Source organism: Salmo salar, chromosome ssa03 (genome assembly GCF_905237065.1).
Source record: "Salmo salar chromosome ssa03, Ssal_v3.1, whole genome shotgun sequence".
NCBI classification, from domain to species: domain Eukaryota; kingdom Metazoa; phylum Chordata; class Actinopteri; order Salmoniformes; family Salmonidae; genus Salmo; species Salmo salar.
Genome location: NC_059444.1, coordinates 59106072 through 59176336, shown reverse-complemented (window position 1 = coordinate 59176336; position 70265 = coordinate 59106072). Strand labels below are relative to the sequence as shown.

Sequence of the window (70265 nt, the reverse complement as noted above, 5' to 3'; positions counted from 1 at the left end):
ATACGGGACTAAGATCGAATCATACAACACCGGCTCGTCGGATGTGGCAGGGCCTGCAAACTATTAGACTACAGAGGTAAGCACAGCTGAGAGCTACCCAGTGACAGGAGCCTACCAGATGAGCTAAATAACTTCTATGCTCGCTTCAAGGAAAGTAACACTGAAACATGCATGAGAGCACGAGCTGTACCGGAAGACTGTGTGATCACTCTCTGTAGCCGATGTAAGACCTTTAAACAGGTCAACATTCACAAGGCCGCAGCGCCAGACTAATTACAAGGACGTGTACTCCGAGCATGCGCTGACCAACTGGCAAGTGTCTTGACTGACATTTTCAACCTCTCCCTATCTGTCTAATACATGTTTCAAGCAGACCATGATGGTCCTTGTATTCAAGAATACTAAGGTAACCTGCCTAAATGACCCATAGCACTCACGTCTGTAGCCATGAAATGCTTTGAAAGGCTGGTCATGGCTCACATTAACACCATTATCCCAGAAACCCTAGACCCACTCCAATTTGCATACCGCACCAACAGATCCACAGATGATGCAATCTCTATTGCACTCTACACTGCCCTTTCCCACCTGGACAAAAGGAACACCTACGTGAGAATGCTATTCATTGACTACAGATCAGCGTTCAACACCATAGTGCCCTCAAAGCTCACCACTAAGCTAAGGACCCTGGGACAAAACACCTCCCTCTGTAACTGGATCCTGGACTTCCTGATGGGCCGCCCCCAGGTGGTAAGGGTAGGTAACAACACATCAACCATGCTGATCCTCAACACGGGGGCCCCTCAGGGGTGTGTGCTCAGTCCCCTCCTGTACTCCATGTTCACTCATGACTGCACAGCCAGGCACAACTCCAACACCATCATTAAGTTTGCTGATGATGCAAGAGTGGTAGGCCTGATCACTGACACCGATGAGACAGCCTATAGGGAGGAGGTCAGATACCTGACTCTGTGGTGCAAGGACAACAACCTCTCCCTCAATGTGATGAAGACAAAGGAGATGATTGTGGACTACAGGAAAAGGAGGACTGAGCACGCCCCCCATTCTGATCGACGGGGCTGTAGTTGAACAGATTGTGAGCTTCCAGTTCCTTGGCGTCCACATCACCAACAAAATAACATGGTCCAAGCATGAAGAGGGCATGACAAAACCTATTCCCCCTCAGGAGACTGAAAAGATTTGGCATGGGTCCTCAGATCCTCAAAGTTACACAGCTGGACCATCGAGAGCATCCTGACTGGTTGCATCACTGCCTGGTATGGCAACTGCTTGGCATCCAACCGCAAGGCACTACAGGGGGTAGTGCGTACGGCCCAGTACATCACCGGGGCCAAGCTTCCTGCCATCCAGGACCTTTATACCAGGCGGTGTCAGAGGAAGGCCATAAAAATTGTCAGACTCCACCCACCCCAGTCATGGACTGTTTTCTCTGCTACCGCACGGCAAGCGGTACTGGAGGGCCAAGTCTAGGTCCAAAAGGATCCTAAATAGCTTCTACCCCCAAGCCATAAGACTGCTGAATATCTAATCAAATGGCTTCTCAGACTATTTGCATTGCCCCCCCCCCTCCCACACTTTAATAACTGTACTTACATATACGTATTACCTCGACACCAGTGCCCCGCACATTAACAATGTACCGGTACCCCCTGTATATAGCCTTGCTATTGTTATTTACTGCGGCTTTTTAATCATTTGTAATCATCCTTTTTTTTAACTGCATTGTTGGTTAAGGGCTTGAAGGCTGTATTCGGTGCATGTGACAAATAACATTTGATTTGTTTAATCCTTTTTTTGCTTACTACATGATTCCATATGTGTTATTTCATAGTTTTGATGTCTTCACTATTATTCTACAATGTAGAAAATAGTCAAAATAAAGAAAAACCCTTGAATGAGTAGGTGTCTAAACTTTTGACTGGTACTGTATGTATTCCATCTACAGAAAGCAGGACACAACATTTGGTTCCTGGGTCTGCTGAAGCTCATTCCTGTCCCCCTGGCCAAGTTCCTGGTGTACACAGGCCTGGCCAATCGTCTGTCATTCTTCTTCCGCATGGCGTCTCGCAGCGTGACAGAGGTGGTCAATGAGCTGACTAAGAACAATGACCTCAGGGCCATCTTCAGCTACATCTTTGGCACTTACGGTAGGGTAGACAGCTGTAGTTCCTGATAGTGGAGAGCATAACCACAGCCATCTCAAATGATAGACTGTGTTCCTATTCCCTATGTGGTTCACTAATTTGTGCTATTTGGGGGGGACACATGGACCAAATTAATTGCATCTCTTTTTGTAGTGCGTTTGGTTTTATAGGACTCCATTTTGTTGTGTAACTGCAGGTAACATGCCCAAGGATGCCAGCTTCTCCATGCACAGCCTGATGGTCTGCCACTACCTGACTGGCGCCTGGTACCCAATAGGAGGAGCCAGTGAGATCGCCTACCACATGATCCCTATCGTTGAGAAAGCCGGGGGGGCCGTGCTCGTCCGCGCCCCAGTCAACCGCATCCTGTTCAACGACAACAAGGAGGCTATTGGTGAATAGGAATGGTTGAAAGATGACTTGATTGATCACACAGATGGTCAGATTTGACCACCTCTGGTTCCCATGGTTTCAGGTGTGAGCGTGATAAAGGGTCAGGAGGAGATCCATGTACATGCTCCAATGGTCATCTCCAATGCCGGCATCTTCAACACCTACCAGCAGCTGCTGCCTAAGGAACTCCAGGCCATGCCAGGTGGGTGAGGGTATTAAGGTGTATGTTCAAGATGTCTGTGTTTAAAAAGACTGAATTGTTAGTTGACGCTTGTCTAGATAATGTTTCTTTGATCTTGTGATGCCTAATGATTAATGATGTAACAGTTCACCACTGGGCATCGGTCCCTGGTTCAAATGTTTAAGATATGGGTGCATCGAGACCCCAAACCGATCCAAATGTAGCATGCATCGGTCAGAAAATCGATTCAAATGTTACAAATTGTAGGTACAGTAATTTTATGGGGCTCAAATTACTTTCTTTCTACCTTCCGAAAATACCTCATCTTTTCTGACACTTGTTTCCTCTCCTTCAGTGTCAAACTAAGCGTGGAATTATGTTGACAGTCATTGATCTTGAAGTAATTTTGCATGCCTAACAACCCCAGGTAATGTCAGTTGCCTAGTTAAACTGCACGCTGTCCATAGCTTTGCGCACTGACCAGTGAGAGGTAGGCCTAATCATAGACCTATACATCACTTACACACACAGCTCCATCAGCTGCAGATTTGAATTTAAAATGAATGTGTTTATGCAACAAATGTTAGTGCACCGAACCGCATCGATTTGTTCCTCCTAATCAAACTAAAACTTAGCGTGTCGGAGCCCATGTGTCTTGATACGTATAGAATCTTCTTGAAAGGGAAAGATGCACATCCCTACTAATCATGAATGTTGTATGATCCTGTGATGCCCTTCAGCCATCCAGAAGCAGCTTGGTATGATGAAAAACGGGGCAGGAGGTCTGAGCATCTTCCTGGGCCTGACCGGAACCAAGGAGGACCTGGGCCTCAAAGCAAACAACTACTGGATCTTCACAGAGCACAACATGGATGAACTGTAGGTCCTTCCTCTGTTTGTTTAACCCGAAATGTTTGGCGTGTCCCCGTAGGCCCCACTGTCTAATGACTTGTCTATTTATTTTAATTTACACCTTATTTGGTCCTTATTAACATATATCTGATGTGTTGCATAGGCATACATTGTGTAATGTATTGTGGTTTGGACTTTGAGAGAAGTGTATTAATGTGACATTACATAGCCTACGGTACATGAGACTGTGATAGTGAGTATGTAGTCACGTATTCTGTATTTCACTACCTTTTACTGTGTGCATCAAAGATTGTGCTGTTACAGTAATCTGTTTGGTATAAACTAAAATGTGATGTTGTCAAAATAGACAGTATCAGTTCACACTCACCACTACACTAATTTCACATGTTTGGAACCTCAATAGATATTCGCACTGTTTAACAAGCACGGTCTACAGTGCATTCGGAAAGTATTCAGACCCCTTCACTTTTTCCACATTTTGTTACGTAACAGCCTTATTCTAAAATGTAAAATATTTTTTTCCCTCATCAATCTACACACAATACCCCATAATGACAAAGCGAAAAATGGTTTTTAGATTTTTTTGCAAAAGGATAAAAAATAAATAAAAATTACACCATATTTACATAAGTATTGAGTCCCTTTGCTGTGACACTTGAAATTGAGCTCAGGTGCATCCTGTTTCCATTGATCATCTTTGTGATGTTTCTACAATTTGATTGGAGTCCACCTATAAGGTCCCACAGTTGACAATGCATGTCAGAGCAAAAACCAAGCCATGATTTCGAAGATATTGTCCGTAGAGCTCCGAGACAGTATTGTGTCAAGGCACAGTTCTGGGGAAGGGTACCAAAAAATGTCTGCAGCATTGAAGGTCCCCAAGAACACAGTGGCCTCCATCATTCTTAAATGGAAGAAGTTTAGAAACACCAAGACTCTTCGTAGAGCTGGCTGCTTGGCCAAACTGAGCAATTGGGGGGGGGCAAAAACCTGATGGTCACTCTGACAGAGCTCCAGAGTTCCTCTGTGGAGTTTGGAGAACCTTTCAGAAACAACCGTCTCAGCAGCACTCCATCAATCAGGCTTTTTTTGGGTAGAGTGGCCAGACGGAAACCACTCCTCAGTAAAAGGCACATGACGGCCCGCTTGGAGTTTGCCAAAAGGCACCTAAAGGACTCTCAGACCATGAGACACAAGATTCTCTGGTCTGATTAAACCAAGATTGAACTCTTTGGCCTGAATGCCAAGTGTCACATCTGGAGGAAACCAGGCACTGCTCATCACCTGGCTAATACCATCCCTACGGTGAAGCATGGCGATGGCAGCATCATGCTGTGGGGACGTTATTCAGCGGCAGGGACTGGAAGACTAGTCAGGATCGAGGGAAAGATGAACGGAGCAAAGTACAAAGAGGTCCTTGATTTAAAAACCTGCTCAGGACCTCAGACTGGGGCGACGGTTCCCCTTACAACAGGACAACGACCCTAAGCGCACAGCCAAGACGACACAGGAGTGGCTTCAGGACAAGTCTCAATGTCCTTGAGTGGCCCAGCCAGAGCCCGACCTTGAACCCGATCAAACATCTCTGGAGAGACCTAAAAATAGCTGTGAAGCGACGCTCCCCATCCAACCTGACTGAGCTTGAGAGGATCTACAGAGAACAATGGGAGAAACTCTCCAAATACAGGTGTGCCAAGCTTGTGTCATACCCAAGAAGACTCGAGGCTGTAATAGCTGTCAAAGGTGCTTCCACAAAGTACTGATTTTAAAGGGTCTCAATACTATGTAAAAGAATATATATATATATATACTGCTCAAAAAAATAAAGGGAACACTTAAACAACACAATGTAACTCCAAGGCAATCACACTTCTGTGAAATCAAACTGTCCACTTAGGAAGCAACACTGATTGACAATAAATTTCACATGCTGTTGTGCAAATGGAATAGACAACAGGTGGAAATTATAGGCAATTAGCAAGACACCCCTAATAAAGGAGTGGTTCGGCAGGTGGTGACCACAGACCACTTCTCAGTTCTTATGCTTCCTGGCTGATGTTTTGGTCACTTTTGAATGCTGGCGGTGCTTTCACTCTAGTGGTAGCATGAGACGGAGTCTACAACCCACACAAGTGGCTCAGGTAGTGCAGCTCATCCAGGATGGCACATCAATGCGAGCTGTGGCAAGAAGGTTTGCTGTGTCTGTCAGCGTAGTGTCCAGAGCATGGAGGCGCTACCAGGAGACAGGCCAGTACATCAGGAGACGTGGAGGAGGCCGTAGGAGGGCAACAACCCAGCAGCAGGACCGCTACCTCCGCCTTTGTGCAAGGAGGAGCAGGAGGAGCACTGCCAGAGCCCTGCAAAATGACCTCCAGCAGGCCACAAATGTGCATGTGCCTGCTCAAACGGTCAGAAACAGACTCCATGAGGCCCGACGTCCACAGGTGGGGGTTGTGCTTACAGCCCAACACCGTGCAAGACGTTTGGCATTTGCCAGAGAACGCCAAGATTGGCAAATTCGCCACTGGCACCCTGTGCTCTTCACAGATGAAGCAGGTTCACACTGAGCACATGTGACAGACGTGACAGTCTGGAGACGCCGTGGAGAACGTTCTGCTGCCTGCAACATCCTCCAGCATGACCGGTTTGGCGGTGGGTCAGTCATGGTGTGGGGTGGCATTTCTTTGGGGGGCCGCACAGCCCTCCATGTGCTCGCCAGAGGTAGCCTGACTGCCATTAGGTACCGAGATGAGATCCTCAGACCCCTTGTGAGACCATATGCTGGTGCGGTTGGCCCTGGGTTCCTCCTAATGCAAGACAATGCTAGACCTCATGTGGCTGGAGTGTGTCAGCAGTTCCTGCAAAAGGAAGGTATTGACGCTATGGACTGGCCCGCCCGTTCCCCAGACCTGAATCCAATTGAGCACATCTGGGACATCATGTCTCGCTCCATCCACCAATGCCACGTTGCACCACAGACTGTCCAGGAGTTGGTGGATGCTTTAGTCCAGGTCTGGGAGGAGATCCCTCAGGAGACCATCCGCCACCTCATCAGGAGCATGCCCAGGCGTTGTAGGGAGGTCATACAGGCACGTGGAGGCCACACACACTACTGAGTCTCATTTTGACTTGTTTTAAGGACATTACATCAAAGTTGGATCAGCCTGTATTGTGGTTTTCCACCATTTTGAGTGTGACTCCAAATCCAGACCTCCATGGGTTGATAAATTGGATTTCCATTGATTATTTTTGTGATTTTGTTGTCAGCACATTCAACTATGTAAAGAAAAAAGTATTTAATAAGATTATTTCATTCAGATCTGGGATGTTATTTTAGTGTTCCCTTTTATTTTTTTTGAGCTGTGTGTGTATATGTGTATATATGTATGTATTTTTATATATGACTACATTTGCAAACATAATGTTTTTGCTTTGTTATTATGGGGTATTGTGTGTAGATTGACGAGGGGAAAAAACAATTGAATACATTTTACAATAAGGCTGTAACGTAACAAATTGTGGAAGAAGTGAAGTGGTCTGAATACTTTCCAAATGCCCTGTATATGTGCATCAGAATCTGAGAAGGGTGAAGTGTTCTTTACTGTAGTGTTAAAGAGCCTACAGTATCTTACTAAACCCATTATCTGGATGTTACAGGGTTGAGACCTATCTGAAGGGAAACAGGGAGGAGTCAGCGAAAAGTGTTCCCGTCCTCTTTGTGGCCTCTCCATCAGCCAAAGATCCCACCTGGGAGGAACGATCACCAGGTACAGAAACAAGACTGGTGTTAGCACTGATATTCACCATAATATATTATTTCATTATTTTTATCCTTGGAAATGAATCAGCCACTGACTGACTACTTATTTAAACCCGTGGCTCCTATAAGGAGTATAATCCATTGACTAATGTCCTACATCTTACTCGGTTCGGAGGCAAGTTTTTCCAGGTTGTACCAGTTGAGGCTGCCTGGACATCTCTCCTCCAGGTGTTTCTAGGTTGACCCTTTCTTTTCCCCTGAGGGTTGCCATGTTGGATGTTAGGCCTAGTTTTAGTTTTATTCCTGATGTGAGACTGTCTTTTGTTTTTGTGAAACGTTTTATTTACTTAATGGAAACACAGACAAGACAACAGTTGGAACAAAATACTAAAGACGACATGCAACAGGATTCAGTAGTTTTCTATTAGGTACCAGATGGATGCACTGTCCAGGCTATCAAATGCCTTTTCAAAGTCTTAAGTTTGTAAGTGTTCCATTCTATTGACTCTCCAATGTTAATGCATTAGTGTTGCAATGTGTTCCTGAACCCAGCCTGCTGGTTGCTGATCTACACCATACCAAAACATTTTGTAATTTAGATTATTGGAAGTGCACACAACTACAATATCTGATGCCATCAGATTGAAGGCTGAACAGACATGTTTCGACCCCTTTTCTTTTCCCATTCTTCACAGGCAAGTGCACCCTGAGTCTGGTGAGCTTTGCTAACTATGAGTGGTTTGGGGAGTGGAAGGATGACAAGGTGACCAACAGAGGGACTGATTACAAGGAGCTGAAGCAGATATTCTGTGACTCGATTCTGGAGGTGGTGATGAGCGTCTTCCCCAAGATTACCAGGGACAAGGTAGAGCATTTAGCCCATTCATACTAAACTCTGGTAGACTGCTTTTTCCAGGAAACTAACATCTCTATGGAGGATGCACTAGTAAGCTGTAACATAGACACACTTCCTTTCAATTTTGACAAATGGTGTAACTTAATACCTCGATTGGAAACATACATCTCCCTTGTCTCTCTCGGTCTGTCTTTAGGTTGAGTTCATCGAGGCTGGAACACCCATAACAAACACACACTACATTGGAGCCCCAAAAGGGGAGATCTACGGAGCAGACCATGGCACCGCTCGTTTCAGCGCTGAGTGCAATGCTACCGTGAGGCCCCAGACACCCCTGAAAAACCTCTACCTCACAGGTCAGAAACTTATACGGCTAATAGAGTTCCAAGGACATATCATAGAGAAGCTATATGTCTGTTTTCGATAGGCTAACTAATGGCTTAGCATTTGGATAAGTCATACGTTTTGACTTCAGTATTAAAGGTCTATATTGGCTCTGGTTTCTACTGCGTGTTGATGTTCCTGTGTTTGTGTTCTGTGTACAGGTCAGGATGTGTTTGTGTGTGGCTTTGCTGGTGCACTGGCTGGGGCTCTCACCTGTGGTTCTGTCATCCTCAACCGTAACCTGCACCTGGATGCCATTGCTCTGGCCAAGAAGACCAAACGTGTCGACACTAAGAAGTTGAAGTAACACGCTACTCACCACCTCCCTCAACCCATTGTTGCTCCGGGTGAAGTTTCCCTTAAGTACAGGTCTAGGATCAACTTCCTCTCCCCCAATCCACATTAGTTGGGGAAAATGCCCAAGATCAGCGTCTAGGGGCAACTTCACCCAACTCACCAAAGCTACAATAACACAAGCCCAGGGACAGGCTTCAGTCTCTGGTCCTACAGTCAACACAGTGAAAATATGGTTACTGTGTGTTTGAGTGTGTAACTATTCTTATCAATGAGTGTAGAGAACTCTGCTCTCTCTCACTGTTAAGGGAAAACAAAATTGAAAGTTGAGGAATCTTTCAATCAAATGTATTTTGTAAAGCCCTTACATCAGCTGATGTCACAAAGTGCTGTACAGAAACCCAGCCTAAAACAGCATGCAATGCCGGTGTAGCAGCACGGTGGCTAGGGAAAAACTCCCTAGGAAGAAACCTAGAGAGGAACCAAGCTATGAGGGGTGGCCAGTCCTCTTCTGGCTGTGCCTGGTGGAGATTTATTAAAAAACATGAGCTGGTGTACACCCAGAAAAATGTGTTTGTGTGGAGGTGCTGACTAACGGTGAATAAACTATCAAAAAAAGTCGCACACTCCATATATAAACTCCCAGCAATTTAATGGGTATTTACCAGTGTTTCGGCATCACTGTGCCTTCCTCGGGGTAGGAAGGCAAACTGTTAACAAAAACCAATAGTGTATGGCATAGTAAATATATTATGCTATTATCATATATAAATCAATATTATGCATCAAAATACATTGTTTCATTTCATATTTGTTACATGTAATCTTTTGGTTCAACTTTCATGTATAATAAGCCCCATCAACAGGGGGAACATATTAGGTGTACGCTAATAAGCTGTAGAAAGAATATTAATTTAAAAGACTTGTTCATAAAAGAAAGAATTGGTCAGGAGAAGGGCCTGAGAACAGTCAATATTCACACTTCTAGGTGTCAATGTTTTTAAATAGGATGTCCAGTAAGCCTCCCTTTGTAGTAGTAGGATCTCGATGTTACGTCCTCTCCTTGGTAGAGCAACATGCTCAATGCCTGTGCATTTTGAGGGAGGAGATTGGATGGTTAGCTTCAACAAAGTGGGCTGCTACTGGATAGTCAATGTTCTTACACCTGATCGAGCTGCGGCGGGGGGGGGGAACCCATGGCTACTTCCTGAATTTGAAGGAAAAAGTCTGACTCAAAGACAAAGTAGTTATTGGATAATACCAGTTCAGTAAGTTGTGTGATGCAATCATTGGATGGAGCAAGGGCAGAGTCTCTCTGCTGAAGGAAGTGTTGCAGCGCCTGCAAGCCTCCAGTGTGTGGAATGTTAGTGTACAAGCTCTCCACATCAAAAGTGGCGAGCAGGGTGTCCTCTAGTATCCTTCCTAAGCCCTCTATCAATGAGATCATGTGACTAGTGTCTTTGACATAAGATGGGAGATTCTCACAGAAGAGATTATAACAGAACATTGCCAAGATGTTCATAGATGACCAGCAGGGTCAGATAATAATAATCACAGTGGTTGTAGAGGGTGCAACAGGTCAGCACCGCAGGAGTAAATGTCAGTTGGCTTTTCATAGCCGATCATTCAGAGTATCTCTACCGCACCTGCTGTCTCTAGAGAGTTGAAAACAGCAGGTCTGGGACAAGGTAGCACATCCAGTGAAGTGGTCAAGGTTCCATAGCCGCAGGCAGAACAGTTGAAACTGTAGCAGCAGCACAACCAGGTGGACAGCAAGGAGTCATCAGGCCAGGTAATGTTGAGCGAGAGAGAGAATATACACACAGGACACTGGATAAGACAGGAGAAATACTCCAGATATAAGACTGACCCTAGCCCCCTAGACACATAAACTATTGCAGCATAAATGCTGGAGGCTGAGACTGGAGGGGTCGGGAGACACTGTAGCCCTGTCCGACGATACCCCCGGACAGGGCCAAACAGGCAGGATATAACCCCACCCACTTTGCCAAAGCACAGCCCCCGCACCACTAGAGGGATATCTTCAACTACCAACTTACCATCCTGAGACAAGTTTGAGTATAGCCCACGAAGATCTCCCCCACGCTACGAACCCGAGGTGGGGCGCCAACCCGGACAGGAAGATCACGTCAGTGACTCAACCCACTCAAGTGACTCAGCCCTCCTAGGGATGGCATGGAAGAGCACCAGTAAGCCAGTGACTCAGCCCCTGTAATAGGGTTTGAGGCAGAGAATCCCAGTGGAGAGAGGGGAACCGGCCAGGCAGAGACAGCAAGGGCGGTTCGTTGCTCCAGTGCCTTTCCGTTCACCTTCACACTCCTGGGCCAGACTACACTCAATCATAGGACCTACTGAAGAGATGAGTCCTCAATAAAGACTTAAAGGTCGAGACTGAGTCTGCGTCTCTCACGTGGATTGGCAGACCATTCCATACAAATGGAGCTCTATAGGAGAAAGCCCTGCCTCCAGCTGTTTGCTTATAAATTCTAGGGACAGTAAGGAGACCTGCGTCTTGGGACCGTAGGTATAGGTATGTACGGCAGGACCAAATCGGAAAAATAGGTAGGAGCAAGCCATGTAATACTTTGTAGGTTAGCAGTAAAACCTTGAAATCAGCCCTAGCCTTAACAGGAAGCCAGTGTAGAGAGGCTAGCACTGGAGTAATATGATCAAATTTGGGGGTTCTAGTCAAGATTCTAGCAGCCGTGTTTAGTGCTAACTTAAGTTTATTTTGTTCTTTATCTGGGTAGCTGGAAGGTAGAGCATTGCAGTAGTCAAACCTAGAAGTGACAAAAGCATGGATGAATTTTTCTGCATCATTTTTGGACAGAAAGTTTCAGATTTTTGCAATGTTATGTAGATGGAAAAAGGCTGTCCTTGAAACAGTCTTGATATGTTCATCAAAAGAGAGATCAGGGTCCAGAGTAATGCCGAGGTCCTTCAGTTTTATTTGAGAGGACTGTAGAACCATCAAGATTAATTGTCAGATTCAAAAGAAGATCTCTTTGTTTCTTGGGACTTAGAACTAGCATCTCTGTTTTGTCCGAGATTAAAAGTAGAACAATTGCTGCCATCCACTTTCTTATGTCTGAAACACAGGCTTCCAGGGAGGTCAATTTTGGGGCTTCACCATGTTTCATCGAAATGTACAGCTGTGTGTCGTCTGCATAGCAGTGAAAGTTAACATTATGTTTCCAAATGACACCACCAAGAGGTAAAATATATAGTGGTCCTAAAATGGAGCCTTGAGGAACACTGAAATGTACAGTTGATTTGTCTGAGGACAAACCATCTACAGAGACAAACTGATATCTTTCCAACAGATAAGATCTAAACCAGGCCAGAACTTGTCCGTGCAGACCAATTTGGGTTTCCAATCTCTCCAAAAGTATTTGGTGATTGGTGGTATCAAAAGCAGCACTCAGGTCTAGGAGCAGATGCAGAGCCTAGGTCTGACGCCATTAAAAGATAATTTACCACCTTCACAAGTGTAGTCTCCCTTTTGCGGGATGCGCGGGGGATATGGTCACTAGTGTAACCAGGAGGAGAGGCCTCATTTAGCACAGTAAATTCATCAGCCTTAAGCCATGTTTCAGTCAGGCCAATCACATCAAGATTATGATCAGTGATTAGTTAATTGACTATAACTGCCTTGGAAGTGAGGGATCTAACATTAAGTATCCCTATTTTGAGATGTGAGATATCACAATCTCTTTCAATAATGACGGGAATGGAGGAGGTCTTTAAGGCGAACACAGCCATGTTTAGTTTTGCCCAACCTAGATCGAGGCACAGACAGGGTCTCAGTGGGGATAGCTGAGCTGACTACACTGACTGTGCTAGTGGCAGACTCCACTAAGCTGTCAGTCTGACTAGCTAACTGGCCTGCAGGCTGTGGATGCTGTCAACATCAGATCTGTAAATTGGGTGTAAACTCAATCAACATTTGGAAATTATTGCTCAGGGATAGATAGCTTAAATTATTTTTACAAAAAAATCATAAATCAAGAGTTCAGATGTGATTAGCACATTTCATATTTTCACTCGTAATATATTGAGAACAAAAGTGTTGGGTGGAGTAGATTAAGTTACCAATACTTTTGATACCAGTACCAATACAACTGCTGCAAACATGTTAATAATGTGTTATAACTCAATATACTGTGGATAACAGTGGCTTCTGTCTTAAGTTTTCAGACAGTCTTCCAACCAGCTATGCGAAATGCACCCTAATGTAGGGTGAAACTGTAACTCTCTCTATGGGTGCAAAAAAGCCATAACACAACAAAATTGTGAACCAGGTTTAAAAGCTCTGTAACACTAACCATTATAAATGTCTAATGCCTCCGTTTGAACACAGATGTACAGACTGGACTGTTTTGAATTAACATGCCTTGCTTCAAATGTACAAAGTTAATTACTCGTTATTAAACATTGAATACAAAAACATCTTCACGCGGCTCATTGTAAAAATGAATTATTCCACTCTAAATGTATGGGGAGACTTTGTAACAATAGCACAAACTGTGATAATGAAGGACTCATTCATCAGAGATTGAATAGATATTTTCCCAACCTTTCTGTCATTATCATCCCTTAGAATTCTATTGATACTGGCTGGCCTGGAATATTGCTTGATTATTATGATGATAAAAGTCACAAAATGGGTTTACCATTCTTTCACCAATATCCCATGAATAAACTGTGGTGTATATATTAATAAGAAAATGTTCATAATGTGTAAGACTTGATGGCACGTGCACAGAGGTCTTCTGCGAGACGTCTGTCTGGAGGTGATGAGAGATCTGATTAGTTGAGGAGAATTAGGGGCCGTACCAGAATGTGGTCTCATCATTTATAAGCATCTTGAAAATGTATAGCATATCTCTGCAGTTTATGGTGTGAGAAGGTAAGTTAATCACAATTCATTAAATATTAGCTAGCTAAGTGTAGCTAACCACACATTGCACAAAGCATCTTTGACATTCCCTTTTGATTAGCTAGCAAGTGGTTCCTAAGTGGTTGCTAGGTGGAGCTGGAGGAAGATTGCTGGCTACTTAGCTGCTGGCTATCTAGCTAACGTTAACTATGTCGTGGCAATGCATAACATCGTTGTCTCGTGTAAAGCGTACTAAACTCTTCAATAATTAACTTCACTCTTGCATAAGTAGTTCATTCAGCTAGCTCAATAAGTATCGTGAACTTATTCACCTCCCAGGCCTCTGGCTAACGTTAGCCAGTAAAAGGCCTAGGCTTGTGGAAGCAGTGTATTACTTGACAGCGTGTTTACATGCATTTACGCATGGTCTATTCCATCCTAGTTGCAACCAACTACGAAATCGGCCGGTCATGGAGGGCAATGGGTGCGATGAACATCGGAATTATGAAATACTTGCAGAGATAGGCGAAGGCGCATATGGCAAAGTGTACAAGGCCAGAGAGGTCCGCGATCAACAGCGACTCGTAGCGGTGAAGAAGTTGAACATACCCGGACACACGGAGAGTGGGATCCCTGCTTTCATGATCCGAGAGGTGGCGCTCTTGCGTAAGATCGGGTATTTCAACCATCCCAACATTGTAAAGTAAGTTCATTTTTCTGGAATATAATTATATCTGAAAATGTTTGCATAGCCTATGAATTATACATAATTATCTTTAGGTTTAAAATCAGTTTGATGGTGTTTTATAATTGTATACCATGTTGTTTGTCATGCCATTTCATTAGCAGAAATGGTTCACAATGATTGACCTTAATTGCTGATCTTACTGAAAGGTTGTTGGATGTATCTGCTGGTCTGAAGAACAGGAGTTTGGACCTGATGCTGGTGTTTGAGTACATCGACCAAGACCTGTCTACCTTCCTCACCACGGTCCCCAGCACTGGACTGAGTCTTGACAAAATTAAGGTGGGAATTCTCCCCCTTACATACCTGCATCTGAATAAAATCTCAATGACTCCAAAGCACTCCATTAAGAATTAGTATAACATTTTACTCTACTCTCTTTTGAACTTTTCATAACAGATGTCCTCATATCTTTTCAGAATAAGCCACAGTCAGAGAAAGTGTTTGAGCAATGCTGTCATGCTGCTTCCTGTCTGTACAGGATGTGATGGTGCAGCTGCTGCAAGGGCTGGACTTCCTGCACACCAACATGCTGGTGCACCGCGACCTGAAGCCGGAGAATGTACTGGTTAGTAGCCGTGGAGAGGTGAAGATCGCTGACTTTGGGCTGGCGCGCATCTACACCTATCACATCGCCCTTACACCCTGTGTAAGTCTACAGAGTAGAACATCCTCCTTTTCAATGCACAATCTGTTCAATTGTCACGGTGCCATTGTCCCCCAGCCTAACTAAGGTAAAGGAACTATACTTTTTACTACTTATCTTTCTCTCTATGTCCTATCCAACGTCTCACACCCTCTCCCTTCCTTTCCCTCACTCTCTCTCTCTTCAGGTGGTGACACTGTGGTACAGGGCCCCCGAGGTGCTGCTCCACTCTGGTTACATGTCCTCCGTGGACATGTGGAGCGCTGGCTGCATTTTTGCCGAACTATTCCTTTTGAGACCGTTGTTCCGTGGATACACTGAGGCTCAGCAGCTCCAGAAAATCTTTGAGTGAGTTTTTTTCTTCTACCGTGCTCTACTTTTGATCGGTCATTTATGATAAGCATTTGAATAATGTATGATGTGTGTTTTACCAGTGCCTTGTGTTGGGGGTGTGTCTGTGCTCTTCCCCATGTCCCACAGGGTGATTGGCTTGCCCAGCGAGGAGGACTGGCCCAGGGAGAGCCCCATCTCATACTCTCGTAGCTGGTGCCCCAGAGACCCCTGCACACAGCTCTTATCCAACCTGGGCCAGGAGGAGAACAACCTACTCCTTGTATGTACAATATACACATTTTGAGTCATGTTTCTGTTACAAGGCATTTACCATGTTAATGAATAATTGAATTCTATTGTACTTTTAAAGCACACACTTGCTCTCTGCCTGCAGCAATGTCTAGAGTTCAGCCCGACCAATCGCATCTCAGCTTCCAGAGCCCTCTCCCACCCTTTCCTGGTGTGCGCCTGAGGACTCATAACCTGGCAGGATGTGGAGAGGATGAAGGAGAGCTGGGACAGAGGTTCATTTCCCTTGGAATCCTTTTACCTAGCCTATAGAACACTGAGGGTTCTCGTGCCGTAAGATCCAATGTACCTGTATCGAAATGTATAATTTTTTGGAATGGAAATAAAAGTGAAAATATTTAGAAGGTAAATCTGCAGGTTAAGCAATAAAGTGGGCACCATGCCACTGTTTTGGTAAAAAGTTGAGAGATGGGGGTGGAGAAATTGAACTAATCTCAAATTCATAGACAGAGCTAAGGATGCAAAGACTGACCATCTATGATATAAAAATTATAGATTTAACTGTGTTTTAAAGCTATATAGTGTTTGTTAACATTATGTACAAACAATGAAGTTAAACAGGCTTATTTATTGGGCTCCGATGGGGTGCGACAGTTGAACTAAGCTAATTAGGTATTTATAAGTTATATTCTTTAACAATCAATGGGTATATATCATCAATTTAAAAGTCAAAACATTTATGTAGTGTTGCCCCTTTAAAGGTAATTTGTTCTCAACATGAATATCCAAATCTTGACTGGTTTTATCTGAAATGCATTTCTGAAGACTAGTTTCGTATTATGAAAAAACACATTTATATCAAGCGATGTAGAAACTGCGATTCTTATGGCATGAAAACCCAAAGTGGAAGGAAAAGGAAAGTTTATAGTAATTTAAATTACAACAAATATATTGCTTTACTACAACAAATTAGTTTATAGCTAGAATTCTTAATTGCTACATCTATTTTTTTTTTTTTTTACTTATACATGAATAATACATACCCATTCATTCTTGAAGAATATAACTTTTAAATGCCTCATGAGCTTAGTTCAACTGTTGTACCCCATCAGAAACCAAAATATAAGCTTGTTTTACTCCAGTGTTTGTGAACGATGTAAATGTAAACAAACACTGTATAACCTCAAAACATGTTTAAACCTATCATTTTTATATCATGGGTGGTCAGTCCTTGCATCCATAGCTCTGTCTTTGAATTTGAGAGTTCGTTACATTTCCCCAGGCCCATCCCTCAGATTTTAACCAAACCAGAGGTGGGGTGGCCACTTTGTTATTGTTTCAACAACAAAAAATGCATTGTTGCTTGATTTGTTTTCCACTCAGTATTTGATACCGGGCAGTCAGAATGCAGAAACAAGAGCTGCTAGAACATTTTGCAGGAGAACAAAATGTTAATCATTCAGAATGTGTATGCTTTCATTTATTACTGAGGCATATTGTTGTTACAAGTGCTATTATTCATCTCCAGCTGCTGCAGTGGATGACAGTGCTGTATGAGCATATAAGTGAATGCATTCTTTTTTATATTGTTCCAACTGCACCTTTGGTTCTTTATGGCCCTTTTTATTTCCTATATATATATATATATTCTTTGTTTAGATACTTGGAAAGGTCATACCTGTACATCTGTTTTATTGGCCATAACATACACTTTCTTTTTAAGTTTTGAGGTGCAATTTTAATGTTAGGGGCATTTTTTCAGGACAGAGAACATTCTGTGATCTTGTTTTATTTGAGCAAATGTAAATTCATTTGATTATTAGTACTTTCGACAGTGTTACTGATTTCACTCATTCAATTGAGCAGCACCTGTTATTGGACTTGGTTTGATTTCACCCACATCTTACAAGTATTTTAATGAAGATATGTTCACAATATCATGTTACCAAATGTCTGTTTTACTATTTTGTACAAGAAACATGGCTATAAGGTTATCCCACCTCCACGACCTTAAGTGGTTACAGCCACAGTGCTGTTTACCCTTTCCTTTCATGACCGTTGACCTTAGTATGGCCACACAGGGTCAAGTGCAATGATGTTTATAAGGTCAGATATATTGTTATTGTTCAAGACCTGAAGTGGCCCAAGCTAGAGTATGAATCAAACGTCAGACTTTCTCTGGCATACTGCACTTAGGGAGAGGTTATTCTAAGTAGTTATCCGTGACTTTGTGTTATTTTAGAAGTTAGGGAGAGGTTATTCTAAGTAGTTTTCCGTGACTTGGTGTTATTTTAGAAGTTGTATCTTTGGCCTCTTCAGATGTGGGACTGCCCGTGCTGCATCCTTCCCTCTCCCTTGTTGCCTAATTTGTACACCGGCCTCTATCCCAGCTCTCTGATCTGTTCCCCCTTTCAATATAGTCTGGGCCTTGTACTCTGTTAATTTAAAGGCCGAGTCAACGATATGACGTAGATGCACAAAGTAACATTTTCCGCAACAACTAAGAGCATTGGAGCGCAATGCTAAACTTCACTGTTTTGGTCCCGTGGCTTCCACGTTGTAAAAGTGTGATGCGAACCTGTGCGCAAGCGCAGATAGAGTTAGACCGTTTGAGAGCGAAGTCTTGCATCTGGCTCATTTTGCATCACACTCATTGCAATATTTGCGTTAGTGCTTGTGCAACGTCATTTCGCTAACTAACTTTAAGTTAAGTGGCAAAGTGCCTGTTTGGGAACTGGAGCCAGTGTTTTATACTGAGAGTTGGTAGGGTACTTCTCAAATGAGTTTGCCTTACAGTATTTTGTGTTAACTTTCAAACAGGTGCATTTTATTCCTGAGTCATATTTATATAAATACAAGTCTCTTTACGTTTCAAGTTATCTTTATTCAAGTGTATCTTGATCCATGAAATGGAGATGTAGCCTATGCTGTTGCAAAGAAGTTAACACATCCAATCATAGCTTAAACGATAGAGATGACCATGCTCTATTGACAGTGTGCTGACATTGTACTGGTTCTGTCAGTTGCTGTCTATAGCTCTCCCAGCCTTGGCCCCTGCATGTGGCATGCCGCAGAGCCCGGGCGAGGGGAGGGGGTTATATTTTTAACCGGGACACGCTGCGCTCTGCGCTCGCCGTAAATGGTCTTTCACGCTCTCTGTTGCTGCGGCGCACAAATGCCCAGTCCCTGCTGTTGTTAGTGACCATAGCCGGTCCCCTACGATTCGAGTACATGTAAGTACCCTAGCAAAATTCCATTATGTTGGCTTCTAAAACAAAACATGTTGAAAGCCTACTTACAATGGGAATTGTTTAGCTTTTCGTTCATTGTAAATTACACCGTGAGTTTTAGTGCGCTTTGGCACAACTAGATTACAACAGTTGATTTGAGTCAAATAAACGGACACATTTTCGGACATAGTTCATTTAAATAATTTGCATTTAAATACAAATTTGATCTATTAATCGTATAGCTACACAGTTAGAAAAACCTCTTCAGTGCGCACGAGTGGCAAGGAAAATAGACCCTCGAATTGTGTCCATTACGCGTCAGTAACTGACAAGGAATTGTGTCCCGATTGCAAGGTCTTCCCCAGGTTTTTTTTTTCGTTGGCATTTGGTATCAAATAGTGATTATAATCTGTTAATAGATCTGTAATATCAAACTGCGGAGAGACTTGTTCGGCCTAATGTCATTATCTTTCCAAACATTTGACTTGAGACTTGTTTGCATAGGAAAATTGCTCTCATTCGTGCCATGACTCATGTCTTGTTTTGTCATAGTGTTTTTTTTTTCTTCGTTTGCGTTCTTTCATACTATACTGTGAGATCCTATTTTTGGATAAATATTTGGTGGTAATGATGTTTGTTGCCATGGTGTTTTCTGTGGTGAGCTACTGACTGTTGTGGCTGATGTAGAGGGTGGAAGTTAGAGTGGACTGGCATATCAACTAGGACTGAACTACATGTACAGAAAGGAATAGTGATGTCATCATTGTAATTCATCACATGTAATTCATGTGATTTAGGCTAGATCTTTTGGATGCCATCTGGCATTGGTGGAGCAAAATTTCCCCAATTGTTCACACTTGGATGTCACACAGTATACAACTGTTAATGTGTCATATCATTCCAGGGGCGGGTTACCGTATGAGGGGCGGAGGGGTGGGTTACAGTATGAGGGGTGGAGGAGGAGGAGGAGGAGGAGAGCTACAGCTGCTCTAGAGGGATTATGTTCCGTAGTGTAGATAAGTCCTAGAAGCTGCAGTTGTTATCATTTCTAAACTCAATTAGAGTGTATTTGTATAGGCTCTGCAGAAGTCTGCCCCAGTGATTGCAGCATTCTGAGCTATTTAAACCCAGAGCATTTTATTTTAAATACAAGGCTCTGGTTAAATCTATCCCCAATTCACCTGCATCACATGTCCATTGTGCCCAGTGATTATCCAGAACATGGGTACAGAGAGAGGTAACACCCCTTAAGCCTTCCACATGCTTCGGTTCGGCTAGCGCCTAGACGAACCGAATGAGTGTGCTCGCACACCCCCTTAATAGACCTTCGCTTGAAAAGCTAGAAAAAAAGTGGCAATAGTACTGTTTTGTCCATCTTGAGACGCCGTAGCCAGTATACACTTCCTCAAAATAGTCAGAAATAATCTAAGATAACTCAAGAAATCTGTCATTCATTTTGACATTTTCTGCCGAGGAGATCTTTTTACATCGAACTAAGATGTTTGGTGCGGTATTTCTCAAGTGAAAAAATGTTGCATGAAAACGATTGGTCTCTCATTGAATGACAACAAACACTTCATTTAAGAATCCATATTGTTCACCAATCACCGTAGAAGGGGCGTAGACTTCGGCTACCGATTTCGGCTTGCCTCAAGAAAAAATGTAATGTGCACAAACAGCTGAAAAACCCCTTGCCCGAAGACCAGAACGAACAAAAAGTTGTCATAATATATGCACAAAGTGTTCAGAACTGTTTCAGCTGGGAAGCATGCGGACGCCTTTAGAATGGGAAGAGTGGATGGGAAGCCACCGCTCAACTGCCCTTAAGTTACTCTGCTGCCCAGTGGGGGGCTACAGATCTAATCACGTGTAATTCTTCTCTGTCTCTTTAATCTGGCCTTTACAGTCTGTTCCTTTCCTGAACTTGGTGACATCATCTGATGTAACTCCTTTAACTTCAATGGGGGAAGATGTGAGTTCAGAGACCCCATGTTTGGGAAAAATCCATTGCATTTGTACTGGAAGTTCTAAGGTTTAGTACGGACATTATCTATGAATAATCATTTTATGATTATAGATTACTGTGTGGGCATTTTGAGTTCTGTTAAACCAAAAAACAAATGCTAATAGGATAAGGGGCAGTGGCGATTTTTGGTAGGGCGAAATCTTTAAAATGTGTGATGCATGCCAGCAAAGCCAATACACAACACTAAACAATACATTAATTGCACTGTTAGGGCCTACATAAAGCTGTCCCAACAGCAGAGTCCCAACAGCAGTACCAACACCTTATCACTGCTACACCTGGCTATCAGCTGAGCCTTGTCTGGCAGTGAAACAGTTCATTCAGCCTCATTTACTGCCTTTAAAAAAAACATAGCTGATATGGCTGACTTGCATAAACAAATGTGGTTTCTACTCACAATTGAGATGTACAAACTATGGCATAAGGGGACAACAAACGGATAAGAGGCAATCCGTTATTTCGATTAAGACATCACTGAGCGAGCTAGAACGGATGTAGTCAATATGTTCAGCACTTTTGAAATGTACAGCGATAGAATTCAGAACATGGGCCGTTCTTACAGTGTTCTCCCTGTACAACAAGTCAGAACCGTGGGATAAATTAAGGGGGCATAAGCAGACAATGAAAACTCTTAAAATATTCAATGATTATATTTCTCAAAACAGGTTATAGGCTACATGTGCACCACCAAGTCAGAACAGTAGGTGAAATTAAGAGGTGAAAATAAACCAAATTATTAGGGTGAGGCACATGGGCTTACTACACAACATACACTTAGTATTACTTTCTTAGCTACAGTATACATATCTCCCTGGCATATTACATCATTTATGCAGCAGCATACAATATATTTTTGGACTCACCTTGTTGTGCTGTGATCACTTGAACAGGAAGTTGGCGCAGAGGTCCATCAGGGCAAATTTTGTCATCAAAGTCTGCCGTTCTCTGGATTTATGGTGCTTTCAAGACAACTGGGAATTAAAAGAATAATCATTTGAATCATGATGATGTCAGTGATCTTCAGGTCGTATGTCTAGAAAGAGGTCCGAGTTCCAGATTTACAATTCCGAGTTGGATGAAAGTTCAAAACGTATTTTCCCAGTCGTAGCTCACTTTTCCCGAGTTCCCAGTTGTTTTGAACTCACTAAAGTCAGATTTTGCAGTTCCGAGTTAACAGTTGTTTTGAGCGCGGCACAAATCATGCTTAATTGATAGCATGGCCAATGTTGAATGTTTATAATTTTAAACTAGGAACAAATATATTTAATCTTAGACTTGGGACCACACAGCCACTCCACTGAATAGCAGGCTAATGATTGCTTTGTAATGCTTGCAGTTGCTTTGCAATGCTTGCAGTTAGCCACTGATTCCTTCCAAACCACTCATTGTCGAATTTGCGATATCCAACTTGTCATGTAATGTTTATGCCCAATGGCCGATGAGCACCGATACGTTTTATCTATAATTTCTGTTCATTATTTCTCTTCATATTGGGGCAGCAGGTAGGCTAGTGGTTAGAGCATTGGGCCAGTAACTGAAAGGTTGCTAGATCGAATCCTTGAGCTGACAAGGTAAAAATCTGTCATTCTGCCCCTGAACAAGGCAGTTAACCCACTGTTCCTAGGCCATCATTGTAAATAAGAATTTGTTCTTAACTGACTTGCCTAGTTAAATAAAGGTTAAATAAAAAATATGACAGGGATTAAAAAGGATTTGCCAGTAGATTGTCGACTTGATTCATGATGATGACTGCTAGCTAAGATTTTATCTGTGGCCAATGACCTTGAGCCTTCTTCGATGGGCACTTCTAATGTAACTCTATGGCAGCACCCAAGGGGCTTGAATTTTCGAGGTCTACCCTTAGACTTGGCGGTGACGTAGTGTCCACATGAGTGACAGAACACTGAACCAATCACGACGCAATGCTCTGTATTTTTCTGCTGGCTAGCCCCACCACCACAGAAAGCACTGAGCTAGGCTGAAACACCTGCATTTTGGAGCTGCCTTACTCAAGAAAACAAAAAAGACGCAAAACAGGCAAGCCTCCCTTTTTATTTTTGGGACTCTGCCCCATCTGCCCTGAATGATGGGTCGCCACTGGTAAGGGGATACCTAGCCAGTTGCACAACTGAATGCATTCAACCGAAATGTGTCTTCGCAATTTCACCCAACCCTTCTGAATCAGAGAGGTAATATGTCCTACATCACAGAAGGCTGGTGGAAACTTAATTGGGGAGGACGGGCTTGTTGTAATAGCTGGAGCTGTGCAGGTGGAATGGTATCAAACACATGGCTTCTATGTGTTTGATGCCATTCCATTTGCTCCTTTCCAGCCATTATTATGTGCCGTCCTAACTTCAGGAGCTGCCACTGTCCTGCACTACATGACCAAAAGTATGTGGAGACCTGCTCATCGACCATCTCATTCCAAAATCATGGGCATTAATATGGAGTTGGTCCCTCCTTTGCCGCTATAACAGCCTCCACTCTTCTGGGAAGCCTTTCCACTAAATGTTGAAAGATTGCTGCAGGGACTTGCTTCCATTCAGCCACAAGGGCATTAGTGAAGTCGGGCACTGATGTTGGGCGATTAGGCCTGGCTCCCAGTCGGCGTTCAATTCATCCCAAAGATATTCGATGGGGTTGAGGTCAGGGCTCTGTGCAGGCCAGTCAAGTTCTTCCGCACTGATCTCGACAAACCATTTCAGTGGACCTCACTTTGTGCACGGGGCATTGTCATGCTGAAACAGAAAAGGGCCTTCCCCAAACTGTTGCCACAAAGTTGGAAGCACAGAATCATCTAGAATGTCATTGTATGCTGTAGCGTAACGATTTCCCTTCACTGGAACTAAGGGCCCTAGCCTGAACCATGAAAAACAGCCCCAGACCATTATTCCTCCTCCACCAAACTTTACAGTTGGTACTATGCATTCGGGCACAGAACACAGAACAGCGCAAACTGGCTCTAACATGAATAGAAAGAGGAGAAGGAGGCCCCGGTGCACAACTGAGCAAGAGGACAAGTACATTAGAGTGTTTAGTTTGAGAAGCAGACGCCTCACAAGTTCTCAACTGGCAGCTTCATTAAATAATACCTGCAAAACACCAGTCTCAATGTCAACAGTGAAGAGGCGACTCCGGGATGCTGGCCTTCTAGGCAGAGTTGCAAAGAAAAAGCCATATCTCAGACTGGCCAATAAAAGGAAAAGATTAAGATGGGCAAAAGAACACAGACACTGGACAGAGGAACTCTTGCCTAGAAGGCCAGCATCCCGAAGTCTCCTCTTCACTGTTGACGTTGAGACTGGTGTTTTGCAGGTACTATTTAATGAAGCTGCCAGTTGAGGACTTGTGAGGCATCTGTTTCTCAAACTAGACACTCTAATGTACTTGTCCTCTTGCTCATTTGTGCACCGGGGCCTCCCACTCCTCGTTCTATTCTGGTTAGAACCAGTTTGCGCTGTTCTGTGAAGGGAGTAGTACACAGCATTGTACGAGATCTTCAGTTTCTTGGCAATTTCTCGCATGGAATAGCGTTCATTTCTCAGAACAAGAATAGACTGACGAGTTTCAGAAGAAAGGTCTTTGTTTCTGGCCATTTTGAGCCTGTAATCGAAACCACAAATGCTGATGCTCCAGATACTCAACTAGTCTAAAGAAGGCCAGTTGCATTGCTTCTTTAATAAGAACAACAGTTTTCAGCTGTGCTAACATAATTGCAAAAGGGTTTTCTAATGATCAATTAGCCTGTACGCCTATGTAGATATTCCGCAAAAAATCAGCCATTTCTAGCTACGATAGTCATTTAGTCAATGTCTACACTGTATTTCTGATCAATTTGATGTTATTTTAATGGACAAAATGTTTTGCTTTTCTTTCAAAATCAAGGACATTTCTAAGTGACCCCAAACTTTTGAACGGTAGTGTACTTTTGTATATATAATGTACATTAAAGCTGTTCGTAGCAGTTCTTCAATGCCCTGTGTGTCCTCAGGGTCAGCGTGGGACTGGGGTGAAAGAGGGACATAAAAGATAGTGTCCGTGACTACTTCACCTCAGCTCTGTTTACAATGACATGTGGGGAGATACGATACTCACCTTCCGTTTTACCTCATTAAAACCTCTCTGTGAACTTACTTTTGCAAGTTGATTCAACTTTATCTTGGCAATAGTGTATACAGTATCATTGCTCTGTGTATTCCTAGCGAGTACTAACTAGTCTGTTCTTCTGGGTGCTTTAGAACAAACTTGTTAACTAGTGTTACTGGATTAGGGACTGATGATCCATGCTGAGCTCAGATGGCAACCAACCTCTCTCACCCAATCCAGCCCTGCCTAGCCCGTCACATGACCTCTGCACCGGTCTGCCAAAAAGATGGACACTGTCTCCTTCTTCATTGTCTTACTCTCACTCAATTACATGGTATTGGGACGTTTCTCATCTTGCCCTCTGTTACTCTTGGGAAGGTAGGGTTGTCTCTATTCTTGTGGTAGTCAATTTTGTGGTTGTGTTGAACTTGACCTCACATAGACAAACGTACACACATGAGCACACGCACATACACAGACGTAGCACACAAACACAGCTGCCCTTCTGATCTTGATGTCCCGTGGGGATCACTGCGTCTGACAGCTCAGCTTTCGGTGCATGGCCTTTTGCTGTCGTCCGCGGCAACGTCAGATTTGCAGATTCACCTGGCTCTATGTTAGTCACTTGCTCACACTGTCTGAGAGCTGTAGTCAAAGTCAGGGGTGAATGCAAAATCAATTTAAAAGTCAATCATGTCTTCCGTTTATAAGCTTGCAATCTGGAAGACACTCTGTCTCACACCATTCCCAATACTCCCATAGAGTATCTATAGTGTAAGCGATGTCTGTGTTTATCTGTTTATGGTGAAACCATGACTGTTACAGACCACCACAGAGTACAGTGCCCTTTAGGCCTGCAGTACCTCTGCTGTACTAAGTCCTATGAGTCCCGTAGCTCGCTCTGCTCATTGTTCCCTAGGCCCCATTGTGTTTCAGCTGTGGTGGGAAAGGGACAGGAATGCTGACGCTAACATTTAGCCATTTCAGAACACCACTCACACACCAATTTTTGGCGGCCAAGCAAATGGCTCAAGTCCCTACTGATTGAGAATACAAATGTGGTGATGTCATTATTTATATACAGTTGAAATCAGAAGTTTACATACACCTTAGCCAAATATATTTAACCTCAGTTTTTCAAAATTCCTGACATTTAATCCTATAGAAATTCCCTGTCTTAGGTCAGTTAGGATCACCACTTTATTTTAAGAATGTGAAATGTCTGAGTAATAGTAGAGAGAATGATTTATTTCAGCTTTTATTTCTTTCATCACATTCCCTATGGGTCAGAAGTTTACATACACTCAATTAGTATTTGGTAGCATTGCCTTTAATTAAATTGTTTAACTTGGGTCAAATGTTTCAGGTAGCCTTCTACAAGCTTCCCACAATAAGTTGGGTGAATTTTGGCCCATTCCTCCTGACAGAGCTGGTGTAACTGAGTCAGGTTTGTAGGCCTCCTCGCTTGCACGTGCTTTTTCAGTTCTGCCCACAAATTGTCTATAGGATTGAGGTCAGGGCTTTGTGATGGCCACGCCAATACCTTGACTTTGTTGTCCTTAAGCGATTTTGCCACAACTTTGGAAGTATGCTTGGGTCATTGTCCATTTGGATGACCCATTTGCGACCAATCTTTTACTTCCTGACTGATGTCTTGAGATGTTGATTCAATATATCCACATAATTTTCCTACCTCATGATGCCATCTATTTTGTGAAGTGCACCAGTCCCTCCTGCAGCAAAGCACCCCCACAACATGATGCTGCCACCCCCGTGCGTCACGGTTGGGATGGTGTTCTTCGGCTTGCAAGCCTCCCCCTTTTTCCTCCAAACATAACGATGGTCATTATGACTAAACAGTTCTATTTTTGTTTCATCAGACCAGAGGACATTTCTCCAAAAAGTACAATCTTTGTCCTCATGTGCAGGTAAACTGTAGTCTGTATTTTTTATGCCGGTTTTGGAGCAGTGGCTTCTTCCTTGCTGAGCGGCCTTTCAGGTTATGTCAATATCGGACTCGTTTTACTGTGGATATAGATAGTTTTGAACCTGTTTCCTCCAGCATCTTCACAAGGTCCTTTGCTGTTGTTCTGGGATTGACTTACACTTTTCGCACCAAAGTTCGTTCATCTCTAGGAGACAGAATGCGTCTCCTTCCTGAGCGGCATGACGGCTGCATGGTCCAATGGTGTTTATACTTGCGTACTATTGTTTGTACAGATGAACGTGGTACCTTCAGGCGTTTTGGAAATTGCTCCCAAGGATGAACCAGACTTGTGGAGGTCTATAATTATTTTTCTGAGGTCTTGGCTGATTTCTTTTGATTTTCCCATGATGTCAAGCAATGAGGAACTGAGTTTGAAGGTAGGCCTTGAAATACATCCACAGGTACACTTCCAATTGACTCAAATGATGTCAATTAGCCTATCAGAAGCTTCTAACGCCATGACATCATTTTCTGGAATTTTCCAAGCTGTTTAAAGGCACAGTCAACTTAGTGTTTGTAAACTTCTGACCCACTGGAATTGTGATACAGTGAATTATACGTGAAATAATCTGTCTGTAAACAATTGTTAGGTAGATTACTCGTGTCATGCTCAAAGTAGATGTCCTATCCGACTTGCCATAACTATAGTTTGTTAACAAGTCATTTGTGGAGTTGTTGAAAACCGAGTTTTAATGACTCCCACCTAAGTGTATGTAAACTTCCGACTTCAATTGTATGTTTAGTGGTTCCGATCCTTGTTTGTGTTCAAACAGCCAGGCAACCTAATAACCAGGATGGAGGTTTTGCATGTATTTGCTTGTTGAGAGAGACATTAGACTGTCAGATGAGTGATTATGGACAGTCCTGCTCAGGGATATTTCTAGGGACATACATTCCCAATGACATGTTTAGTACCATGTTATTGGTAGAGGATCCGAATGAATGCTGTAGCCTACATGAACCATGATTGGGTTTGAACAACCAGCAAACTATACCAACTCTGGTGAGGCCTATTTGAAATATGATTTATTTTGTAAATGTAATATTTTGTTTTGTTAGTGAACTTAGTACTTGCCGGACAGCGTCTCCAACCTTTCAGCTCGCTAACATAAGAAGGCACTAACTAACGTTGAAAGCAAGAGGGACTGATCTTGTCCAACTTGCAGAAAGTCAGCCATGTACTGTAGGACTGAAGTGGAGCTGACTGGCTGGCTGGCTGGCTGGGAGTAGTATAGGGTTTCAGTGCAAGTGGAGATTCCTGCTTTGCAGAGCAGCCTACAACAGGTCAACTTACAGGGCTTCAGCAGGAAAGAGGAGAGAAGGGAGACGGACGACAGGGGCATGGGAATGAAAAGAGGGGGCAATTATAATGTAGCTGGATGCCTACAGATGGCATGCTGCTATAAAATGAGATGAAGCAAGACGCTGATTTTATAAGGGACATTTCAGCTAGGTATGGTTTGTTTTGGTCCAATGCTATGTGGAATTGAGAGAGACTTGTGTAAATTCTGGCTACTGTAAATTCTTTCGCTTTTTTGTCATCATAGCTTCATGTTATTTGATTTAATAGTGCAGTGGTACGCTGGTGCTCTGTTTATGTCATAGTGGTTGACTTAACGAAGAACATGCGGATGTGAAACAAACAGTGAATGTGTTATTCAACTGGTAGTGAATGAATGTGTGGCTAACTGATTGAGAAAGTGAGATTGCGCAGTTATCTGATGTTTCTATTGCTCCCTCTGTCTCAGCAGTGCGATGAGCTCAAAGGAAGGATTCATCTGTCTGACAGCCTGCTGATTGGAAGAAGACATTCCCAATGCCAACGACGGAGGTGCTGATTGGTTCCACATGCCAACTTTGGACTTTTTGATTGGTGGAGCACATTAGGATATCTGACTGGTGTTTGCGGTTGTTTGGAGCACACACTAACTTACTGGAGGAGGATTTGGTTTTTGAACATCCATTTATCCTTTGGTGTCTGATAGCTGAGAAGTGACGTAGGAGGGAATCTCTTGAGGTTTGAGTCATCAATGCCCAGGTCATTGTTAAAGGAGACCTACTGAGACCTTCTGACTAACGGACAGACAGGGAGTGGAACAGGCAGCATGGACACTATAGAGAACCCCGACTTGGAGCCCAGATCGGAGCGGATCGCCCGCTACAAGGCTGAGAGGAGGCGTGAGCTGCAAGAACGCTATGGCAACATGGAGGAGCTTCCATCCAAGTGGGTGAGAAGGGATGGGACTCTCATGAACTCAGACGGCGCACCTCCCTCCACAGACAGGACCCTCTCTGGGGGGGTGAACGGCAGAGCGGGGGGGCCGGAGGGTGGCCGGAGGGGCCTCCACTGGGAGAGTAACACCCCTCTGGAGTCAGAACCACGGAGAGTCTCCAACGGCTTTGAGGCAGACACTGCTGCAGACCCAACATACTTCCAAAGGTGAGTCCCTTCCATGTGTAGCAATTAGCCAATCAGTAGTGGAGATCTGTCTCAACCCCATCAGGAAGACAAGTAAACAAAGAGTGATGCAGCAGACAGGTTGCATACACTGACAATTGTCTTTGTTTCTGTCTGTGATGTCACCCCACATGCTGACTCAGACCACTGAACCTAGTTATGCTGAAAGTATGCAGGTAATGCCTGCTGGCCAGTGAATTGCTGTGTTATACAGTATCAGGCCATGTGCCTTTTCCCTGTTCCCTAACAACAGATTGATGAATAGAAACAACCATATTATGTGTAACCACCTCTTAAAACAACCCCCTTCCAGTCACCAAGCTCATTTTCCAGTGAAAAGTCTTTCCTGTGACCTTTCAGCCTCGTAAAACAGTTGTCAGAGTTCACCTGTGCTTTATGGCCTTTGTTGCTAATTCAAATGGAGCGAGCTAAACCTGACTCCCAGCGTCATGCAGTACTAGTACAGCAGAGATCACATTGATTCCTCCATGTGTGTTTTATATCCTCCTGACCTGGACTCCCTTTCCTTTAAGAGGTACACTACTTTGTCAGGGGTGCTCTTTAGGAATTGGTGTAGTTGTGGTAGTTTGCCACTTTCCTTACGCCACCTCTCTCCCACCTCCCACCTCCCTCCTCCCCAACTCCTCCCCCGCCTCCAGGAAGTGTTCTTCTGGCTCTGCCGGCATGTTGAGTGGGGTGGAGCCCCTAGCTCCCCCAGGCACCCCTGGACACGACGCGGCCCAGCTGCAAACGCGGGTGTCGGTGGGTCAGTTGAGGAGTGCCCTGCTGCAGCAGACCGGGACTGGAACACAGCCTGAGAAAGTGTAGGGTCTCCTGCATGAAACGGCCTGTGTGTGTGTGTGTTGTTACTTTGAATATGTGTCGGCGTCAGTCTTCTATTTGTTTCTGTTTGTATGCGTCTACAGTGTGTGTTAGTGGGAGTTGTCCCACTGCTTCCAGTTGGAGATTTATTCTCATCTCTCTCTCCCCTTCTCTCCTGATGCTCACCCTGTTCCTCTGTGGTTGGGGATAGTAGTCCTGACAGTGGCCGTGCAGCCTCTTCCCTTGACCTGGTTGTAAAGCCGGGCTCGGAGGGGGGACGGCGGCGCACCCGTCGCTATGTCCCTGGGGTGTCAGGCGGGGGCCGCAAAACCAACGAGCGCTTCAGGACACAGCCGATCACAGCCTGTGAGGTGCAGGAGAGCGGCGGGTAGGGACTGTGTGCTGAGGCCAGCCATATCAACCATGTCATATCAGAGCATGCAGGTCAAGCCTGGGGCTCTGCCCTAGTTTGGTTACTCTTCAGGTGGAGAGGTTTGCAGTGTTTTGTGCCATTGCCGTGGTTTGTTTCTTTGCTGATTGTTTTGATAGTGTGTGATAATGGTTTGCATGCATGTAAATGCTTTCCAGATATTTACTGTCCTCTCATATCGGAGCATCTCTTTTGGTGGTCCTTTTGGTTATTTATTGAAATAGTTTGGCCTTGGTACACTGGCAAGAGGCATGATTTGCATGTATGTTTGCATCCGTTCATGGCGCTTAATAGCAACCATGACATGAACAGTGTTGCTTTGTTGCACATGCAGATATGACCCAGGAACCTGGGTCTGTGTGTGAGATACAGTAACCCGCACAGACATCAGAGAGAGAGAGTGAAAAGAGAGAATTACACCAGGCAGGAATGAGCATGGTCAAACTCTCATCTTTTGTCTTGTGTGCATGTTTCAGCCAATGACCTCGTGTTGACTCTCTCTCTCTCTCTCTCTCTCTCTCTCTCTCTCTCTCTCTCTCTCTCTCTCTCTCTCTCTCTCCCTCTGTCTGTGTCCCACAGGCTGCTAGAAGCAGAGGAAGAGGAGAACGCTAAAGGTACCGAACCCCGCCCACCTGGCTCTCACATGGCCTGTTTTATTTTGCCACACACAAACGGCTGATCCATTGCCTATTGTACAGCCTCTGTACTGCCTCTGTGTTAACTGAGTGGGGGGAGAGAGGGACAGAGAGAGAGGGAGAGAGAGAGAGGGAGAAACAGAGAGAGAAACAGAGAGAGAGAGAGAGAGAGAGAGAGAGAGGGGGTCACAGGCATAGTGCTGTGTGGCTTGCGAGTGATAATGTTTAACACAGGGACAAAGAAGAGCGTGTGCTGTCTCTCTCTCTTTCTCTCTCTCGCTCCCCCCCCTTCTCTCTCTACTCTCTCTATATCACAGAAATGCCGACATGGGCGATAGGAGGTGGCAAAGCTCTCTGATCAGCACTTGTCTCTACAAGTAGCGTGTGATAAAATGGCTCAGCAGGCTACTGTAATAGGCGTTTGTCATCACACAGTTGCTGAAAGAGAGCGAGACAGACAGACAGAGAGAAAGAGAAAAGGGGGGAGGACAACATCGGGTCAAAAACAACCGTTCATATTAACACACAAACTTATATCAACGAATAGTTACTGTATAACAGTGCATTTATAACAGTAAACCTGATGAATATACTCTGACCTCTACTTACACTCAACCCCACTCCGGAGTTGCCTTTACAGAACATCTATAATAAACAGAACATAAAATAAATCAAGGGCTTTTATTTTTAAACACTCCACCAGACCCAGATGGGAACAGGGTGACGGTAGAATGTTGAAGTTCCTCGGTGGTGATGGATTTATGAGCCATAAAAGCATGCCTGAGCACCACACTGCCACTATAAAAAATAGTCCCCACTTGTACACAGTAGCTGTCCAATAAGTTCTCTCTCATGCATTCATTTGACTGTCCACCTAAAATACATGGTTCAATGGCCATTGAGAGCGGCGTTAGAAACAACAGGGACAGTTGACACTCACTCGATCAGCGTTGCTGCCTAACTACCCAACTGCCTGGTCAAAGGATGAACTGCGTGGTCGTTAAGTTCAGGACAGGTGAGAGGAGAAGTAGGCAGCCAGCGGTGCCAGCTGGGAGATAGTGGTGGTGGTGCCATCTGACAGTGTAGTGAGTGCCAGGTGCAGGGCGATGGTCTCACGCGAAGGGATCAGTCACAGAGATCTGTCTATCTCATTGTGTGGCAGTGGACTGACGGCTTGACTGACAGGTAGCCTCTCTGGACTGTATCTCTCCCCAGGCTACTATGAGCAGGTTAACTGTTTTTGCTGTATGACAGGGACTGCTATATGATCACAAGGTGTGTGGGCTGCTGTTACATTTTTTTGTTTGCCTATTTTTATTTCGAGGGTTCGGGTTAATGTGTTTGACAGGCTCAGTGATGCCAAAATGATATCCCTGCTGATGACACAGACCGGCTGACAGGGATTTAGCATTTTAACATGGTGTGTCTTTGAGTGTGTATGCACTTACCTCTAATGTATTTACCTCTGTTTGCCTGACTTGATGTATATATTTAATGTCATGTATTTCCCCCCCCCAGCTGATGTGAAGACAGACGACAGAGCCAAGATGAGTGTGGCGGCCAAGATGTCTCTGTTTAAAGTAAGCACGTCCATCTATCTCAACCTTGGCTGTGCAACAGGACCCCCTCCCAGGACCCCCTTCCTGTTCCCTTGTACCATGCTGTCCGTCTCCATGCCTGATCACAAAAGGTCATCACCATGGAGACCAGGGGGGCTACACAGGGCTTATGACTCACAACAGTACATCAACAGACACAACAGAGCCCATGTTGAGAGGAGAGAGAGAGTTGTTTATTATCTACTTCACTTGCTTTGGCAATGTTAACATATGTTTCCCATGCCAATAAAGTCCCTTGAATTGAATTGAATTGAGAGAGAGAGAGAGAGAGAGAGGCTGCTCACCTTACAGTCACAGAGCAACGCATGATGAGCCAGCAGGCTGAGCTGAGCATGCAGAACTGAATACACTGAACGAATGTTGAGGAATATGAATGGCCAAACAGGTGCTGCTCTCTGATCCAGACAGGGCCTTGTGTATTAGTACTGTACTTTATATCGCTACATGGTGCCTAAATAAGATCAGTTATGCAGGCAGAGGACATATAGGAAGCCAGACCACAGAGTGCATGCAGATGTACCCTTCTGTTCTTAGTTTACTCCCATTGGTCAATGTTTTATTGTTTATGTAGCCTTTGGCAGTCTGTTTTGTTAATCAAGACAGACTGCCCCCCCCCCCAATATTTCACTTCCTGGTGGGTTTTAGTCACGTAGCATCTGTCAAAACCTAGGTGAAAAGTAGCCGGGGACTATCAAGCCATGAACAGCCATTAACAGGTGGTTATAATTAGCCCGCAGCTAGCTTCTGTCAGGCTGGCTGGTGGAGGAGGGAGGCAGGGCCAAGAGGGAGGGGACCGAGGGAAGGGCCAGGGAGGTAACGGTACACTACTGAGGGAGCTCTGGTTACAGTGTGACCTGCAGGCCTGGCATTCTATCCCTCTCCTCTACCTTCTTACATAGGCCACCCACAGCACCTTACAGATCCCTGGTTTATTCACCAGCTATCCCACCCATTTCCGCTGCCTACTGCACCTCCATTCACATGCCAGGAAAGAGAGAGTCTTTCAATGAAAGAGATGAAAAAGGAGAGGACATTTTGTCATTTCTCAATCACTATTATATGCTCTGTTTGATCTAAATGTTGATTATACACCTGTGGCAAAGGCATTATTGTTCAACGTGTAATATTACCTGTCAAATCAGATATTACCTATCAAATATAAACATAAATGTTATGAATGACTATTTCTCTCGCTCTTTCTTTCTCTCTTCTCCGTCTTTCTCTCTGTTGCAGGAGCTAGAGAAGTCAGCAGCCCCTGAGGCCTCCTCCTTTCTGAAGCCTCGCTCTGGCAGCGTCGCGTATGAGCGCAGAGTACGCCGTGGCAACGAGCACCGCTCACTCACTCAGCCAATCACCTGTGAGGAGATGGTGGTGGCCACCAGGTGAGCATGGTCAAGGGTCACACCTCGGTGGTCAATGTACAAGGATATGTTGTATCTGTTGGGAATGAGGTAGCAGACCGTATGAAAAAAACGTTAGCCTCTCACACATAAAAATTCCTTGCCCAGTGGGTTGTGGAATCCACATGGAAGGCAGGTCATGAGATCATAACTGATTATAGTTGTGATACGGTTTATGGTATTTGGTTTATGTATAGCATTCTAGATAATGCATTTTGGTATGGTACCGCTTAGGTGTAAACTCCCCTAAAGAGGGGACTAGTGTACATTTGGTACCGGTTCCGACCAACATTTTCACTTAAGAATCAATGTGGACACCGTAGATCGAAATGGCTTGCATTCAGCAATAGCCCTAGTTCTCTTCCGCCTGTGTGACTTAGGCTGTGAAATCTTACACCACTTGAAGCTGGGATGTCCCACCTACCATTTCATTCGCTCTTCCGACTGTCCATCAACTCCTGGCTGAACGCATCACAGCCACTGACAAAGCACATGCCTGCAATCCTTTAGATCCTAGCGCAGCGGGTGAGCGTGGGTTCGTCTCTCTAGCACATTCAGATAACGATTTATAACCAACTTTATCAAAGTAATCTAAAATAATTCATAGATATTAAACAAAAAAATATTTATATTTGTCATAGATGGACAAGATTAATATGAGATGAAAGGCCATTTCATAACGAGTTCAGGAAGCCAAGCTAGAGCCCTGTGCGATGTTCAGAAGGGTGGGGGCAGAAGTTTTAATCAAGAGAGACCTTAAGAAAATATGCCACATTTTTCTAACACTAAACATACAAATATGTATTTTTCAGTTATAAGTAAGGTGAAATCTTATAGTTAAATCATTTTATAATTTGATTGTACTATATTTAGAAAGCATTTGTCATTTCAAGTCTTATTCATACAGTTTTGTTGAATAGAAAATACATAATATAATTTTTTTTATATTTGTATCATATTTGTACCGTGTCCTTGAGCTTGTGTCCTCAAAAGTGACTACACCTCAGGAATTTATAACAATTTTTATCAGAAAGGTGAGATTTTGAATCTTTTTCGCAGTATAAACATTACTAGGTATTGTTTATGGCCCTCTCATGATAAAAAAATATTTTGGGTATGTCTATTTAGGTAGAGAGCTACATTTTGCCATTACATTGAGCAGGTCAGAGAGGAGGCTAAAACACTGATTTACTGCCATGCATTAAAAATATCTCACATTGTGTTCCACAGTTCCTATCAATCCACTTTTTTGATTTTTTATTTAAAAAACATTAATTAATTTTTTTTTTACAAAAAACACAAGGAGGGGGTAACATTAAAGTATTAGAACATGAAGGACAACCAATACAGCATCAAGACACTATCAAACATGTATCAGTCTTTCCGCAACAGAGCCATCCTTATGTGTGAGGCTGCGTGTGCCTGATAGTGATATAAAATATATGTCATAGTTTCCTTTTCCATGATCACAATCTTGTGAAACCCGAACCCTCCAAGATCCCCCCACAGTTCCCCAATAGCTGTCCCTCAACCATCCGAGACCCCTCCCACAGCCCCCCCCCGGAATAAAAAAAATAAAAATACAATTAATTCCATTCCCCACCCCCAAGAACCCCACAATGCACCAACAACCAAGAGAATGAACTAAAGAGAAAAAAGGAAAACACAGAAGAAAACAGCAAACAACAATGCAAAAATAAATAAATAATAATAATACATTTCAAAACAAAGGACTGTATATGTTTGTGTGCATGTCTGGCACTATTACATGTATGTGTGTGTTCTTGTATGTGTTTATTTGAGAGTGTGTGTATATGCACGTGTACAAACACCTGCACGGCATCAGCCTCAGGCAAACCGGCATTAGTTGTAAAAACACTGCCACTTAGTGTCAATCCGCATTTTAATTAACAGGGCTGTTTCTCTGTTTTAACTATTAACTATTCATCCATGACTTCCATTCACCACCTTCTCCTACCTATCTACCCCATGTCCCTGCAGCACCCCCCAGCCAGCAGAGTCAGGCGAGGCCCAGGCTGTGCAGGCCGAGGCGGAGGCAGTGGAGGACGATGAGAACAATAAGCTGACTATGAGCGAGAAGCTGGCTCTGTTCAACAAGCTCTCCCTGCCAGGGAGCCAGGGGGACGCCACTCCCCATGCCCCCCCAGAGAGACGCAGGCAGAAGGGGGCACGCTACCGCACACAGCCCATCACCGTGGAGGAGGTCAGCCTGGTGAGTGGGAGTGGGACCAAGACATCCTCAGAGGAATGGAAGGGGGAATATTAGAGATGATTGGCAATTGTGTGTGTGTCATTCTTTAACTGAGAAATGTGGATTGTGACACAGGTGTGTGTGTGTGTGTGTGTGTGTGTGTGTGTGTGTGTGTGTGTGTGTGTGTGTGTGTGTGTGTGTGTGTGTGTGTGTGTGTGTGTGTGTGTGTGTGTGTGTGTGTGTGTGTGTGTGTACTGGATGTTGACGTGAGCATGAGGGAGTGAGTAAGTGTATGTGTACACCGAATTGAATGTCCCACTCTGTGCTTCTAACTGTTGTGAGCACTGGATTGATCAACAGTTTTAATTGATCAGTATCAAGCCATTATCGACCATAACACTGTCCAGAGGGTAACATTACACTCGCGTCCAATTCAATCACACTAAAATTAGACAGGCCCAACTTGATGACTCAGAAATATGTAGTAACCTCTTCTTCTTATAGTTTTCATACTAATTTACACTATTGTGATGAGTAGAATCTACCATCTCCATGTCTCTGACAGTATTCTTCTCGCTTTGTCCTCCCTCAGCTCCAGAAAGGCCCCATCCAACTGCCCCCGCTGCGCCTGTCCCCCACCCTCTCCGACCGGCAGCAGGAGCAGTCCATCAATCTGAGGTCCAGTGAGGTGCGTCAGGCCCAGCCTCGACCCGGGGCCGACGTGGAGCCTACCACAGGACCTGACCCGTCCCAGCAGGGCCTGCAGCAGCGCAGGGACTCTGAGCCAGGAGAGATCAGAGGCATCCTGAGGAAGAGCGCCTCTGGAGGACCAGTATGGGACCGAGACAGAGACACTATGTGGGAGGACAGACAGCTGGACCAGAACGGAGGAGGGGAGAGGGGGAACGAGGTGGAGGAGAGGAGGGCAGAAAGACATGATAATGTACCAGTGCCTTGTAGAGAAAGACCAGCCTCCTCTGCCCCCTGGAGACAGAGGAACAGGAACAGGAGGGAGACGGTGGCCGTGTGTGGCCCAGCCAGGCCCTCCTCAGAGCAGGGTCACCCCCAGGAGGAGAGGCCTTCCCTGGCTGAACAGAGAAAGCAGATGGACCCCCCTGGGAACACCTCTGGGAGAGACAGGTACACAACTAACACAAGAGCCAACATACAGGCCTTTTAAATGATGTGTTTGTGTGTAAACGTTGAGGGAACGTTGTGACCCTGAGCGTGTATTGACATTTGTGTGCTGCAGGAGGGATCTTTATTGCTGAGTGTCATGGAAGGTTTGTCTTTGTGTTTTTAGGTGTGTGTGTGTGTGTGTGTGATGGCGAGCATGTGTGCGAGCAAGCATGAGCACGAGAGAGAGATTTGCATGGCTATTTTTTTAGACCTCCCCTCTGCCTCTGTGCAGGCTGTCAGATGCTTCCAGGGAAGAGGAAGAGGAGGAGAGGGGGGGCAGGGTGAGAAGAGACACTCCTCCCAGACAACACGTCCAGGTGACCTTGGCGGACCAGAGGAAGGTAAGACCAGCGGCCATTTTACTGGACCTCGCTTTAGTCTAAACACACAGACACACCTCAGTCAGAGCTGGCAGCTACTGGGAATGGTGGGCAGTGGATAGATGCTGACATCACTGTTTTGCATTGGAAATCTCACACGGACTGAGCTCATGTGTTTTGGAGCCAGTTGGTTGACTGTTATAGTTGATTTGGGTCTGCACTTGTGTTTAGCCTCTTGAATATGTTGGCTCAGAATTACAGTGGGGCAAATCCAGTCTTAGCCTGGAAAGCAGAGCAGCGGACAGCTGTGGACATATCATTCTCAGTCAGATAGATAGATAGATCCACAGGAGGCTCCCAGACAATCCCTAGTCCCCAGGGTCTGTGATACTATGGCTTGGTCCCACTGTAACACTCCACACCAGCCCAGCCCAGAGAAAAGGCCCTGTCTTCCACTTGTAATCTCTAATCCTCTGGGTGGCTGTCTGGAACCAGTGGGTTTAGTGTAACCTGTCAGTCAGGGAAAGAGGGGAGGATGAGGGTCACCAGGGGGATAGATCACAGGGGAGATGGCCTGGATTTGGGATGCATTTTAAAAGAGGGGAAGCTGTCCGCACACTGCCCGGAAATTATATCGAAATAGTATATTTATTTAGAAAAAGGTGAAAAGGTTAAAAGGTGCGTAGTGCGTGGCCAGGTAGGAGGAGTTAGCTGTCCTTTCTGTTCTGAAGGTAGACGAGATATGTTGTGTTGGCTGGTTCAGAAAGCAGAGTGCTTAATATCAGAGTTTCTTATAGTTTTGCCATTCCACTGAAACCAAAAGAGCATCATAACATCATAGCACCTCTACACCAGCCCCATACCTTACTATGGTATGTGTTTAATATCATAGCACCTCTACACCAGCCCCATACCTTACTATGTATTCAATCACTGAGAGCTACGTACCTTGCTTTACTTATTTATGGGTGCAGCTTCTGCTGGTGCTAATGCCCAGGAATGGGCTGAATGGCTCTGAATGACTTGGAATGTTAACAGATAGACTGAGAGGCTTCCATGAACACCCTCTTGACCCCATTAGGCCCCCTTAGCTGGACAGTGTTGACAACAGTTCACTGGGTTGTGTGTGTATGTGTGTGTATGTGTGTGTGTGAGAGCTCTCCATACATTTTCTCATCGCTCTTCACCCTCTTTTTCTCCCGTTTGACATCTTTTTTCACCTGCTCGCTCCTCTCACACTCTTTTTTTCTTGGCTTTGCTGACCACACCCCCTCTCTGCTCCTGTAGGAAGACAATGAGATCTCCCATGATGCACCAGTTGTCAACCCTCAGTGCTGGGTAAGCGGAGTGCTGGCTCTGTGGCACCCTATTCCCTACATAGTGCACCCTATTGCCTACAAACCTCTGTGTTTAGTTATTTGAACCTAACTTATTACCCTGGTTTGTTGACTATGCTGCTAGTCCAAGTCATATTAAATCTATTCTGTTCTACCCAATCCTGAGCTTATTCCTTTATCCTCCTCCCCTCCTCCCCTCCTCCCAGGTTCCTGTCTTTTCCTCTGTCTATTCTAACAGTACACCTCAATATGTCATGTGCTACAATCAGGTGAGTGTGTGTGCAAGCACATGTTCAGGTGTGTGAGTGTGAAGTGTGTCCATTGCCCTCAATTTTCTATTTAAATGTGCTTGTTTGAGTGCTGTGATTTGAGTTGTGTTGATACTGCAGTGAAACATGTTGACGTAGTTCCCCCTTCATATATCCTGTTTTTTTCTCCCTCCTCAGACCAGCTCTTCCTATGAGGCCCAGGAGGTCTCCTCTCCCACACAGACCCGCTCTCAGCCCCAATGGAGACAGAAGGTGACACATACACACAAAACCCCCCCCACACACATACTGGTAGGTGTTACTGTATGGCATCTGATCCCGGTCTCTGCCCGTGCAGCAGACTAGACCAGTAGAAGCGGAGGAGCTGCCACAGGCGTCGGTGGCTGAGCGCATGAGAACCCTACAGGAGAGTGAGGAGCAGTGGAAGACCAGAGGGAGAGGAGCCGCCAACGACTCAGCCCAGTACACTGTGGCCGGACGCCTGGCGAAAAGAGGTGAGGTTTCCCTCTTTCTCTTTCTCCTTTTCTCTCTCTCTCGCTCTCTCTTTCTCTCGTTCTCTCTTTCCTTCCCTCACTCAGACCTGTGTGGGATTGTTCCCATTGCAGGTTTGGTGACCCCTGTATCAGACATAGACGAGACCCCTCCATCTCACACTAAGAGACCCTCCACAGAAGCCACAGCAACAGCATGCCCATTTGAAGGTAAACATACCCCATCCACAAAAGAGAAAAGATGTTTGTGTCTGGCTTGTGATTGTAGATCCTCTTCCCTGCCCTCTGGTTCTCCTCTCAACAGAGATCTCCAGTCACCCTGGGATGGAGGTGGAAGAGGACACAAAGCTGGACAAACTGGATTCCATTGTGGACAGGCTGAATAGTACGTCTTATTATCTATTCTAGGAGGATTTGTACAAACCTCAGATTAAGAGAGGAAGTCTATCCACTAGTGTCTATTGTCTCACTTCCTGTGTTTTTCTCAGTGATGCTTTGAGTATCCTAATGAAGTAGAATACCTGTAACTTCTCTCATGTTGTCCCCCTCTCCTCCCCCAGCCGCTCCCCAGGATACGCCCCTGGAGGTGACCTCAGTGGGGGTGAAGAAGGTCATGACCCCTGATGACCAGGAGACGTGTGGTGGTTTCTACAGGGAGGTGTCTCCCCACTCACCCTCTGCCCTCCCTGCTGGGGCTGGAGCTGCCACTGGAACTGACCCAGAACAGGACCTGAGTGCCCTCTGCCAGACAAACACACCCATGTGAGTTTGTTTGTTTGTGTGTGTGTGTGTGTGTGGGGGGGGTGTATGTGTTTACATGTACACTTCTATCTAATTGTATGACTGTGTTCATTGCCTGTGTTTGTGTCTTAATGCCTCTTTGTGTGTGTGTGTGTGTGTGTGTGTGTGTGTGTGTGTGTGTGTGTGTGTGTGTGTGTGTGTGTGTGTGTGTGTGTGTGTGTGTGTGTGTGTGTGTGCAGGCTGACATCAGAAGTAGCACAGCACAGGCGGTCGGTGCGTCCATCCCGTAGGACCCAGGGCTCCCGGAACCCTCTGCGTGCTCTGGCGGCCCGCGATGACATCAGACAGGACTTCATGGGAGAGAGAGTCACCATGGCTACCGTGAACACTAACAGGACACAGGTGGAGACGAGTGAGTGATGTTAACATATACCAGAGAGATATCTCTCTCTCTTGCTCCCTCTCTCTTTCTCTCTATATTTTTCTCTCTCTCTCTCGCTATCTCTGAATTTTTCTTTCTCTCTCTTGCTATCTCTGTATTTTTCTTTTTCTCTCTCTCTCTCTCTCTCTCTCTCTCTCTCTCTTTTCTTTCATCAATCTTCTTATATACTGTTTACGACTTTCTCATCTCTGATCTCTCTGTCCCATGTCTGTCCTGAACTCTAGCAGGTCTGGCCAGTACAGAGGACTTCAGTAACGTCCACCTGCATGATGTCACTTCCACAGAATCAGTAAGGAACAGCAACAACCTGCCCATCAGCAACCTCATGCTCATTCACATCAAAGGTCAGTACAGATTGTGTGTGTGCGCGCGCGCGATCATATGATTGCGTTTATGAGTGTGTATGTGTGCATGCGTGTGTGCATACAAACTCTCTATTCAACATGTCCCGTGTGGCTCAGTTGGTAGAGCATGTTGTTTGCAACGCCAGGGTTGTGGGTTCGATTCCCACGAGGGACCAGTACGGGGAAAAAAATGTATGAAATGTATGCATTCACTACTGTGATTCGCTCTGGATAAGAGCGTCTGCTAAATGACTGTAATGTAAATGTGTGTGTGTCTCCTACGGCGCCAGGTTGGCATCATGTGCAAGTGCGTCTGGTGGAGCCCACAGCCAGGTCTCTGAACAGTGGAGACTGCTTCCTGCTGGTCACACCCACTCACTGCATCCTCTGGAGCGGAGAGTTCGCCAACACCACAGAGAAAGCCAAGGTACGACTTCCACACGACACACACATTGTATCACATACTGACTGGCTACTCTCAATTCCTTGGCCACTAACTAAATCCCTGCCTTGTATTGTTCATGAGGGATTGCTGTTGGATGTCTTATTCATCTGTAATTCAAACCATATATGACTTTTGAATAATACCTTTGAAGTACATTCTGGTGATGATGTTTGCTTGTCTTCTGCTGTCTCTGTCCAGGCGTCAGAGCTGGCATCATTGATCCAGACACAGGGGGACCTGGGCTGCCTGGCCTGTGGGGTCATCCACCTAGAGGAGGGGGTCAATACTGACAACAGCCTGGCCTCTGACTTCTGGAACCTTCTGGGAGGAAAGACACAATACAGAGGTCGGACTAGAACTAGTCACCAACTAGTCTACTCAGTAGACAAAACCATAAGAACTGTACAAACTATGTGAATATCCTATTAAAACAACCAGAACGCCCTTTTAAGCAAGTCAGTCAGTCAGTCAGTAAACTAAGTCAGTCAGTCAGTCAGTAAACTAAGTCAGTCAGTCAGTAAACTAAGTCAGTCAGTCAGTCAGTAAACTAAGTCAGTCAGTCAGTCAGTAAACTAAGTCAGTCAGTCAGTCAGTAAACTAAGTCAGTCAGTCAGTCAGTAAACTAAGTCAGTCAGTCAGTCAGTAAACTAAGTCAGTCAGTCAGTCAGTCAGTAAACTAAGTCAGTCAGTCAGTCAGTAAACTAAGTCAGTCAGTCAGTTAGTAAACGAAGTCAGTCAGTCAGTCAGTAAACTAAGTCAGTCAGTCAGTCAGTAAACTAAGTCAGTCAGTCAGTCAGTAAACTAAGTCAGTCAGTCAGTCAGTAAACTAAGTCAGTCAGTCAGTCAGTAAACTAAGTCAGTCAGTCAGTCAGTCAGTAAACTAAGTCAGTCAGTCAGTCAGTAAACTAAGTCAGTCAGTCAGTCAGTAAACTAAGTCAGTCAGTCAGTCAGTAAACTAAGTCAGTCAGTCAGTCAGTAAACTAAGTCAGTCAGTCAGTCAGTCAGTAAACTAAGTCAGTCAGTCAGTCAGTAAACTAAGTCAGTCAGTCAGTTAGTAAACGAAGTCAGTCAGTCAGTCAGTAAACTAAGTCAGTCAGTCAGTCAGTAAACTAAGTCAGTCAGTCAGTCAATAAACTGACTGACTGACTTACTTACTTAAAAGTCAGTCAGTCAGTCAGTCAGTAAACTAAGTCAGTCAGTCAGTCAGTAAACTAAGTCAGTCAGTCAGTCAGTAAACTAAGTCAGTCAGTCAGTCAGTAAGCTAAGTTAGTCAGTCAGCCAGTAAACTAAGTCAGTCCAGTCAGTCAGTCAGTAAACAAAGTTAGTCAAACAGTCAGTAAACTAAGTAATTAAGTAAGTAAGTCAGTCAGTCAGTCAGTAAGTAAGTATACAAGCAACCAGTAAGTGACCATTTGCGTCTGTCTTTGTGTACTGTATGTGTGATCGTATATGTGTGTGTTCCCTGTAGGGGCGGGAGCCCCAGAGGAGGATGAGCTATATGAGAGTGGGGTGGTGGAGTCTAACTGTCTGTACAGGCTGGTGGAGAACAGACTGGTACCTCATGAGCAGGCCTGGGCAGCCATCCCTACTGTCTCCCTACTGGGATCCACTGAGGTCAGTCCCTCCCTGGATCCCCCTGTGTGTTTCCGTGGCTTCTCAGCCATTACTGCCTTGGTGCTGCATATCAATCAATGAGTTTTAACTCAATACAAAGATTATAAACTGGAATGCCATCTGTCAACTTTTGTGTGATTTTCAACACTACAGATAGAATCTGATCTCTGAATGGTTCTCTCTCTCTGCCTCTGTCTCTCTGTCTCTGCCTCTGTCTCTCTGTCTCTGCCTCTATCTCTCTGTCTCTGTCTCTCTCTGTCTCTGTTTGTTCCCCTGTCTCTCTACCAGGCCCTGGTGTTTGACTTTGGCAGCGAGGTGTATCTGTGGCATGGGAAGGATGTTGCCCCTGGCGACAGGAGTGTGGCTGTACAGCTGGCCCAGCAGGTGTGGGGTGGTCCCTACGACTATAGCAACTGTAGGGTCAACCCACTGGACCCCACACACTGCAACCCCAGCATACAGCCGTAGGTACACACCACACAGGCGCTTACATAGTAAAATACCTAATTTAAATACATACTGTTGTATTCATTGATACATTATGTGTGGGATTTGTGTACAGGCAAGGTGAAAGACGGCCCGACTGGGCCCTGTTTGGCTGTGTCTCTGAGCACAAGGAGACAGCCCTCTTCAGGGAGAAGTTTCTGGAGTGGGCTGGAGATAAGGAGGAGACCACTGCAATGGTGGTAGAGGAGGCACAGGTTAGTTAGAGAAAGATTAAATCAAATTGTATTTGTCACATGCGCTGAATACAACAGCTGTAGACCTTACCGTGAAATGCTTACTTACAAGCCCTTAACCAACATAACGTTTGAAGAAAAATAGGAGTTAAGAAAAGATTTACTAAATAAACTAAAGTAAAAGAAAATATTTAAAAAAGCAACAATAAAATACTAATAATGAGGCTATAGACAGGGGATACCGAGTCAATGTGCAAAACACATGACTCAAAGCCAAATAGGACCCATCCTGTACAGATTCAGAGTGACTGTGAGAAAGATGCCTGGTCTTTGACTGTATTTCTCCTCTCCCTTCCTCTCTCTACTGTTTCTCTCTGTGCAGACTGCCATGCCAGTGTTGCCCCAGCAGCCCCAGCAGCAGTTAGAGTGTGTGTCTCTGTGTGCGTGTGATGCCAAGGCGCTGGTGGCAGGGCAGGGGGTGGCGCTGCCAGGGGACAGGGTGGTCCCTACAGTCCTGGAGGGGGTGGACGTTCAGAGGGGGCATGGGGTTGTACCCCTGGTGGACGGGCAGCAGGTGGAGCTGAGCACTGTTGCCGTGGATACCTGGCACATTCAGGAGTTTGAGGACAGCGAGGCCCAGCTGGAGAGCCCAGGGCAGCTTCATGAAGGAGACACGTACCTGGTCCGCTGGACCTATACTCTCAGCCCAGCGGATCAAAGCGGGCAGCCTGGGAGGGAGTGCTCTGCTGTCTTCATCTGGCAGGGCCGGCACTCCAGTATCAATGGGCGAGGCGCGACTGCACTCAGGGGTCATGAGGGAACACAGGTGGGTGGTTCTTCCAATTCAAATCTTAAACCACCCATAGCCTCAGTTAAAAACATAGAACATATAGAACATGCAAATTCATGTACCTTCTCCGCTGTGCAATCCGGCTTTCGAGCTGGTCATGGGTGCACCTCAGCCACGCTCAAGGTACTAATCGATATCATAACCGCCATCGATAAAAGACAGTACTGTGTAGCCGTCTTCATCGACCTGGCCAAGGCTTTCGACTCTGCCAATCACCGTATTCTTATTGGCAGACTCAACAGCCTTGGTTTCTCAAATGACTGCCTCGCCTGGTTCACCAACTACTTCTCAGACAGAGTTCAGTGTGTCAAATCGGAGGGCCTGTTGTCCGAACCTCTGGCAGTTTCTATGGGGGTGCCACAGGGTTCAATTCTCGGGCCGACTCTCTTCTCTGTATATATCAACGATGTCGCTCTTGCTGCGGGTGATTCCCTGATCCACCTCTACGCAGACGACACCATTCTGTATACATCTGGCCCTTCTTTGGACACTGTGTTAACAAACCTCGAAACAAGCTTCAATGCCATACAACACTCCTTCCGTGGCCTCCAACTGCTCTTAAATGCTAGTAAAACCAAATGCATGCTTTTCAATTGCTTGCTGCCGGTACCTGCCCACCCGACTAGCATCACTACTCTGGAAAGTTTTGACTTAGAATATGTGGACAACTACAAATACCTAGGTATCTGGCTAGACTGTAAACTCTCCTTCCAGACTCATATTAAGCATCTCCAATCCAAAATTAAATCTAGAATCGGCTTTCTATTTCGCAACAAAGCCTCCTTCACTCACGCCACCAAACATACCCTCGTAAAACTGACTATCCTACCGATCCTCGACTTCGGCGATGTCATTTACAAAATAGCTTCCAATACTCTACTCAGCAAACTGGATGCAGTCTATCACAGTGCCATCCGTTTTGTTACCAAAGCCCATATACCACCCACCACTGCGACCTGTTGGCTGGTCCTCGCTACATATTCGCTACATATTCGTCGCCAGACCCACTGCCTCCAGGTTATCTATAAGTCTATGCTAGGTGAAGCTCTGCCTTATCTCAGCTCACTGGTCGCCATAGCAGCACCCACCCGTAGCACATGCTCCAGCAGGTATATCTCACTGGTCATCCCCAAAGCCAACACCTCCTTTGGCCGCCTTTCCTTCCAGTTCTCTGCTGCCAATGACTGGAATGAATTGCAAAAATCGCTGAAGCTGGAGACTTATATTTCCCTCACTAAGTTTAAACATCAGCTATCTGAGCAGCTAACCGATCGCTGCAGCTGTACATAGCCCATCTGTAAATAGCCCACCCAATCTACCTACCACATCCCCATATTGTTTTTATATACTTTTCTGCTCTTTTGCACACCAGTATTTCTACTTGCACATCACCATCTGCTCATCTATCACTCCACTGTTAATTTGCTAAATTGTAATTACTTCGCTACTATGGCCTATTTATTACCTTACCGCCTCATGCCATTTGAACACACTGTATATAGACTTTCTTTTTTTCTATTGTGTTATTGACTGTACGCTTGTTTATTCCATGTGTAACTCTGTGTTGTTGTTTGTGTCGCACTGCTTTGCTTTATCTTGGCTAGGTCGCAGTTGTAAATGAGAACTTGTTCTCAACAAGCCTACCTGGTTAAATAAAAAAATAAAAAATAAAAATTATAGGATGTCTATGGTTAAACCTGCCTAGCATTTCAGAGGCCTGAGTTTCACCAGTGTTATTGCTGAGAAGGATGCCTTTGTTTGTTAAGTACAGTAGGCTCTCTGACTGATGTTTCTACCTGTGTTGTTGTTGTTGTCCTGTTGAAGGTGATGGTGCCTCAGGGGCAGGAGCCTCCATGTTTCCTTCAGCTCTTCCAGGGAGGTCTGGTCATCCACAAAGGCTGCAGAGCGGACACCACCAACCACACAGGTGGGATATTACCTTGGCTTTACCTCCTCTGATTTAGGTGGTGTGTGTGTCTGGTTGTGTGTCTATGTGTTCTGCATAGATGTGTGTTCCTAACTACACTCTCTCTGTGTCCCGTAGGGGTCTGGCGTCTGTTCTGTGTGCGTGGGGAGCTGCCTGAGGAGGCCAGTCTGTTGGAGGTGGACTGTAGCTGTGGCGGCCTGCGCTCCCGAGGTTCTCTCATACTGCTCAACAGTCAACAGGGGGCGCTCTACCTGTGGCACGGCTGTAAGGTCCACGCCAGCTCCCGGGAGGCGGGCAAGAGGGCTGTGGAGCGACTCACTCAGATGTAAGTCTCCCTTCATGGATGTGTTATTGTGCTTCTGTATGTATTAATTACTTGGAATGCAAACAGTATTATATGTGGTTATGTGTGCTTTCTGCTGTCTGTGTGTTAGGTGCCCTCCTGAACTGGGCCTCAGCAGTGATAGCCCTTCGAGGGTGCAGGAATTGGAGGAAGGGGCGGAGCCTGTGGAGTTCTGGAACGCTATTGGGCAGCAGGACAGGAAGACCTATGACTGCATGCTACAAGGTACTGAACACACCTCTCAACTCCTGTTCATACCTGAACAAAACACACCTCTCAGCTCCTGTTCATACCTGAACAAAACACACCTCTCAGCTCCTGTTCATACCTGAACAAAACACACCTCTCAGCTCCTGTTCATACCTGAACAAAACACACCTCTCAGCTCCTGTTCATGCCTGAACAAAACACACCTTCACATACAGTGCCGTGAAAAAGTATTTGCCCCCTTTCTAATTTTCTCTATTTTTGCATATTTTTGATACTGAATGTTATCAGATCTTCAACCAAAACCTAATATTAGATAAAGGGAACATGAGTGAACAAATAACACAACAATGACATACTTATTTCATTTATTTAATAAACCAAGTTATGCAACACCCAATGCCCCTGTGTGAAAAATAACTTTGGCCCACTCTTCCATGCAGAACTGCTGAAACTCAGCAATATATTTGTGTGTTTTCAAGCATGGACTGCTAATTTCAAGTCCTGCCACAACATCTCAATTGGGATTAGGTCTGGACTAGGCAATTCTAGAAAATGTGTTGCTTTTTAGCCATTTTCATGTAGACTTGCTTATGTGTTTTGGTGCTGTGTGTTGTTATCTCTCATCTGCGCTTCAGCTTCAGCTCACAGACAGATGGCCTGAGATTCTCCTGTAGAATTCTCTAATGCAGAGCAGAATTCCTCCAGGACCTGAGGTAGCAAAGCATCCCCAAACCATCACACTACCGCCACAATGCATGACCTTTGGTATGAGGTTCTTACTGTGGAACGCAGTGTTTGGTTTTAGCCAGACATAATGGAACCCATGTCCTCCAAAAAGTTATACCTTTGAATCATCTATCCATAGGACATTCTTCCAAGAGTCTTGATGATCATCCAGATGTTTCCAGGTGCTTTTTGGCAAAATTGAGTCAACTTTTTGGACAACATTTGAATTTAGTATTTTATTAGGGATCCCAATTAGCTGCTGTCAAGGCAGCAGCTACTCTTCCTGGGGTCCAAAGCACCCACATTACATATAAAACAAAAGATAAAACAGTGAACTATGTTTGTACTGAATGAGCTAAAGATTAAACAGGACATCATATAACATCCCTACACCACCACATATCCACAACACAAAATGTTCAATACCACCACACAACAATATCACAATGTACAGTGGGGGAAAAAAGTATTTGATCCCCTGCTGATTTTGTACGTTTGCCCACTGACAAAGAAAGGATCAGTCTATAATTTTAATGGTAGGTTTATTTGAACAGTGAGAGACAGAATAACAACAAAAATATCCAGAAAAACGCATGTCAAAAATGTTATAAATTGATTAGCATTTTAATGAGGGAAATAAGTATTTAGTAGTTCCATAAGGAATATTTTTACCTGCTTTTTAAATCTTATTCTACTGCTTGCATAAGTTTCCTGATGTGGAATAGAGTTCCATGTAGACATGTATCAGAGAATTCTACAGGAGGTCAGGCCATCCGTCTGTGAGCTGAAGCTGAAGCGCAGCTGGGTCATGCAGCAAGACAATGATCCAAAACACACAATCAAGTCTACACGAAAATGGCTAAAAAGCAACAAATTTGAAGTTTTGAAATGGCCTAGTCAAAGTGCAGACCTAATCCCAATTGAGATGTTGTGGCAGGACTTGAAACGAGCAGTCCATGCTTGAAAACCCACACATGTTGCTGAGTTAAAGAAGTTCTGCATGGAAGAGTGTGCCAAAATTCCTCCACAGTGATGTAAGAGACTGATCAACAACTACAGGAAGCATTTGGTTGCAGTTATTGCAGCTAAATGTGGCACAACCAGTTATTGAGTGTAAGGGGGCAATGACTTTTTCACAGAGGGGAATTGGGTGTTGCATAACGTTGTTAATTAATTAAATTAAATAAGTATACTTTTTTTTTGTTATTTGTAAACTCAGGTTCCTTTTATATAATATTAGGCTTTAATTGAAGATCTGATAACATTCAATACTAAAAATATGCAAAAGTAGAGAAAATTACAAAGGGGGCAAGTACTTTTTCACGGCACTGTATTTAACAGAATACCTGAAAGCTCAGAATAACCTGAACAGATATCCCAGCCCAAATGTCTTCTTTTTAAATGAACACACATATGACTAATGTAAGAAGGTATACACCAGCTGAACTTGACTGAGTGCTGGAAGGTTGAGAGGTTGATGTGATGAGATGCTGTGTGTTGTTATCTCTCAGATCCAGGGAAGTATAACTTCACGCCACGCCTCTTCCATCTGAGCGCCCGTTCCGGAACCTTCCAGGGGGAGGAGCTGCAGAGCCCTGCCCGGTTGCCAGGAGTTGTCATGGCGATGCCCTTTGTCCAGGAGAGCCTGTACTTTGTGCCACAGCCAGGTGAGTGTCCGCTCAATGCCCAAACACACACGTACATGTATGCATGCAAGCACTCATAAACACAACATCCATTGTTATCACGGGGATTTGAGGTACAAAACACTCACCTAATATCCCTCCTTTTCTTTCCCTTTCTCACTGTTTCTCTCTCTCTCTCCCTCTCTCTCTCTAACTCTCTATCTTGCTCGCTGTCTCTCTCTCTCTCTCCCTCTCACTCTCTCTCTCTCTCTCTCTTTCCCCCGCTCTCTCTCTTATCCCTCTCCAGCCCTGTTCCTGCTGGATAACTGTATGGAGCTGTATCTGTGGCAGGCAGGTGAGCCTGAGGACAGTCAGACCGCTGGCTCAGCCTGTATCCGCTGGGCTAATGAGAGGAGGTGTGCCATGCAGACAGTGCTCCAGTACTGCAAAGGTGAGAGCATGTAGACAAAGCAAGTCAGCTAATAGAAGAGTTGATTTATATATATTTTTTATTTTACCTTTATTTATACAGGTTTTTCTCATTGAGAAAACATCTCTTTTCCAAGAGAGACCTGGTCCAATAGCAGCAGGGGAAACAACGTTTGAGACAAAACAACTTACGTACACTAACACAACATTAAACAAAACTATAAACACACATATATTACAACAAAAACATTTTACGTAAAAAACACGAAAGTCTTGACTAAAAACAGCTGTCCTAAAGACAATTACACTCTTCTATGATATATACATCGATCAAGTGTTTAAACTCCACCAACGAAACAAGATCATCCAATTTTTAAATGTTCAGGAGAGAATTCCAGGACCACGGAGCTGAGTAACTAAAACTATTTCTACCATGACCTGTTCTAATTTTTGGTACTGTTAGAAGCAAATGAGAATGGGACCCTAATTGATATTTATTTACTGACCTGACTAAAAAAGAACAGAGATAAAATGGCATTTTACCCAGTATGGCCTTATAAATCAGTGTATACCAGTGTTTAAGCCTACGAAAGGTCAATGACGACCAGCCAACAGCGCTGTAGAGATCACAATGATGTGTTAGACGTTTTTGATTTGTAATGAACCTGAGGGCTGCATGATACACTGAATCAAGTGCTCTCAGGGTAGTGGTTGAGGCCTGCATATATATAACATCACTAAAATGTAAAACCGCCAGTAATGTACATCGTACCAGCTCCTTCCTGGCCTCAAAAGAAAAACAAGCCTTTTGCCGGTAATAAAAACCTATTCTCAGCTTGAGCTTCCTTATCAAGTTCTCTACATGCACAGTGAAGCTCAGCTTATCATCAACCCACACACCCAAATATTTGTAGACTTTAACTTGCTCTATAGTATGTCCAGCCAATGTAGCAGTGACATGATTAGTAACATGCCTGGCATTTGAAAATACCATGCATTTTGTTTTACCCGAATTTAGAACCAGCTTTAAATCATACAGATTCTGTTTGTAGTGGACAAATCTTTAGGGGGGTTAAAGGATTATTTTTTTTTTCCGGTATGATGTTAAATGCTCTTTGGGCATTTTCAAAAGCAAAAGAGAAACTACTTCCACTTGAATAAAGAACAGTATCATCTGCATAAAAATGAACATCCGCTGTTTCAATAAGATCCCCAATGTTGTTGATATACAAAATGAACAACAGTGGGCCCAAAATAGAACCTTGCAGAACACCTGAGCACAACTCTATGGACTCAGATTTACAACCATCTGTCATTACACATTGTGTACAATTTGATAGGTAATTTCTAAACCAATCTAGAACATGACCAGTAATTCCACAACATTTTAACATTGCACTAACACAGCATGGTCCACGGTGTCAAAAGCCTTCAACAAATCAATAAAGACAGACACACAATGTAACTTACTATCAAGAGCACAGTGGATGTCATTTAAAACCTTCAATGTTGCTGAAACAGTGCTGTGGCCAGACCTAAAACCTGATTGCATTCCATTTAAGATGTTGTTTACTTGGAAGTAGGCCTTTAGCTGCCTACTAACTAAGGACTCCAGTACCTCAGACAGTACAGACAATTTTGATATGGGTCGATAGTTGTCAAGTAGCGAAGGATCTCCACCTTTCAGGAGAGTCAGTACAAAAGCAGATTTCCATAACTTGGGGATTTCCTTAACATTAAGCGTGAGGTTAAAAACACATGTTATAAGGGGGGAGAAATGATGTCTGCAGCTAGGTGCAGGAAGCGGGGGTCTAGTTCATCAGGGACAGGGGATTTTTTCCATCAATTTCTTTCAGGGCTTTACACACTTCTGAAACAGAGAAGGATGAAAAGGAGAACCTGGTGAAGGAGTGCACAGGGGTGTCAGGTAAATTCATAGGGCTCAATTATACCTTTGACCTTTTCCAATAAACTGCCTGCATCCAAAATATGCTGATTCAAGGCTTTCAGAACGGAGGTTCTCTCAGTTACAATCTGTGTGTCTACCAACAATTGTTTGGGAAGCTGTGTATCTTTTTTGCACTCCAAACCTTTCACTACTTTCCAGAATTTGGATGGATAATTTAAATTATGTGAAGTAGATTTCAGGTAGTGGTCTGCTTTCAATTTACGGATCATAGCCACACCCATATTTCGAAGACGTTTAAAAGCCATCCAATCATCTGCCAAACCAGTCCCTCTTGCTTTAGCCCACATAGCATTTCGTTCCCTTATGATTTTTGTAAGTTCCTTAGTAAACCAAGGGTTCTCTCTGCCCTTAATCCAGAATTTTTTTAAAGGGGCATGCCTATTGCATACGTCCTGGAATGCGTTGTGGAAGTAAGAAAAGGCTAGTTCAACATCAGGGATTAATTCCATTCTATTCCATTCAATGCTAGATACATCATGTAAAAAAACCTTGATTGTTTAGATCAGGGGTACCCTATGAGATCCAGAGTACTGCTGGTAATTGCACCCACCTGGTGTCCTAGGTCCAAATCAGTCCTTGATTAGAGGGGAAGAATAAGTTAAAAAAGCAGTGGAACTGACTTCGAGGTCCAGATTTTAATCTGAGGTGTTTAGATGGTTGGAGTGTGTCGGGGATATGCTGTAGTTAGGGTTTAAGTTGTTCTGTGGTTCTCTGACGGTTTTGGGTGTGTTGGTGGTGTTTTAGAGAGGAACCCGAGGCGCCCCCTTCAGGCCTACCTCATCCAGGACGGAGTAGAACCCCTCACCTTCACCAACGTTTTCCCTCGCTGGGAGAAGAGACCCACACCCACCACACAGGTACAGGAAAAGGGGACTATTTGTCCTCCTCCTCATAATAATTTTCATGATCAATAATAGCATCTGTACGCATCAGTAGCATCATCGGTGATAACTTCACAACAGCAGTAAACACAGTTCAGTATTATCTGGTTGGGTAAAGACTGTTGTGTCATAGCAACACCACAGTCTTTGTCTTTCAAAGTCAGGTATGTTTTAGATTTAGATATGCTGACTTGTGAATGCTGTTGTCCAGGGGGAGGCTGGGTGGGTCAAGCTGACCTTGGTGCAGGACGCCCTGGCCCAGCTCAGTAAGACCCAGTACCCCCTAGAGGAGCTGCTTCAGACCCCTCTGCCAGAGGGAGTGGACCCCCAGCGCCTGGAGATATACCTCTCCGACCACGACTTCCAGGTTGACACACAAACACGCTAGTCCTGTGTGGCTCAGTTGGTAGAGCATGACCCTTGCAACGTCACGATAATGGGTTTGATTCCCACTGGGGCACTCATATGAAAGTGTATGCACGGACTATGTATTCACACTTTGGATAAATTTGTCTGCTGAATGTTTCGTACAGTATTATAACGTTATATTAAACAGAGTGCAGCTACACCTGACAGCCACTAGGGCGCACCACTAACGTCTTAATGATATGGCCAATTGAAACATCTTCTTGTGGTAGTCTCAAGATGATAAAACCTTGTGACATATGTAGGTTCTATGTCAATATTTCACAAAACGTTCATCCCTAAGACCAGTGGATGCTTGCTTTTCTCCAGTATTCTACAGTATCTGAAGTAACGTCTGTTTGTTTATATGTTTCAGACTATTTTGAAGATGAAGAGAGATGAGTATGACTCCCTCCCAAACTGGAAACAAATCAGCCTGAAAAAAAGCAAAGGACTCTATTGAAAACTTAAACAAACACAAAAAGATCCCATTTTATTTATGTCAACATATCCTGAGGATAATTTTTTTTTGTATTTTCTATTTTGAAGAGAATGATATTTTCTGGTCAGGTGATGACAATCGTGTACAGTGTTTTCTGAGTAGCTGTATTTAAGTTGTATCTGTGTGTCTTCTTTAAGTATGGTGCTTTAGGGCCTTATTCGTTCTCAGCCAATCGCTCTCGCTTGCAGCGAGACAAGACTGCCTATACCTTCAAACAGAAGGACAACCATCCTTATCCCCAATCAATCAACTGGATCCATTTTCTTATTCCTAGAGTTTACATGAGTGTGTGGTTTTCTTACTGACTGTGGATTCCCTCAGAAATGTTAACTAAAAAGAAGAAACAGCATTACACATTTTCCTATGAAACTTTAATTTACCTGTACAAATCAATGAAGGAAAAAAAGAGAAAGGTGAAAAAGGCAGGATATAAGGAAACATCCCTAACGAACGGTGGGTGGGGAGGAGAAAACACAGGAGAGCTTACATACAAAAGCAATCAATTGTAATAAACAACGGAAACCAGGAAAATAAAGGACTGGCCACTTTCTTCATGTTTCATCTCAATCAATATCATTCCATCACAGAGCTCTGCTTATCTGATGTAGGCTGCAGTTATACTGGCAGTCTTCTCTTAGGCTGAATTTCAGAGCTTGAATTATTTCAGAGCTTGAATTATAAGAAGGAAAAAGGCACAAAAGGCATATCTTCTCAGAAAGACAAAAGTGAAAAAACACCTGATTTGACCGTGTGTTTAACAATATAGTTTTGCCTATAAACTCTAATGTGTGTATTTACATTCTCCATGCTGTCTTGTTGCGTAAGTGTGTGTATCACTGTACAGTTGCTCCTTAGGTTAGCAGTGTGTGAACTCTGTTACAGTTGCTCTGTAAGCTTGAGTGTGTGGTGCAGTGTTCGCAGCTCTGTGAGCTGTGTTAGGGCTGGGCAGTGTGTGTGTAAAGCTGGGTTATACTGTGATTACTGCTCTTGGGTTTCAGTTCAAGCTACGGTATTAGGCATGCATGGTGAGGCAGCTAGCCATGCTCCAATAACATCGCACCACCGGTCAGCATAAAGCCGCCCAACACCTTCAGCTGGAAGGGAGGCTTGTCTTGACTCCGGGTTCTAAGTAGCAGTGTATTGCTTTAAGTAGCAGTGTATTGCTCTGAGTAAGAGTGTATTTCTCTGAGTAGCAGTGTATTGCTCTGAGTAGCAGTGTATTGTTCTGAGTAAGAGTGTATTGTTCTAAGTAAGAGTGTATTCCTCTGAGTAGCAGTGTATTGCTCTAAGTAAGCATGTATTGCTCTGAGTAGCAGTGTATTGTTCAAAGTAAGAATGTATTGCTCTGAGTAAGCGTGTATTTCTCTAAGTAAGAGTGTATTGCTCTGAGTAGCAGTGTATTGCTCTGAGTAGCAGTGTATTGCTCTGAGTAAGAGTGTATTGCTCTGAGTAAGCGTGTATTTCTCTAAGTAAGAGTGTATTGCTCTGAGTAAGAGTGTATTGCTCTGAGTAAGAGTGTATTGCTCTAAGTAAGAGTGTATTGCTCTGAGTAGCAGTGTATTGCTCTAAGTAAGCGTATATTGCTCTGAGTAGCAGTGTATTGCTCTAAGTAAGAGTATTGCTCTAAGTAAGAGTATATTGCTTTGAGTAGCAGTGTATTGCTCTGAGTAGCATTGTATTGCTCCGAGTAGCAGTGTATTGCTCCGAGTAGCAGTGTATTGCTCTGAGTAGCAGTGTATTGCTCTGAGTAGCAGTCTAATGCTCTAAGTAAGAGTGTATTGCTCCGAGTAGCAGTGTATTGCTCCGAGTAGCAGCGTATTGCTCTGAGTAGCAGTGTAATGCTCTAAGTAAGAGTGTATTGCTCGGAGTAGCAGTGTATTGCTATAAGTAAGAGTGTATTGCTCTGAGTAGCAGTGCATTGCTCTGAGTAGCAGTGTATTGTTTTGAGTAAGAGTGTATTGCTCTAAGTAAGAGTGTATTGCTCTGAGTAAGAGTGTATTGCTCTGAGTAGCAGTGCATTGCTCTGAGTAAGAGTGTATTGCTCTAAGTAAGAGTGTATTGCTCTGAGTAAGAGTGTATTGCTCTGAGTAGCAGTGTATTGTCCTAAGTAAGAGTGTATTGCTCTGAGTAAGAGTGTATTGCTCTAAGTAAGAGTGTATTGCTCTGAGTAGCAGTGTATTGCTCTGAGTAGCAGTGTATTGCTCTAAGTAAGAGTGTATTGTTCTAAGTAAGAGTGTATTGCTCTAAGTAAGAGTGTATTGCTCTGAGTAGCAGTGTATTGCTCTAAGTAAGAGTGTATTGCTCTGAGTAGCAGTGTTTTGCTCTGAGTAGCAGTGTATTGCTCTAAGTAAGAGTGTATTGCTCTGAGTAGCAGTGTTTTGCTCTAAGTAAGAGTGTATTGCTCTGAGTAAGAGTGTATTGCTCTGAGTAGCAGGGTATTGCTCTAATTAAGAGTGTATTGCTCTAAGTAAGAGTATTGCTCTAAGTAAGAGTATATTGCTTTGAGTAGCAGTGTATTGCTCTAAGTAAGAGTGTATTTCTCTAAGTAAGAGTGTATTGCTCTGAGTAAGAGTGTATTGCTCTGAGTAAGAGTGTATTGCTCTGAGTAGCAGTGTATTGCTCTAAGTAAGAATGTTTTGCTCTGAGTAGCAGTGTATTGCTCTGAGTAGCAGTGTATTGCTCCGAGTAGCATTGTATTGCTCCGAGTAGCAGTGTATTGCTCCGAGTAGCAGTGTATTGCTCCGAGTAGCAGTGTATTGCTCTAAGTAAGAGTGTATTGCTCGGAGTAGCAGTGTATTGCTATAAGTAAGAGTGTATTGCTCTGAGTAGCAGTGTATTGTTTTGAGTAAGAGTGTATTGCTCTGAGTAGCAGTGCATTGCTCTGAGTAAGAGTGTATTGCTCTAAGTAAGAGTGTATTGCTCTGAGTAAGAGTGTATTGCTCTGAGTAGCAGTGTATTGTCCTAAGTAAGAGTGTATTGCTCTGAGTAAGTGTGTATTTCTCTAAGTAAGAGTGTACTGCTCTGAGTAGCAGTGTATTGCTCTGAGTAAGAGTGTATTGCTCTAAGTAAGAGTGTATTGCTGTAAGTAAGAGTGTATTGCTCTGAGTAGCAGTGTATTGCTCTGAGCAGCAGTGTATTGCTCTAAGTAGCAGTGTATTGCTCTAAGTAAGACTGTATTGCTCTAAGTAAGAGTGTATTGCTCTAAGTAAGAGTGTATTGCTCTAAGTAAGAGTGTATTGCTCTAAGTAAGAGTGTATTGTTCTAAGTAAGAGTGTATTGCTCTAAGTAAGAGTGTATTGCTCTAAGTAAGAGTGTATTGCTCTGAGTAGCAGTGTATTGCTCTAAGTAAGAGTGTATTGCTCTGAGTAGCAGTGTTTTGCTCTAAGTAAGAGTGTATTGCTCTAAGAGTGTATTGCTCTGAGTAAGAGTGTATTGCTCTGAGTAGCAGTGTATTGCTCTAATTAAGAGTGTATTGCTCTAAGTAAGAGTGCTTTTCTCTGAGTATCAGTGTATTGCTCTGAGTAGTAGTGTGTTGCTCTGAGTAAGAGTGTATTGCTCTAAGTAAGAGTGTATTGCTCTGAGTAGGTGTGCATGTATTTCCCAGGCCTTTGGTCCTATTGGGTGTCTAGGGTTTTCCCCCACATGGATTAGTTGACTAAATTTAAGCTTTCATGTGACTGTGCACTCCTAACGGGGTGGATTATAGCTCACCGCTGGGAGATGGAAGACACCCAGGAATGAAGATCAAGGGGGCAGTCGTCCATGGCAACAACTACACACAAGCCTGTCTCAGTGAGCTCTCCACTTACAATACAATCAGAGTCTGAGAGTGTAACATAAAATCTATATAAATCCTAATCATAACATGCATTATGGTTATACATAACTATATACAAAACCAGAAACATGGTAAAAGTGAAAGGATCAAGAGCAAAATAGCACAAGGATTTGGCAACCCATCCGTTTCTAAAACCAGCTCTTTTCTTTTATCTGGCAACCCATCTGTATGTAAATCAGCACAGAACAACAGTGGGAAAGAGCATTGGGAATGTGTGTTTTGGGAATGTGTTGAGTTTTTTTTATTGTGTGTTTATCAAGCATTGTGTATGCGTGAGAATGTGTCCGAGATATGCATTAATGTGTCTATTTGTATGATGTACAGAGAAGGAGTGTATGTGCCTGCTTGCCAATGTCTATGTGAATGTGTGCATGCATGTGTGTATGTACATGTCTGTGTTCTAGATAGCCTGCTCTCTCTGCACATCTATTCCAGGTAGACTCCGTTCCGGTTCAGACGCTAGCGCCGCCTCCCGCAGCACCACCATGTGATCCTCAGCGGCGTGCAGTGATTGGTCGATCCAGTCCATGCTGCCAGACATGTGACAGGCGTTGCGTGTCACCAGCACCAGGTGACTGACTGACAGGAGGAGGGCGGTGGCCCTGAGGGGACAAAATAGACAAAGGACATTTAGAATTTCTCCATCAGACACCTCTTATCATATGAGTTCCATCAGCAGAGCTATGGTCTATATTGTCTATTTGCCCAGCTATCTTGGTCCCCTCAAACCATTATAAATGATGCCATCTAACAAAAGCAAACTTCATTAGGTACCTGGCATCAAGAAGTATGGGGTCCAGTGGAGGGTACATTGACCGCACAACGTCATCCACCCTACAGACACACACGGGATGATGGGAGGTCATGAAGGACGTAGCACGGTCAGATCATTTAAGGGTTACGTGATAGCACTGTATAACCTGACAGTTACCTCGGACTGATGCGTTTAGCCACAGTGATGATGTCACTGAGGCTGGCTGGGGCTTTCACCTTAGCGCCTGAGCCCATTGTCATGGCAACCAGCTTTTCAGTCAGGGTGTGGCAGATCTGCCAATGGAGAGAGGGTGTAAATATCATTGAGTTAGATCGTAATGAAAACGATGTATTCATGCAGGGCGTACAGCACATAGACATTACCTTTAAGATGGAGATACAATGTGAAACCAATCCACTGTTAGAGAAAGAGAGAAAAGCTGTAAATAAGGGTTCATTTTTGTATGATCATGTCAGAGATCTATCACTTATTTGAACTTGATGATGTTATGATCATGTTAAAGTTATTACTCTTGTAACCACGGAAGGCTATATATACGAATAGCTACAACAGCTGGCCTGATCTACTCCTGGCACATGTCAGTGTCACACGGCAGACGTACGAGGCGTCCTCGATCCAGTCCTCGTTCTCCAGGATGGCCTCGATGTGAGGGTTGGTGATGACCACGTCGTCCAGCTCCAGCTCAGACGGCTCACTCTGGGTCTCCATGGCACCGATCAGGTCAACATTGGGTCTGTGGGGAAGGAGAGAAGTTCTGATGAAGGGAAGAGAGAGAGTGTGTGAGAGAGAAAGGGAGGGAATGTGTATTGAATAGGTGTGTGAGAGGGAGGGAATGTATTCTGAATAGAAGCGTGTGTGTGTATGAAAGAGAGGGAACGCGAGGGAGAGCGAGAGAGTGAGACAGAGAAATATTACTGGCTCTAGAACTTTGCCCCTGTATGTTGACTTAGTATTAATCGCGTGTATCGTTTTGACCTTAGTGCTGTGAAGTCGCTCTGTTCAATCCATAGACTTATAGCTTCAAACCAGCAGGTCAGTCCATTGGGCCTGGGTAAGAGTGGGATACAGTTGAATCAGCTATATCCAGGACCCCTTACCACCACCTAATGCATTGTAGGGCCTAGGCCACATATCCCATCACTAGGGCCAAGAGTTTTCCTGGTCTGGACAAACTCAGGGCACTACCCATAACCACCCAAAATGCCACTGTACCCTCCCTCCCCCTCCCAGATGAAGCTAGCTAGGTATACTAGGCACGGCTAAGAGTAAGGCCCTAACCCTGACGACCCAAGATGCCACTGTTCCCTTCCTCCCTCCCCTCCCAGATGTATTGTATGTAGCTAGTAGGTATACTAGGCACTGACTTGGAGTTGAAGTGGTGCAGCAGGTGGTGGGGGTGGCAGTAGCGGTGTCGACACACCACCACCAGGGCAATGAAGGAGGCCAGGAAGATGGTGGCCAGCACCCCAATGGCCACGATCACCACCGTCTCCATGGTGACGACGGGTCCCAGGGCGTCGGCAGTCGGCAACAGGGGGAGAGAAAGGGGTTCTGACCGGGGTTCTGGTTCTCTGGGCTTGGTGGTTATGGCTGGTCGCTCATCTGTGGAGGAGTTGGTCATTAGTGGTTGGTAGTTTAGAAGTTACAGACAGTTGATTTATAGACGTACGGTTACATCTTAAAGACGTTTTAGCTGAGAAGCTATCTGAAAACGACCTACTTCCACTTCCATTTCGACCATGTGCAACTACGTAGTTAGATATAGCCTAGTTCACAAACCACAGAGAACATGCCCTGTGACTTGGTCACTAAATATGAAACACCTCCAAAGAAAACAGAACTCAGATCTTTATCTGAACTCATAGAAAGCTATCAGCGGACAAGCCCTTTGTGTTTGTTTTGTTTACTGTAGCAGAGTACATACACCCATTAATATAACACAGTTAGTTGATCATAACATCTGAATCTCAACATAAAATAATATAATCATACATTATAGGAAGATATTAACATATTATTGCATGTTTTTCTTTTTCTCGGCACAACCACATCCCACAAGAAACCCACGATAAATGATGTGACTGCTTTATAACCTATTTCAGATCCAAACCAGAGTTTCTCAAAAGCTTTTAATCAGAGTTATGTGAGCTGTTTACGGTGTACTGTGAGTGTTGTGTTTTTGGTATCTGACGTACTTTACGACTAGCTGTTCAGGATCCAAATATACACACAGCAAAAGAAACAATATCCTTTCAAAAGAAACAATATATTTTCAAAAGAAACAATATCCGTTGTCTACCCTCTTACCCTTTTTGGGGTTCTCAGGTCCTAGTTGTGCGAATCTGGAATGTACTTCTGATGGTCTTACCACAGTGAGTAGTTTTCACACAGGATGTGTCAAACAAAGACTACACAAAATACAGTACCTGTCCTCTGCCTGGTATAGTCACTCATTAACCTAGCCTTGCCCTACCTGGGAGCCCAATGTGTGTGTGTGTGTGTGTGTGTGTGCGTGTGAGTCTCACTACTACTATAAGAGGCCATGAGCAGAAAGACAAAATTACTTCTGGTACAGCATAATAGCTTTGTAATGAGTTGGCACTCATACAGTGGAGAGACACCATTGAAACACAGCTTTTGTGCAGTCACTATGGGCAACGGAATTACCGAATTACAACATTCCCAACCAACATTTTGATCCAGATGATTATATGAGATTACGCTTTGGAATGTTGTAATTCTTTAAGCAGGTTAATTTACAGCACACTGGCCGTATCATACAGTTCTTTCGCCGCTCTCTTTCAATCAAGCATTTCGGACTCCTTTTCTGTTCAAAGGCCAACGGTCACTTCAGAGGCACTCACTCAGGGTGGAGTTTTGACTGGTTTCTCCACACGTTTCCATTGCAAAAGGAGGAGTTGATAGACAGATGACTGTTTTATTCTGTCATTTTGGGCAGATCCATTGGACCAAACACTATTCATTAACCTGACCAGCCCTACCAGCCTATAGTGTGTCATGCGTAACATTGTAGTACTTCAATTTAAGACATCCTTCAACCGTCTGACCAAAGAATATTCTGTGGTCACCATCTTTGATTCTTATGTAGTGAGACACAGTAGACTAGAGCCTGGAGACATTTTGTAGGCTTAATGTAAACATCTCTGTGCCCCCTCACAAAGGGCCACATTCTGTTCCAGATTGCAGTTCCCACACCTCCAAATTCACTACACCAACAATGTTGATGATGGAATAGTGAGAAAAGGGTGCATCCAGTCATTTGAGGAATATCTGCAATGTGAGACCAAGCTCTTTAAAAACAAAGATGTACTTGAATCGAGTTGAACTTCCAACTACAGATCATTCATGGAACAATGTTCCGCAAAAAAAGCAAAAGCGCCTCATCTCATCATCTCCAATCTTTGAAATGAATACATAAATAATGATAAATAGATATTTATATTCACTAGTCAAAGTTACAGTTTCCCAGTTGTGTTGTGGTTTATGAACTTCCTACATATCAGAACTGCATTTGCAATATTTGCAGAATTGTTAGGTCAGTGAACCCCAAATAACGCCCCAAATCATTATTATTCCTCAAGGAACAGTTCAAATTTCATAGAGTAGTACAATTCATTAAATTAATTCCCCCCAACCTAATATAATTCACACTTGCATCATCCTATTCTGAATACGGAAAGTAAACTAAACACACCTATCATAAATGTGTTAGAGAATAATAGACCTACCTATACATTTTGTCAGTTTTCTTGAATTGTAGCTTTGAGAAGCAACGCACCTTTTCCCCGAGGCGAGTGGAGATGGCACCGACCTCTCCAAACCGGGAACGCGCACAGGCCATACGTGAACGGCTCAGCAGTGAGCAGGCAGCCGGTGAGTGAGTAGTGATGGCAGTTCGCCTAATTTTGCAAGAGTGAACTCAAATTAGCAGTGCCGTGCATGAGCAAATGATTACGGTTACGCGCGCACAAGAATGTATGGTCTGCTTGCTGAAATACTTTGTTTGTAACCGGCTAAGAAATAGGCCTATTTTATTTATACAGGGTTTATAGACATACACAAGATTTAACCTGTAAATCTTCCTGTAGCCAGGGTTTTGTAATAAGAAAAAAAGTTTATAATCAGAGATATGTAGTTTATATCTGAAACGTTATTATGTGACATCAGCCAGGCTAACTTCACTTGGATTCTGATTAAACTATAGAAATGAACTTCGTTGTAACCAGACTCTCATCGAACCCACGGGCCCTTCAGAGGTGATAAATAATTAGGGTTATAGTTTATTGTTAGCCTACCTTTTTGACGTTATTGACGTAGCTCTGACCAATAGGCTGAGTACTAGGCCTAGCTTGTAAGACCAATTAATACGCTATATACAGCCTATTAGCAACAGATTGGTATGGTATTATTATCATAACATTCATTTCTTTGGTAAAATGTTTGATAACTCTAGAATGCATGCGTTTTTTGTTTTACCATTTCCGATATTGGCCATTAATAAAAAGAATGCAACATTTAGCAGATCTTCAAAAACCCGCTAGATGGCGTGCCCGTCCATCAGATCTCGGAAGCCTTCATCTTTTGGAGGATTGAAAGGTAAGTTTTTTGTAAAATAAATAAATCAAATAAAAATCATTAGCTAAATGGAGGGGAGCATGTCAGTCAATATAGTCGTAACATTATGGCTAGGGTTACACACTCCCTGAATCTATTATGAAATCAAATACATGCAAGCCATAGGTTCAATGGTTGAAGACTCCTTCAAACCCTTGCTTTCGGGTATCAAGTAGGGGTGCTGAGGGTGCTGCAGCACCTCCTGAAAATTCTTAATAAAAAAATATTTTAATAGTTTTATTTAGTGGTGCACTGGGCCTTTAATAGTCCTGTATTAGTGGACGATATATCATCAGCAGCACCAGCGAGGGCAAAAAGATTAGTCCCCGCCCCGTTGGAGAAAAAATGTACAGCACCCCCAGGCCCAAATGACTTCCAGCAGCTACACCTAAAGTCCATTGAGACAAGAAAGATAGTCTAATGAACAGTCAGATAGCCCTCTGTAGCTCAGTTGGTAGAACAGGGATCATCAACTGATTTTTACTTGAGCGGATGGTCAGGTGGCTGGAATAATTACAAATAATTTGTAGACTGCAAATTGACCGCAAGAAGCCCAAACAGATATAATATTTGGCTAAAATATAATCATTTCAAACCTTGCTTACGTTTGTATATGATCACATATGTCTCTCTATAATGTGTGGGAATACTTTGAAACAGATTTCCTAAATTAAAATCACTTGGATCTGATTTGCTGGTGTTTTTACAGTCTTTTATGTCCAACAATAAAAAATACAAATAAAACATTTATTCTTTTTGGTTTTTCTGAAAAGTTGGGGGGGGCCAAATAAAATCACTTGCCTGCGGGCCGCCAGTTGGGGAACCCTTTGGTAGAGCATGGTTCTTGCAATGCCAGGATAGTAGGTTCGATTCCCGGTACCACCCTTACGTGAAATGTACAGTATGCACGCATGACTGTAACCTGCGTTGGATAAAACCATCTTGCATATATTTATATATTATAACCCTGCTACGACCCCACTGAAAGGGTCAGGCCCCTTGATCTCACAGAATAGGCACTGAGGATTAGAGACACATAGCCCCTTGTGATAGATCTCTATGGGTTGCTTTTGTTTGTAGTCTCTCTGCTAATGCTGCTGTGCTACTCCTGCTCAAGTGTGTAATGACAGTATCCAGTGCACCAGATAGCAGTGATGGAGATAATAATATGCTACACTGTTATGTCTGTTTCCTGCAATAAAGTAAGGTTCTCTTTGCAGAGACTGGTTGGTTAGAGTGTTTACTCCACTGTTCCTATCAGAATAATGTGTTATGGTGGAGTGTCAGCTAGTGCAGGAGTGTGCAGGCAAGCAAACCCTACAATTCCAGCATATCATATGTAGTTTGAGTTTGAATAACCCTGGCACAAAAGGAAAAATAATCAATAAAAACATGTTTTGCTACACTAGTTCAAGAGAAGCACCTTGTGTTTTCAGCGGGAATGTAACATAGTTGTGTGTAACAGAAGCAGGGTGATTCCATGCCAGCAGTAGTGGAATATATTTTGGGTATCAGATTGTTCTGGCAATTCTCACATAAAAACTTCATTGGGAGAAATTATGTTTGAAATGCTTTTTACATTTGTATCACAATTTCTTTTGAAAATTATGATGAAAGTGGCCATTTTAGGCCCCTTTTAAATCAAATCAAATTTATTTATAAGCCCTTCTTACATCAGCTGATATCTCAAAGTGCTGTACAGAAACCCAGCCTAAAACCCCAAACAGCAAGCAATGCAGGTGTAGAAGCATGGTGGCTAGGAAAAACTCCCTAGAAAGGCCAAAACCTAGGAAGAAACCTAGAGAGGAACCAGGCTATGAGGGGTGGCCAGTCCTCTTCTGGCTGTGCCGGGTGGAGATTATAACAGCACATGGCCAACATGTTCAAATGTTCATAAATTACCAGCATGGTCAAAGAATATTAATCATAATAGTTGTCGAGGGTGTAACAAGTCAGTAACACAAGAGTAAGTGTCAGTTGGCTTTTTCATAGCCGATCTTTGAGAGTATCTCTACCGCTCCTGCTGTCTCTAGAGAGTTGAAAACAGCAGGTCTGGGACAGGTAGCACGTCCGGTGAACAGATCAGGGTTCCAGCAGGTCTGGGACAGCAGGTCTGGGACAGGTAGAATGTCCGGTGAACAGGTCAGTGTTCCATAGCCGTAGGCAAAACAGTTGGAACTGGAGCAGCAGCACGGCCAGGTGAACTGGGGACAGCAAGGAGTCATCAGGCCAGGTAGTCCTGAGGCATGGTCCTAGGGCTCAGGTCCTCCGAGAGAGAGAAAGAAAGAGCGAAAGAGAGAATTAGAGAGAGCATATTTAAATTCATTTTAAACCTACAGTATGCATGCCTCCAGTAAGACCCTATGATCTGTGAACCGTACATGATACAGACAACATCTTGGTGTCGTTATATTCCTTATAATGTCCTCTATGTCAAAATAAAAAACCATTGTTTTTTTTATATTTATATTAATATTATTCATGTTGAATAAATTAATGTGAAAATTTTTATTTCATAATATAGACATACTCCATATTTTACTGCACATTATAAGGAGTATAATGACACCAAAATGTTGTCTGTATCATGTACGGCTCACAGATTATAGGGTCTTACAGGAGGCATGTTTACTGTAGGTCTAAAAGGGGCCTAAAATGGCCACTTTCATCATGATTTTCTAAAACATGGTTTGTGATCAAAAATGAAGTTCCTATGTGAGAATTACCAAAACAATCTCAGATACCTAGAACGTTTTCCGCTGGTGTGGAATCGCCCAGCAGAATGATGGCCGGGTGTAGTTGTCACCTGATGGTAGCAGGGAATATAAATGATTCACTTCACAATAAACACATCCGTCTCAGGCCACAGCTCATTACCTCACATTAAGGGCATCTACACTGTACACTCAAACAGTAACATACAGGTTCATCTCGGCACCCAGAACTCATGTGCTGTTGGCCATTTACTAAATTTCAACATTTCAAAATGAGAGTCATGAGAGACTACATACAGGTGTACCCTCCCTGTACAGTTCTGCTAACCGGAAAGTAAGTTTCCCCTTTCTCACCCCATTCAGTATTACTCTAGGCAGGCTTTGAGATGGACCACCTCACACCTCAGAGTGTGTAGTGTTAATAGAATCCTCAGCCAGAGAGTTGTGCAGCAGTAGTCGTGATTATAGCAGGACTAGTCAGTCAGCAGCTGCTATGTGAACATAACAGCAGATCCAATCTCCTGCTAACAGTCAGAGGGGGAGAGAAGGAAAAAGAGAGTGAGAGAGAAGGAGAGAGCGAGAAGGAGAGAGAGAGAGGGAGTGGCAGAGCGAGAGAGAAAGGGAGAGAGAATTGAATGGAAATTGAGAGAGACACTGTATATAAACATAATATGTCATTTGAAATGTCTTTATTCTTTTGGAACTTTTCTGAGTGTAATGATTACTGTTCATTTGTTCTTTTTTTATCTATTTCACTTGCTTTGGCAATGTTTCCCACTCCAATAAAGCCTCTTGAAAGGAATTAAGAGAGAGCCTGGCTCTGACTGTTGTGTAATTGAACTATTTGCTGTCATTAAAACTGCCTGGCTGGCCTTGCTGCACAGTGTGACTTAGAGCTGCAGATCTAGCTAATGTCAGGCTGAAGGAGATTGTGACCATAGACCATAGAGGAAGTTGAGAGTAGTGCAACTTATCTCTCTGTGGTAGCTAGCCCTGTTGGAGACTAGAGGATGCAGTAGAAATGGCCAGGTATGGTCTTGTTATCTGGGCTTTTGATATGCCAACCTGTAAGGCAGCTGCAGGACAGGGCATTGCTTTCTACTGGTTGTACTGTACTGTTTTAAAAACAACTTTTATTTTCTCCCCAATTGGTAATTACAGTCTTGTCCCATCACTGCAACTCCCCTATGGACTCAGGAGAGGCAAAGATCGAGAGCCATGCGTACTTCGAAACACGACCCTGCCAAGCCACACTGCTTCTTGACACACTGCTCGCTTAACCCAGAAGCACCAATGTGTCAGAGGAAACACCGTCCAGCTGGCGACCTAAGTCAGTTTACTGGCTTTGAGCTTAATAGAGTGCAATGGGACATGGAAATCCAGGCTGGCAATCCCTCCCCTAACCTGGACGACACTGGCCCAATTGTGCGCCTTCTCATGGGTCTCCCAGTCACGGCCAGCTGTGACACAGCCTGGGACTGTAGTGACACCTCAAACACTGCATTGCAGTGTCTTAGACAACTGTGGCACTCGGGACTACTTTTGCACTACTTTTGATCAGGGTCCTTAAGCCCTGTGATCTCTCTTCTCTCTCTGCGTCACACAATTCAGACCCACATCAGGGCACAGGACTGGGCTCAGTGTGAAATGGATGCTGGGCGCTGTTTGTTAGATCGCCACAGCATGGTTTGCCTTCATCACACACTATTTAGACATTTTGATATTGATTAGTCACAGTTATGTTGAGTTAGACTTCCTTCAGTTCTTAGAAAAGCAGCCATTGCTGCTAAAGCCTGACAGATATGATTTTTTGGGTCCGATACCGATTATTTTTGGGGGCAAAACTTACCGATACCGATATATCTGCTAGTATACTGTTTTACAGCAGCGAAATTAAAGTGTAATTTTTCCACACTGAATTTTCATAAATTGTCATCCAAAAGATAAATGGTCCAATAATTATTATTCAAATGTTGTTTTCGTACATTGTGACAATAATGATACATCATGAGAATGCCCTCAAGTGTTCAGATAAACATGAGATTCCCTTTTTCCACCCTATTTATTGAATAATGGTTATTGGTGCAGATAATATTGGTGAACTGATATATCGGTTGGGCTCTATTTGCTGCTGAGAATATCTCCATTGTCCTTTTTCCGGCATCTGTAGTCCTCAGCGTCTGCCTGCATTGGGACACAAAACCTGTATAAATACCATGGGACCACGCAGCCATCATACCGCTCAGGAAGGAGACGCATTCTGTCTCCTAGAGATGAACATACTTTGGTGCGAAAGGTGCAAATCAATCCCAGAACAACAGCAAAGGACCTTGTGAAGATGCTGGAGGAAACAGGTACAAAAGTATCAATATCCACAGTAAAACGAATCCTATATCGACATAACCTAAAAGGCCGCTCAGCAAGGAAGAAGCCACTGCTCCAAAACTGCCATAAAAAAGCCAGACTACGGTTTGCAACTGCACATGGGGACAAAGATCGTACTTTTTGGAGAAATGTCCTCTGGTTTGATGAAACAAAAATAGAACTGTTTGGCCATAATGACCATCGTTATGTTTGGAGGAAAAAGGGGGAGGCTTGCAAGCCGAAGAACATCCCAACCGTGAAGCATGGGGGTGGCAGCATCATGTTGTGGGGGTGCTTTGCTGCAGGAGGTACTGGTGCACTTCACAAAATAGATTGCATCATGAGGTAGGAAAATTATGTGGATATATTGAAGCAACATCTCAAGACATCAGTCAGGAAGTTAAAGCTTGGTCACAAATGGGTCTTCCAAATGGACAATGACCCCAAGCATACTTCCAAAGTTGTTGCAAAATGGCTTAAGGACAACAAAGTCAAGGTATTGGAGTGGCCATCACAAAGCCCTGACCTCAATCCTATAGAAAATTTGTGGGCAGAACTGAAAAAGCGTGTGCGAGCAAGGATGCCTACAAACCTGACTCAGTCACACCAGCTCTGTCAGAAGGAATGGGCCAAAATTCACCCAACTTATTGTGGGAAGCTTGTGGAAGGCTACCTGAAATGTTTGACCCAATTTAAACAATTTAAAACCAATGCTGCCAAATGCTAATTGAGTGTATATAAACTTCTGACCCACTGGGAATGTGATGAAAGAAATAAAAGCTGAAATAAATCATTCTCTCTACTATTATTCTGACATTTCACATTCTTAAAATAAAGTGGTGATCCTAACTGACCTAAGACAGGGAATTTTTACAACGATTAAATGTCAGGAATTGTGAAAAACTGAGTTTAAATGTATTTGGCTAAGGTGTATGTAAACTTTCAATTTCAACTGTATATAAGAATGGATTAACTTTTTCAATGATAGTTAAGGATACTGTAGGCCTAGTTACCACATTGGATTTATTAACTACAAAAAGGTAAGAAGGATTTTTAATTCTGGTGCCGCTCTGCACACACAAGTATGTTAGCTAGCTAGCTCAAAGGACATTCAAAGTTCCTTCATAGAAGCCACTCCTCGGTATAATTCTGTGGACCTAATTCATATAATGCATGTCATAATAAGATGCCCAGCACTTCAAGCCTCCTCCTCAACCCTCTCTTGCTCTCTCCCCACCCGCAGAATTTCAATCGCATCTTGCGCCATAGGCTACACTTGTCTGTCCATGACGCATGTAAACAACTAACTTGCCTGCTCTATCCGCAATGATTGGTGAACTAAATGAATGAGCTAAATGTAAAAAATGGTCGATTTCACAGGTTAAAAAAGGAACGGAAACTAATGATATGAACCAGTACTTTTTGGGGGTTTGAGCCGATTCAGAACTTTGTTTTGGTGGTCGGAACAGTGGAACGAAACAAATATAAAAAAAAAATGATGTTCAGAACAAAACAACTGGAAA

General features: G+C 43.9%; 4 protein-coding genes across 14 annotated transcripts in view; 3 read left to right on the top strand and 1 right to left on the bottom strand.

The window, feature by feature from the left end:
- Positions 1-9699, top strand: part of LOC106600793 (all-trans-retinol 13,14-reductase) — a 13763-nt gene extending 4064 nt beyond the window's left edge. Inside the window, exons 4-11 of the mRNA XM_014192460.2 lie at positions 1967-2168; positions 2362-2559; positions 2641-2760; positions 3480-3618; positions 7270-7379; positions 8068-8237; positions 8425-8584; positions 8774-9699. Coding sequence (XP_014047935.1) covers positions 1967-2168; positions 2362-2559; positions 2641-2760; positions 3480-3618; positions 7270-7379; positions 8068-8237; positions 8425-8584; positions 8774-8919 — 1245 coding nt within the window. The 3' untranslated portion in view covers positions 8920-9699. The remainder of the gene's footprint in view (positions 1-1966; positions 2169-2361; positions 2560-2640; positions 2761-3479; positions 3619-7269; positions 7380-8067; positions 8238-8424; positions 8585-8773) is intronic.
- A 3974-nt stretch (positions 9700-13673) lies between these two features.
- On the top strand, positions 13674-16787 carry cdk21 (cyclin-dependent kinase 21). Its single transcript, XM_014192765.2, has 7 exons — positions 13674-13836; positions 14249-14509; positions 14701-14833; positions 15033-15200; positions 15385-15545; positions 15678-15810; positions 15925-16787. The coding sequence occupies exons 2-7, from the start codon at positions 14277-14279 to the stop codon at positions 16000-16002; spliced, it is 906 nt and encodes a 301-aa protein (XP_014048240.1). The 5' UTR covers positions 13674-13836; positions 14249-14276; the 3' UTR covers positions 16003-16787.
- A 91-nt stretch (positions 16788-16878) lies between these two features.
- LOC106600794 (supervillin) lies at positions 16879-54965 on the top strand. Of its 6 annotated transcripts, none has more exons than XM_014192462.2 (33): positions 16879-19012; positions 28863-29551; positions 30229-30393; positions 30603-30779; positions 31401-31435; positions 32975-33036; positions 34309-34457; positions 36477-36708; positions 37280-37827; positions 38099-38207; positions 39474-39524; positions 39730-39792; positions 39970-40044; positions 40130-40286; positions 40398-40493; positions 40588-40668; positions 40844-41045; positions 41264-41436; positions 41691-41810; positions 42101-42237; positions 42454-42601; positions 43724-43869; positions 44158-44333; positions 44432-44570; positions 44932-45375; positions 47224-47326; positions 47444-47651; positions 47761-47894; positions 50117-50272; positions 50538-50681; positions 53373-53485; positions 53721-53876; positions 54291-54965. In XM_014192462.2, the coding sequence occupies exons 2-33, from the start codon at positions 29217-29219 to the stop codon at positions 54375-54377; spliced, it is 5121 nt and encodes a 1706-aa protein (XP_014047937.2). In that variant the 5' UTR covers positions 16879-19012; positions 28863-29216; the 3' UTR covers positions 54378-54965. The 6 variants fall into 6 exon arrangements, with proteins under 6 accessions (XP_014047937.2, XP_014047938.2, XP_014047940.2 ...); XM_014192463.2 differs by having other exon boundaries at positions 28860-29551; positions 30606-30779; XM_014192465.2 differs by having other exon boundaries at positions 28860-29551; positions 40133-40286.
- Positions 54766-62957, bottom strand: LOC106600795 (transmembrane protein 98). Of its 6 annotated transcripts, none has more exons than XM_014192469.2 (8): positions 62829-62957; positions 60394-60631; positions 60005-60076; positions 59631-59762; positions 59392-59425; positions 59186-59301; positions 59029-59088; positions 54766-58856 (listed from the first exon to the last, which is right to left on the bottom strand). In XM_014192469.2, exons 2-8 carry the CDS (start codon positions 60522-60524, stop codon positions 58655-58657), a joined length of 747 nt encoding a protein of 248 aa, XP_014047944.1. In that variant the 5' UTR covers positions 60525-60631; positions 62829-62957; the 3' UTR covers positions 54766-58654. The 6 variants fall into 6 exon arrangements, with proteins under 6 accessions (XP_014047944.1, XP_014047942.1, XP_014047943.1 ...); XM_014192467.2 differs by having other exon boundaries at positions 62779-62947; XM_014192468.2 differs by lacking the exon at positions 62829-62957 and adding an exon at positions 61337-61488.
- Positions 62958-70265: the final 7308 nt, after the last annotated feature.

What these genes read in the sequence shown, in the direction of transcription:
- LOC106600794 (XM_014192462.2), top strand. Translation starts at nt 29,217, where the DNA reads ATGGACACTATAGAGAACCCCGACTTGGAGCCCAGATCGGAGCGGATC. An exon ending in GAGATGGTGGTGGCCACCAG is followed by an intron (nt 34,458 to 36,476) that starts GTGAGCATGGTC and finishes ATGTCCCTGCAG; the next exon opens with CACCCCCCAGCCAGCAGAGT. An exon ending in AACAGCATGCCCATTTGAAG is followed by an intron (nt 40,494 to 40,587) that starts GTAAACATACCC and finishes TCCTCTCAACAG; the next exon opens with AGATCTCCAGTCACCCTGGG.
- cdk21 (XM_014192765.2), top strand. Translation starts at nt 14,277, where the DNA reads ATGGAGGGCAATGGGTGCGATGAACATCGGAATTATGAAATACTTGCA. An exon ending in CAGCTCCAGAAAATCTTTGA is followed by an intron (nt 15,546 to 15,677) that starts GTGAGTTTTTTT and finishes CATGTCCCACAG; the next exon opens with GGTGATTGGCTTGCCCAGCG. An exon ending in AGGAGAACAACCTACTCCTT is followed by an intron (nt 15,811 to 15,924) that starts GTATGTACAATA and finishes CTCTGCCTGCAG; the next exon opens with CAATGTCTAGAGTTCAGCCC.
- LOC106600795 (XM_014192469.2), bottom strand. Translation starts at nt 60,524, where the DNA reads ATGGAGACGGTGGTGATCGTGGCCATTGGGGTGCTGGCCACCATCTTC. An exon ending in AGCGACTTCACAGCACTAAG is followed by an intron (nt 59,763 to 60,004) that starts GTCAAAACGATA and finishes CCTTCCCCACAG; the next exon opens with ACCCAATGTTGACCTGATCG. An exon ending in CCCATACTTCTTGATGCCAG is followed by an intron (nt 58,857 to 59,028) that starts GTACCTAATGAA and finishes TTGTCCCCTCAG; the next exon opens with GGCCACCGCCCTCCTCCTGT.